Here is a 72,089-nt window from a genome sequence, read left to right as displayed (position 1 = left end):
AACGGAGCCCAGTGACAGCTGCTTCTCTGAGCACAATGCCAGCCAGCTCAGGGCTAGTGCACCTGGAAGGCAAGCAGCAGAGCTGGCCAGGGGCTTTGACCAAGCCTGAGCTCTCGGGTCACAGCAACTTCGGCAGCCAGGCTGCTCTAGAAGACTTTAGGCTCCTCCCAGCTCCACATCCCAGCTCCCTGCTTTCCCCCTTTCACCTACAGGTGCCACTGGCGTGGTGTTCCCCAAAGCTTGGTGTGCAGACGCCAGGGTTTCAGGTTCAAGACGCTCCACCTACTCCTGGCACTTTGAGCCATAAGCGCCGGCAGGTACCTTTTCACTCGGTCTTGGTCTTTGGTCACTGCTGAGGTTTTCTGGACTCTCTAGGCCGGGAACAGCCAGGGCCTTTGCCTCTGACCAATGCAATGCCTGCAGCCTGCCTGGGGTACCCCCAGCCCCAGGAAAGCATGGGGGTGTGGCCAGCCTAGGTGAGGGGCCATGGGGGGTGGCAGGGTGGGGGAGTGGGCTAGCTGCCCCACCCTCAATTAGAGTGGGAGAGACTGATCAGGAGTGGGGCTGGGGGAGGGGCTGGGCAGGGCAGCCATCTTGTGATGGCATTATGGCGTGATTGTCAATTTGCATATTACCTCTTTATTATATAGGATACTTCAATATAAATGATGATAAAGCTGGAAAAGTGATTCATTTTAAATCAATGCACAAAAGGAAAAAGTTAGGAAGGAGGGAAGGAAGGAAAGAGTCAGAAAGATATAGTTTCTCGATTTACTTAAAATTAAATTAACATGTGCAGCATGTGCAGACACCAATCACCAAAATGATCAATGGCACCATAACTGCTGTCAAACAAATCACCAGAATCTGTGCTGTGTCTCCTCTCAGGTAAAAAAAGTCAACTCTCTCACATCTCGCCCCCGCGTAGCCATCATCACAGCTATAAAAATAAAACAAGAACAAAACAAGGTGAAAATGGGAGTTTTCGGAATCTCTACTATTTCTTTTATGAAGAAACCAACACTGTTTTCATTCCTTGGAATTAATATGGGACACAATTCCTTTAAAATGTTAAATAGCTGTACACCACTATGTTCATGAGCAATTTCTCTTTCTTTGCTTTGCTGAAAATCTGTCATCAGTTGAACAATATTAACAAAATGTATAACATAAATAAATAGGGATGTTGACAATTTACTAAACTTTAGTTTGGAATTATAGATTTTGTGTTTGAATAGAGAAGATGATAAAATTCCCTCCACAACATTCCCAAGCTCTTAAATACCTACATGACAAAGGTTTCCCATTTCATCGTAGGGCAATAGGAACAATTTCAGTGTGCCCAGGTTCTCTTAATATAATTTATTTTAAAATTATACTGTTTCATATCATCAAAAATGGTAATGTGGATGGAAGTTCATAGTCATCTACCTACATATAGAAGTTCCATAAATATTATTCAACAGAATTGCTCTTTCTCTGTGACTTCCACCCATCAGTTCTAGTTCTACTGCTTGCAGGTGTCACAGATTAGGCACTGCTCTTCTATTCCTCTTCTAGTCACCACCTTCCCAACTACACCCCCAAACACAGTAGGTCTTATACTCTCTGGTTCCTGGTTTCTGGTTCCTTTATCTGATCTTCTAAGTCCACATTCTCAGATCTGGTCATAATTCCCTCTACTCTCTTCTAAATGGCCTCCCTTTCTCCCTGGCCTAATAAAGTGCAGTGACCAGAAATCAACAAGTTTTCCAAGTGGAGCTATCACTCCCCTCATTCTTTCAGTTCTGTATCTATACACACTTAGGATTCACCTCAACTCAGCAGATGCCCCGAGTCTGAGGCAACAGTTAGGGGTGTATTTAACCAAGCCAACACTTGTCTGAGCAACATTCAAGAATTTCAAGCCTCAATGATTTGGGTACTATTCCTAGTATTATTTGAAGTATGTCATATGCTTAAAAGCCATGTAAAAAATTTGAGGACGTTTAAAACCTCAAATGTAACCTTATTGCATGTAGTAATATCAGTGCCTTTAAATTAAGAAATATTTTCTCTTTTTTTCTCCTCAGACTCATTCAAAACAAGAGTTTTGGTCTTACAGATAAATATTTAAATCTCAAAAGAATAAATTTGGTTTCTTGAAAAGACTTGTATTTAATCTTCTATTATATTTAATTTTGTTCTGTTTGCTTTGTTTTTAGTTTATTTTTTAAAAAAGATCAATTGTCAGACTGTTCTATAGTTATGTTTGACAAGAACCAAGGCAGTTAATTTCCACAAAGCCTATATTTCACAAGTAAGGAGATCCCTTGATGCCAATATCATAGCTTATACTCTGCTATGAAGAAATACTTACTCAGTCACAACCATGAGATGAAAAGTATGGTTCAATGCAGACACAGGAGAAAGACACCTAATGCCATCTACTGCACAAGGACTCCAGGACCTATGAGAGAAAACTGCTTCCTGCAGGATAGCTAGTTATATTCACTTCAACATTAAAATTATAGAAAAAGAGGTTTGGAAGATGTTAAAATTTCAAAAATCTCTTGCGCTTAAGACTGGAGCTAGGGAAACATCACTTTTAATTGCATATGTGGGGTAAAGACTTTTTAAACGAGTCTTTTTATAAGGTCATAATTAAAACCTTACAAATATAGTCTCTTTCAATTAGCCTAAATGTTTCTCTAACAAATTTACTAAATATGGAATTTTTAAACAATAACTTAGCCTAAAAATACATTGCAATTACTTCTGCTCTTTTAGAATGCTTTTGTAATGATACGGTCTGGGTTCAGTGGTTTAACCACAATTTTGGTTGAATTTCTCAGTAGAAATACTTCCCGCAAGTTATAACCCAATGAGCCATGCTAGAAGGTCAAACTTTAACCAGTCATAGTGGCTCTAATGTTATTTCACTTCTCATCAAACCAATAATAACCTACACATTGATGATATTTCATTGGGAAAGAATTAGTCAAAGGGTACAAGTTCTTGGTAGATGTTTATTAATTCTGAATAAATGAGTTTTTATTTTAAAAAATCAATCAAATAAAATTTAAAATAATTTTTAAAGATATTTGTGACCCTTGAGGATTTTGCAACGTCATATTTGGGATCACTGGTCTGAAATAATCAACAGACACTTTTCTAAGAAATTTAATGTATTAACTCAATTGATCCCTAGAACAACCTCTGTGGTAGTTGCTATTATTAACCCATTTTACAGATGGAGAAACTGAGCTGTAGAGAAATTGAGTGAGTATGGCTGGGATTCAAATGCAGGAAATTGGCTCCCAAAGTAATGGCCAAATCTTCATGTAATACCACTTTAATGAAGTATTCTGCATAAATAAATAAAAAGTATGCATCTGGAAAACTAATCATCCCCATTCCAAGAAAATACAGAAGAGGTGAATAGAAGGATTGGAGTTATTTGAAAGACACTGTGGTATTTATATAGAAGCAGGAATCCACAAACTCCTATAAACCCAAGCAAAAGGAGATATTTCTGGTTCCCGGAATAGCATAGGCACCACAGGCAAGGCCGTTTTGCCTGAATCCTTGCTACACCAAGTCACCTAAAAGGATAGGCCTAAGTTCAATATCACCCACTCATCTCATGGTACAATTTATGGAACATCTACTCTTTGCTCTTACTATAATAAGTGTTTTTTGCTTACTGCTTTATTTTGCTTAGTTTTCAACACTTCAGAGGATACTGTTATCCCATTTTATAAATGACAAAACTGATGCTCAGGGTAACTGACCCATTGTCAAAACTGCTTATTATTGGTGGAAACAAAATCTTAACGTAGGTCTATCTGACTCTAAAATCTGTCTTGTTCCCTATGCTTTTCCACCTCCCATTGATTCTGTATCATTCTACCACTAAGAAGGTGTTCCTGGTTCAGATTAAGGCCTTGGTTTTGACACTTAGCATAGCATTTGATGGACCATGATAGAAGGACTCAGTCATTTATTCACTAGTCATTTCTTGAGCACCTAGTAAAATCTAGGCATGGAGCTTATCCCTGGAACACAAAAAGTAAAAGCCACGAGCCATGCCCTCTAGGTGTTCACAGTCATAGAAATGACATTTAAATAAACTAACATTTATGCTCCAGGGGAAAAGAGCTTCCATAGAAGTGAGTTTTCTAGATCCCAGAGAAAGGGCATTTGGCCAACACTGAAATGTGTCTGAGAAGAGGGAGTTAACGCAGGGGCCCAGGAAGAGCTGATGTTTGAGCTGCATATAAAACACCAGTGAGAATGAGCTTTGCAGATTCTGAGAAGAGCTTGTGTGATATACATGCAAAGGAATGCAGGGTTGTAGAGGAACATTTGACTCTATCATGGTGATGTGGTCAGGAAGTTAAAGCGGGATAAGAGGAGCTTTTGAGGGCAAGGACATGAGATTTCACCTCAGATGGAAGGGGCAGGTATGTATTGATCTTAGGGAGGCACTGTATTTTTTGTTTTAGAAAGCAGCAATATTAAAGAGCAATAAATGTTAGAAAAATGTAAGAAAAATGACTTAGGTTAAGAGCATTAATATTTTTAAAACTCAATATGTTCTCCAGTGAACAATTCAATGAAAATAAAAAAATAGCTCTATTGCCCAGCCAGTGCTGCTCAGTGGTTGAGGATCAACCCATGAACCAGGAGGCCATGGTTCAATTCTTGGTCAGGGCACATGCCTAGGTGGATGGTTCAATCCGCAGCAGGGGGCATGCAGGAGGCAGCCAATGGATGATTCTCTTTCATCATTGATGTTCCTATCTCTCTTCCCCTGTCTCTTCTTCTCTCTGAAATTGATAAAAATCATATAAAAAAGTTAGCTCTATCTTTCCCAACACACACCGTTAACAATACTTATTCCATTCTAAGAATTATCCATATATATTTACCCCTTAAATTAAATTTAAAAATAATTAAATTTTGAAGAAGTTCATGTTTCATATTTTCCACTAAACTAGAATTTGGAATCTCTGTTCTCAGATAATACTTGTCAGAGGGGAGAGTGTGAGAGGGGAACTGGATAAAAGAAAGTGAAGATAGTAGCCAATGCACATATATGCATAGCTAATAGACATAGACAACAGTGTGGTGAAGGCCAGGGGAGGAGGGGCAGAGAATGAGCAAAAGGGGGGCGGAAATGAGGGACATCTGTAATAGTGTCAACAATAAAAAGATGGGATGAAACCAAGATGGCGGCATAGGTAAACACGGGAGTTTGCTGCCTCGAACAACCACTTCAAAAATACAACTAAAAGACAGAACGGACATCACCCAGAACCACAGGAAAGCTGGCTGAGTGGATGTTCTACAACTAGGAGGAAAGAGAAAAGCATACCGAGGCTCAGAGGAGGCGCAGTGCTGAAGTAAAATACTAAGGTTCGGAGTGCATGTGGAGCGGGCTGGAGGCTGAGGGCGTGGTTGTTTTCAATCGGGAGGGAGTCTCAGGCTCTGAGCTCCAGTTCCGGGCGAGTCTCTAAGGACCCAGACTCATATGGGAGAAGCGGGACTGTCTGGCATCGCTCAGAACCCTAGGGCAGCTTTCTCTCCATGGGGCTTGCAGCGACTACTGGGACACTGAGAAGCAGAGCCTCTGAGGGCAAGACTGAGAGCAGCCATAATTGCTAACCCCGCCCTGTTGATCCCGTGGGACCCGCCCCGCCCAAGCCCTGCAGGGAGGCTTTTGCTGGATAGCCTCAGGCAAAGGCTAGATTAGCACCTCCCTAGAGATCCAGGAGCCAGGAAGCCCAGAGGTCAGAGTGGGACCATCCAGCTTTAAGCTCCGTGGAACCATAAAAGACACACTCAGGAGGCAGACTCAGTGAGCACCAAAGCCCCATCGAAGCAAGTCTAGCCCCAGAGGGGTGTCTCCAGCACAGAAGTTCTCCCACCGCAGACACAGCTGATTCTCACAGCCAATTGACCTGGAGGTCAATTCCTCACAGTGATAACTACAACAATCAAGGCTTAACCACAACAAGACTGTGCACAAAGCCCACAAGGGGGTGCACCAAGAGTGTCTACCTTAGGTAATTGGGACACTTAGCACAGAAAGGCACTCTATCGACACAGCGAAGCATAAAAAAATGCCGAGACAAAGAAACAGGACACAAACGACAGAATTGGAGGAAAGCAAACTGTTGGATATAGAGTTCAAAACCACACTTTTAAGGTCTTTAAAGAACTGTTTAGAAGCCCTCGAAAAGACTGGTAAGACCGCCGATAAATGTAGTGAGATCCTCAAGAAATCTAATGAGACCCTCGATGTTGTGATAAAGGACCAACTAGAAATTAAGCATACACTGACTGAAATAAAGAATATTATACAGACTCCCAATAGCAGACCAGAGGGTCGCAAGGATCAAGTCAAAGATTTGAAATACGAAGAAGCAAAAAACACCCAACCGGAAAAGCAAAATGAAAAAAGAATCCGAAAATATGAAGATAGTGTAAGGAGTCTCTGGGACAGCTTCAAGAGTACCAACATCCGAATTATAGGGGTGCCAGAAGATGAGAGAGAGCAAGATATTGAAAACCTATTTGAAGAAATAATGACAGAAAACTTCCCCTACCTGGTGAAAGGAATAGACTTCCAAGTCCAGGAAGCGCAGAGAACCCCAAACAAAAGGAATCCAAAGAGGACCACACCAAGACACATCATAATTAAAATGCCAAGAGCAAAAGACAAAGAGAGAATCCTAAAAGCAGCAAGAGAAAGAAAATCAGTTACCTACAAGGGAGTACCCATACGACTGTCAGCTGATTTCTCAACAGAAACTTTGCAGGCCAGAAGGGAATGGCAAGAAATATTCAAAGTGATGAATACCAAGAACCTACAACCAAGACTACTTTATCCAGCAAAGCTATCATTCAGAAGTGAAGGCCAGATAAAGAGCTTCACAGATAAGAAAAAGCTAAAGGAGTTCATCACCACCAAACCAGTATTATATGAAATGCTGAAAGGTATCCTGTAAGAAGAGGAAGAAGAAGAAAAAGGTAAAGATACAAATTATGAACAACAAATACACATCTATCAACAAGTGAATCTAAAAATCAAGTGAATAAATAATCTGATGAACTGGTGATTGTAATAGAATCAGGGATATAGAAAGGGAATGGACTGACTATTCTTGGGGGGGGGGGGGAGAAAGGGGTATGGGGGTGAGTGAAGAGATTAGACAACAATCGTGCACCTATGGATGAGGACAGTGGGTGGGGAGTGAGGGCAGAGGGTGGGGTTGGAACTGGGTGGAGGGGAGTTATGGTGGGAAAAAAGAGTAACTAATGTAATAATCTGAACAATAAAGATTTAATAATAAAAAAAAAAACAATAAAAAGATGTATACTAGTGGAACTACACAGAATATAAACATTCTGTGAATTATAGGTCAAAATTATACTTTAAAAAATCCTCTAATGAACAAAATAAACTGATGAACAAAATAGATCCAGAAACACAGAAGCATGGAACAGACTGACAAATTTCAGAGGGAAGGTGGAGGTGGAGGGTGTTGGAGAGGTGGAGGAGTGGGGAAGGAGTGATTAACCAGAGAAGTTACATGCATACTAGAGGCCTGGTGAACAAATTCTTGCACAGGTGGAGTCCAGCTGGGCTGCCCTGATCAGGCCCATCAAGCCTGGCCGGCCGAGGCCAGGGAGAGGAACATGGGAGGTTAGCCAGCCAGCCTCGCCCCTGATGGGGGGGGTGGGGGGGCGGGTGATCGGGGTGGGACCGGCTGAAAGGAGGGACTACAGACGGTTGGCTGGCTGCCACTGCCCCCGCACCCTGGTGGAACTCCCAGTCCAGGGGACAATTTGCATATTAGCCTTTCATGATATACTAGAGGCCCGGTGCACAAAAATTTGTGCACTCGCGGGGGGGGGGGGGGGGGTCCCCAGCCCGGCCTGTGCCCTCTCGCAGTCTGGGACCCCTTGGGAGATAACGACCTGCTGGCTTAGGCCTGCTCCCGGGTGGCAGAGGGCAGGCCCAATCCCTAGGTGCAGCCCCTGGTCAGGCTCAGAGCAGGGCCGATTGGGGAGTTGGGGCACCGCCCTGTAATGCACAGAGCAGGGCGGATCAGGAGGTTGTGATGCCACATTCAGTCATGCTCAGGGTAGGGCCAATTGGGGGGTTGGGGCACTGCCCCCTGTCACACTCAAGGCAGGGTCGATGGGGAGGTTGCGGCGCCACCCCCTGTCATGCACAGAGCAGGGCTGATCGGGGGTTGAGGAGCTCCCCACTGTCACTCACAGAGTAGGGCCGATAGAGGAGTTGGGGCACCGCCCCCTGTCACACACAGAGCAGGGTGGATCAGGGGGTTGGGGTGCTGCACCCTGTCACACTCAGGGCAGGGCCAATGGGGAGGTTATGGCTCTACCCTGTCACACACAGAGCAAGGCCCGTGGAGGGGGGTTGGGGCGCCACCCTCTATCACCCACAGAGCAGGGCCGATCAGGGGGTTGGGGCGCCGCCACTGTCACACTCAGGGCAGGGCCGATGGAGAGGTTATGGCTCTACCCTGTCACACACAGAGCAGGGCCCTTGGGTGGGGTGGGGCAGGGTGCCGCAACCTGTCACACACAGAGCAGGGCGGATCAGGGGGTTGGTGCGCTGCACCCTGTCAAACACAGAGCTGCAGGGCAATCAGGGGATTGGGGAGCTCCCCCCTATCAGGCACAGAGCAGGGCAGATAGGGAGGCTGTGGCCCCACCCCCTGTCACACACAGAGCCGCAGGGCGATCAGGGGATTGGGGAGCTCCCCCCTGTCACACACAGAGCCGCAGGGCGATCAGGGGATTGGGGAGCTCCCCCCTATCAGGCACAGAGCAGGGCTGATCAGGGGGTTGGGGCGGCTTCCCCTGTCACAAACAGAGCAGGGTGGATAGGGAGGTTGTGGCCCCGCCCCCTGTCACTCCCAGAGCCGCAGGGCGACCTGGGGGTTTGGGCGCTGCCCCCTGTCACGCTGATCCCGGTGCCGGGAGGCATATTACCCTTTTACTATATAGGATAGAGGCCTGGTGCATGGGTAGGGGCCGGCTGGTTTGCCCTGAAGGGTGTCCTGGATCAGGGTGGGGGTCCCCACTGGGGTGCCTGGCCAGTCTGGGTGAGGGGCTAAGGGCTGTTTTCCGGAAGCGAGTGACTGAAGCTTCCAACCGCTCCTTGTTTTCTTTCTTTCTTTTTTTTTTATTCTGGGCCAGCTTTAGCTCTGAGGCCTCGCCTCTGAAAACATCGATACAATGTTGCTAAAGCCCGGCTGAATGAAAGCCGGTTTCTGGAGTTTTGTTTAGCTTCTTATTTGCAACATAGTACATAGTTGCTTAGAGTTGCAACTGAGAGGCCGGCAGCGGCAGGCGGGGAACGTTGGAGTCCGTAGTCACTGAAGCAAGCAAGCCTCCCTGTTTGCTTCAGTGCCTGGCTGCCGGCCGCCATCTTGGCTGACAGTTAATTTGCATAAGGATATGCTGATTAGCCAATGGGAAGGGTAGCAGTCATACGCTAATTACCATGTTTCTCTTTTATTAGTGTAGATGATGATATGAATAACTCATGGACACAGACAATAGTGTGATGAAGGCCAGGGAGGGGCACGTGTGGGGTGGAAGGGTTCAATGGGGGAAAAAAAGGGACATCTGTAATACTTTTAAAAATAAAAATAAATTTTCGCCGAAACCGGTTTGGCTCAGTGGATAGAGTGTCGACTTGCGGACTGAAAGGTCCCAGGTTCGATTCTGGTCAAGGGCATGTACCTGGGTTGCAGGCACATCTCCCAGTAGGAGTTGTGCAGGAGGCAGCTGATCGATGTTTCTCTCTCATCGATGTTTCTAACTCTCTATTTCTCTCCTTCCTCTCTGTAAAAAATCAATAAAATATATTTAAAAAAAAATAAAAAAAAATAAAAATAAATTTTAAAAAATCATCTCTCTCCTTGATGAGGTAAAGCACTTTAGAGGGACATCGCTTTAAAAGAGAATGAATATTTAAATTATGCCAAAATGTTACTTGTGCCCCACTAAATTGAACTTGGATTTTTAACTCCTAAAAGTTGAAAGGATAACTTTTTCCCAGTTTCCTGCTCTACTAAACAAGCTCTTCAAATCTCTATAAATAGGACTAATTTTCTTGCACTTAATTGACACCTGTAAATGCAATTAGTAATTTGGCAAAAACTCCTTCATATTTAAATTAATGACAACCCATATAACTAATGCAAGAAGACTTTCTTTGTACTTGAAACAGATGGGAAATGAATTAAGCTATTGAAAGCATTCTCAACACTGGACAGAAACAGTCTTGCTTGTCTAAGTCAGCAGAGGACGTGGCCCTGCCTGCAAGCAAATCAGGACCCTCTGATGTGCACCAGTTTCTCCAGAAGCACCTGTGGAAGGAGCCCCTGAACAAGTGGCTGGGGTGGGACCAGGGGTCTCTGTGCTGGCAGATGGCTTGATTAGCTCAGACTTGCCAGAGCTTCGGAGCCCCCGGCCAGCACCATCCTGCGCCCCTTTGCTTGCAGGCTCAGGGCCTCCAATTACAGGCAGGAGGGTGTCTGCAGGGCCCCCACAAAGCGACATTTCCCATTGATGCAGTAATGCTCATATTTCTTGGGGCATGGAGAGAAGTAGTCATTCCACTTTGATTGTGTGGTGGTAGCTAAAAAATAAGAAAAACTTCAATAAGTCACTCACCTTAAAAATACATTTCTAAGTAGTAGTATACTCGTATCTTTACTGCCAGGTTTTCTGTAGAATATATTCCCATTTCTCTTTTCTCCTCTCTACACTGGGATAAAAGTTATACTTCTGTGGCTCCAAAATAATGCTAGAGATTGTATAATGGGAACTGTGGTGGGAACACTTCATATTTTAATTAGATTTATGAACATTCTACCTCTCAGAAACATTGGTGGTGTTTAAAGGGTAGAGCATAGTTGTGGTAAGAGAAAAGGTTACTCTTTACATGAAGATTATTAGAGCCGTGGGGCTGGTGGCATTGAAGAGAGAAGTATGCTTTTCTTTTCCTTTTTAAAGTTGTTTTAATTTAAACACTTACAAAGCACTTACTGAAAACCAGATGTTGGTCTGTATACTTTGTTTTTATGAAAGCATTTAATTCTCATAACATTCTTAGAAGTAAACAGCATCTTAATGTCCTATTTATTAATGAGCAAATCTCCTATTTATTAATGAGAGGCTAAGGCACCTTCCAGAGTCACACAACTAGGACTAAGCACGCCTGGGGAGCAAACGTGGACCATCTTGCCCCACAGTCCATGCTCTTGACCCCTCCACTCAGCACTCCATTGAGCCAGCTGTTCACAGGTGGCTGTCATCTGCTCTGCACCTGAGGCCCCCAGAAGCCATGCTTCCTGAGTGGGAGATTCTCTCTCTCAACTGAAGAAGGAGGAAGATTCTGAAAGCTTCACATCCAGGATTTCAATCCTGCACTGCCCTGACCTTCTTGCCTCACCTTTAGGGTAGTGATTGCCTATTTATTCACCTGGGACAGTAATATGTAACCATTTTCTCAGCATAGAAAGTTTCAATAAATAAACATTGTCAAGAGGAACAGTACAGAAATGCTAACTGGCTGTGTTGATTCACAGCAGACATGTGCTCACACCCAGAGAGAGCAGCTAACTAGCCAGGCCCAGCCCAGGGTCGGACTTTCCATATTCATGTCATGACCAGCAGCTTGCAGGAGTCAGACACCTGTGGAGCCAGAAAGACCACAGTGTTCGCTTCTGGAGGGCCTTTCACACTAGGTTTGGTGTGGCACCTGCCACCCCAATGACATCAAACAATCCTTTTATTATTAGCAAAGACTGCTAAACTTCTTCCTTCATGTTATGTAATGAGCACATATAATTGCTCAGGGCCACCAGAGAGAGGAGTTGCAAAGAGCTCTGACAATCTACACACAGCAAATGCCTGCGACGCCAGGTCACAGTTTTAGTGGGTGGCAGAATGTTGCTGAGGAACTGGCTGACCTGGTTTTGGTTGGTGGCTTAATTACCAGCCATGCTCACTGCTGGTCTGGCCAGATATTTCTGTCATGCGTGCCAATCAATGGGTTCTTACTGAAATTTTTGCCAGAAATAAGTGCAAATTGGCTCAAAGGCAAAGATCTGTGTATTTTGGCAAATAAATTGATTAGTCAACTTCCATTCATCAAGTACTTTCTATCTCCAGAGCCTATAGTAGACATTGGAAAACATCAAAGAAATAAGGGATATACTATCTCTCTCTCATAGTAAACCAAATTCAAGACAAGAATAAGCAAACAACAAGCAAGAGCAACCATAGCAACTGCATAAACAGTTGTGGTCCACTGGAAGCAGTGGAAAGAACACTGGATTGGGAGGCAGGAACTTAGTGTTTCATTTTCAGCTCTGCCTTTCACTAGCCACATGGGTCTGGGAAAGCAAATACAGCTGCCTGAGCCTGAGTTTCCTCATCGGCAAACTGAAAATGATAACATCTACCTTGTTCAGAGGCTCAAAGAAAATACACGTGGAATTCCTAGCAGAGTGCCTGGACTATAAGGCCCTCAGTAAATGGCTCAATTGTAGAATCTTGGAAATCTTGGCAATTCTAAGAGAAATCTGGTATTAGTTTGAAGGTCTTATTTAATTAAGGAAAATTTTCTGGAAAACATAGATTTTTTTATTTTTTATTTAGGAGGAGGCTAGTAAGCCGTTGAGGCTAGGAGAATGTCAAGAGTTAAAGCTCAAGGTCAAAAACACACAAGCCTTATGCAGAGGACAAATTTAATTGGAACAATGGAAGGGGCATGAGGACGAGCAGACAAGGATGGCTGTGAATAGAACTTAGAAACCTCAAATTGTCAGTAGGCTGAAGTGCTTACACTGAACTTTACTGCAGGAGAGATCTTACGAAGGTACTTATGCATTAAATTCAATGGTACATGTAAAAGCTTAACTGGGAAGTGTTTTATAAATGTACTAGAGGCCTGAAGATTCGTGCAAGAATGGGCCTTCCTTCCCCTGACTGCCGCCACTGCCTTCGTTCTGGCCGGAGCCGCCTTTCCACCTTCCCACGCTGCCCAGAGGCCCCGAGCTGCCTGTCTGCCTTCCCATGCTGCCCAGATGCCCAGAGTAGCTGGGGCGCTAGGCACCTGTGTATGCAAATTAACCTGCCATCTTTGTTGGGTTAATTTGGATACTCCCTCCTGATTGGCTGGTGGGCATTGCAAAGGTAAGGTCAATTTGCATATTTCTCTTTTATTAGTGTAGATTAGGTAGGAGAGTGCAGAGTGGATCAGAGTAGGAAGATGCCAGGATTAGGAAAAAACCAAGGCACAGCTGAGCCACGCAGACATATGTGATGTGGGCCTGTAGCCGGGGAATGGAGGGCAAGGAGAAGAATTTAAGAAGCAATAACACTTTGTGACAGATCTGCTGTGCTCCAGAAGGTCATTTCTACTTTGCAAAACACACCTGGCTTTAAATGTAAGCTGTGCCCCCTTAAACATAGCCAGTATTCTCATAAACACCACACAGACCAGAATCCCAAAGAGTGCCTTGACCAGCAGCTGCTGGATGCAGTGATTTGATCAGCCTCAGTTCATCCAGCAACACGCACCTGTGCCAGGGAAATGGTTGCCAGGCCCTGTTTTGATAACTCCACAGAGCTCACTTTTTTGCCAAATAACCTTGCTCTTAAATATTCACAGAATTATTTGGATTTAGAAACATTTTCATGCCATCAAGCAGAAAACATCCAGTGATTTCTCTATGGAACTTTAAAACCTGGAAGAAAAATAACTCACACATACTGTCCCCCAAAAGCCAGAGAGATCCTCTCTTCCTCTATCTTGGAAATGAAAGGCTGATCAGCATCACCTTGTTGGAAATGCATCTACAATCCCAGTTGCTTTCATCTAAAGTTCACGAAGGTCACATTTGAAAGTTGAACAATTGTGAAATCTCACATTTTCTGCCTATCATGAGACCTGATGAGATAGGTGGGGAATGGCAAAATTATACCATTCCGGTCCAGGAATGTGTCTCAAGAAGAAGAAAAAGTCAATCCTATGACAAAAGTAAAATTAGTCCCATGTACTGGGTTTCTCTTTTGAGAATTGAATGGCATGGTTTTGAACATGTCACGGGCTTAAAGCTTCCCTTGATTCTGGCTATGGAGGAATTAATTGATCTTTTGTCCTCCCACCTTCCTCTTTTCCAACCCACATGCCAAAAACCAAAACACTCTTCTGGGTGAGTCTGTCTCACAAAATTCCTCTGGAAAACTACATGCACTGGTGAGCCAGGTTGCAGCAGTCTCTTAACTGGATGGGCACAGGTAATATATCTCAATCTTTTCATGAGACACCATATTCCTAAGATTCTAATGCCAATTAAGTAAGAAACCACAAGGGTTACTGCAGGTCAGTGTATGTCAAAATCTGATTCTAGGAGTTAGCAACAGGGATCAGAAGTAAGAATCTCTTTCTTCAACTATTTGGGCAGATAGATAGTATCTTCCTTGGGTGATATGGATAGCTACATGAGATGTAATGGATTCTCTTGAGCTAAACTTAAGTGTAGGAGTATAGCAGATACCCAAATTACTTTGTTTAAATATGGATTTTTCCTCAATTTGATAGATGCTTTGATTAAGCAGCATTTTTCCTTAGTCTTTCTGTTCATGATTATTACTCTCAAGCCAAAACAGGTTTTGTAATATCTTGGTGATAAAAACTCTTCAGATTTGAAATATTAGTTCTATTTTTCATAAAACCTTCACTTACTTATTCCAATAGTGCTTAGTACAAATCTAAGTAATGATTTTATAATGATATTAATATCAGCAGCTCTTCTGAAAACAACTCTAAAGGTAAGGTAAAATTATTATTGAAATGTCTTTTGTAATTGTCATTACAATGTTCATAACCTCATAGTATATGTGACCCCTTGTTAGACACATAGTTCAATCTCTGTGTAAGATATTTAAAAGGGGGTGTTCAATACAGAGGTAGATGTCTTACAAGTGTTTACAAGGAGAGAGGAAGAAAAACAAATACCTAAAAATTCATCTTCCCACTCAGATACCTGACCTCAAGGTGGAAACACGCTGGGCACAGAAGAGTTTAAGGGGTCCCAGCAGAGTTTAGAGAAACGTTTCTTCTTACTCTGTGAAGGAGAGCCCAAGGCTTCAAACTTGTGTCCTTGTCTTCCAGGCATCTTCCCAGTGGGAGTTTCATAATATTACAACTTTTTAAAGCCAAAAGGTGAGGGAGAAAGTTATATATTTTTAGTTATTTTTTCTTATCTTTGTAATGATCTCCCTGAGGAGGGGAATGTAAATTCATGATGCCCTTCAAGTGCAAAATTTGACATTTACTGTAATTGAGGAATCCCATTTGTCTTACATCCAATGCCATTTCCTATAGAAATGTGAAAGTTTGCTCCAAGACAAGAAGCATAGAAAATAGATCTCACAGATGTGCTGTCACCCCTCCTGTGCTACCAGAATATGCTTGTACAGAGGGCTAATCAGACCCTATAGCATGTCTTTTAACCTGAGGGCTGTGCTAACCATTCTGACCTGACAGGAGTGGGCCATCCCTTAGAGCTGCCCTTTTTCTTTCTATACCTCTCAAGGAAGAAAAAACACACAAATCTAGTGTTGAAGTGAGTGTGTATTTGCATATATTTAAAATTATTCATATCTGGGAGGCAAATGGAAAGAACAAAAGACAGGAGGAAAACTTGTATTTCTTTTTTCATTTTTCAGGAGTGCAGACTATGGAATTCTTATGCCTATGATGCCTCTTTTGCTCATTCTCCTTTGCTGGTTCTTTCTCAGCTTCTACAACCTCTAAATTTTTCAGTGCATTGGGCCTCGATGTTCTCTCATCTCTTCTCCTCTCCCCACATCCTCCCTTAGTGTTTCCTGGCTTGAAAGACCTTTAAGGTAACAATTTCCAAATTTATGTTTCCACCACAGACCTCTTTCCTCAATGCTAACTCTCCAACTAACATGGCCACCTGCATGTCTAACTGGCACTTCAGCTTAACACTCCCAAAATGGAAGACCTGATTCCCCCTCAAATCTGGCCTTTTCCCTCATTTACTCATACACTCATGTCAGTAAATGGTGTCTACATTATTTCTGTTATTCAGGTCAAAAATCTTGAGGTCATCTTGACTTCTCTTTTACCTACATCCAATTCATCAGAAAATCCAATTGGTTGATTTCAAATATATGGATAATGGTCCCTCCATTTCCATTACCCTGGTCTAAGCCCAACATCCACTGTAGGCTGGAAGTAGTCTCCATGACAACCACCTCTAACGAGTCTCTCTTGTTATAATAATACTAGAGGCCGGGTGCATGGATTGGTGCACCAGTAGGGTCCCTTCCCATAGCTTGCAGGGATTGGGCTGAAACCGGAAGTCCAACGCCACCTGTGGCTCCTGCCTGCTGCTCCAGCTCATCCCATCCCCACTGTGCCTGCTGCCACCACCACTTGATAGGGTCCCTGCAGTCTCTGGGCTGCGGTGGCCAGCTGTGAGCCCTGCGTCTGGCACCTGTCTGTCAGCTGAGTGGCGCTCCTGCTGTGGGAATGCACTGACACCAGGGGGCAGCTTCTGCGTTGAGCATCCGCACATCATAGCAACCGGTTGTTCAGTTGTTCAGTCGTTCGGTCGCTTAGACTGTTATACATATAGATAACAACTATAATACACTGAATAATTTTTAATGTGCAAGATTTTTGCCTTAGAGATATACAGCCTTGCAAATCATGAAAGTTGTGCAATTCATTCCCATCACATTTTATAGATGAGAAAACTGAGGCTCAGAAATGTGAGTAGTTTGTGACCCAGGTTTTCTGTAATACACCTCCAATTTAAAAAGATTGAGCAGACTCCAAAACCAATTTTACATAATATTCCACCTCTGTTGTCCCGCCCAGAGGATTGTCTATATTGATGGGAATCTGAAACCATGTAGGAGAGGATAAAACCACTGTGGTAGGTGCATTAGGTATGGATGTTTGGGCCTTGTCATATCACAGCATTAAAGTTATGTCACTTAAGTGCTTTTCTACTTAGTCTACAGCTAGGACCAGAACAAAAGCTCATATTAAAAAAAAATTCAAAAATTATGTTTGGAGTATGTATGAATATGGTCAAAGAAAAAGATCATAAGAGTGAGATGAAACTAATAGATATAATATTACAGAAAAGATTATATCTGAGATTTATTAAACTTATATTGAGCTGTTACTTAAAAAAAAAAAAGATAGCAAGCCAAATGGATTGAGGCATACATGAAAAAAAATCCCTAAAAGACTGAAAAGAAAGGTATAATAAAATAGGTAAGAAAAAAATAATAATCCCCTTCCCCAGAAAAACTGCATTGTAAAATAAAATTCCTTAACTACAGCTTTTGAGCAATGATTTTTTACTGGTTTTTCCTTAGACATAATTCAATAACTTCAAATAGAATATTTGAAAGCTCTCCACATATATTGTACTACTACTTTTTAATAATTTATAATGCATAATATTTATCATTATTGTAAAAACGTATTTTGAGAGTTTTTCATCATTCATATTTCTTTTCATTCATCCATTCTTATTGAACTAAATAATGGAAATTACCAAGAGGAAGTCTTCCTATACTACCAAGTGCCTTACAGTAATAATTTGGAGAACACAGAACACAGGCTGAACTAGAATGTTCCTTTCTACCACCACATGTGTTTCTGTTTGTGTTGTGCTCCACAAAGAACCAAATATTGTCCTGCCCAGAGGGGTGGGGCAGGGGTGTTCCTGCTGAAGACTGCTCTGTGTAGGAAGAGAAAAGACTGATGCTACAGGCCCTCCAAAGGAATTCACTTAAGCTTCATACCAGATTTGAGAGGGCTGGTTTTACCTGCCTAAAGTTGGAACATGCAAGACACCATTCAAGCAATCTCTAGGTTGGGGATACAAGTTCTACCTTGTGATTCCAGTGTAGCTTTGACCAATGTCTCTTAGCAACCACCCACCTCACAATGTAAAGCATTGAGACACGCCTCAGTATGTGGATGAGGTCCCAGAGAGGTGAATTTTTACCTTCTACTCTTCCAAAGTTTATGCTTTGATCCCAGATTTACCTTCCTTTATGAATAAATGAAAAAGAGAGGGGGAGGAGGAAGAAGTAGGAGGAGGATGGGAGGAATAGGAAGGAAGAAAGGAAGGAAGGAAGGAAGGAAGGAAGGAAGGAAGGAAGGAAGGAAGGAAGGAAGGAAGGAGGGAAGGAAGGAAGGAAGGAAAGAAGGAAGGAAGGAAGGAAGGAAGGAGGGAAGGAAGGAGGGAAGGAAGGAAGGAAGGAAGGAGGGAAGGAAGGAGGGAAGGAAGGAAGGAAGGAAGGAGGGAAGGAAGGAAGGAAGGAAGGAAGGAAGGAAGGAAGGAAGGAAGGAAGGAAAGATGTTTCTTGACCTTGAAGAGATTGAACCTCCAGTGTCAGGAAATTTGGAAGGCATATTCTCCAGGGTACTTCTTTTATTTCTGGTAGTATGCTGGGGTCCAGCCCCAGCAGGTCCAGGGGTTCCCAAAGGTGTGGACGGAGTCGGCGAAGAATGAATGACACGGAGGCAGTGTTCAGGTGATCATCATAGCCAGGTTCCTCTTCCTTTTATTGTCATCTAACATCTGTATATATACTATTTGGTCCCAACCCTATCCATTCTATACAAAAGGCCAGGGGGCTTCCCATCTCCATTCAAAGGTTACTCTATTGTTCCACTAAGCTACAAGGAAGTAACTGAAGGAGGTCACTCCAAGCAAAGATCAAAGCGACCAACCACCCCTCTGACACTCAGTTAAAGGGTTTACTGATAAAAATCCTCACCTGAGGAAACAACCTTTCTTCTCCTAGCCAGGTTCCTTCCCCTCTTGTCCTTTTATATCTGCATTTATCCTATTTGATCTTAATCCCATCCATTCCATTCCAAAGACCAGGGCATTTCTCATCTCCATTTCAAGGTTACTTGAAACATCCCTGCAGAGACTGCCTCAAGCAGCCAGGGTGGATCAGCTTCCAGCAGTAGTAAATAAAGCCCTTAGGGAAGGTTATTGATTTATCTGGCCTATTTAATATATTGAATTACACTCTTTCATACTCTAGTGGCCTGAAAAAGTTAATTTACCATTTGAATGGCATGAATGATGAATACTTACACCAAGTCCTGGCACTTTACAATACCGAACAAAGATTTAGTATTTTTTTTTTTTTTTTTACTTAGGTGTGTTTTGTTGTTTATTAGTGTCAATGGAAAATAAAAATAAAGTAATGCTCTGTTGAAGGATAGCATGACTGTTGCTGGCTCAGGTGGCATCTCAGTGTGAAAGATGCCTTAACATAGGGCCCTGGTCCTCAGGAAAGAAGAGACTATCAGAAAGGAAGAGGAAGGAGATGGTGCCAAATCCTTGGCTTAATGTGCTCCTCTCCTTTTAGCTGGGTACATTAATAGTCTATCCCATGACCTCTCTATCAAGACTTTATGAACTGCCATGTGGAGGCTAGCATGGGATTCTGAAAATTAACAGTTGATTTTTGTTCCTCTGGACATATGGGCTGCTTGGGGCACTAAAATGGTGTAGAAAAAATGTATCATAATTTGTATAATTTAAGCAATGGAGAGGAAGGACCAGACCTCTGAACTGCATTTCATATGTAAATGCAGTTTACATATGGGCCTTGTGGATGTCCAAGAAATAGAACTTCTCGACGGAGGGGGCACGCTTCCACACACTGACCTTGCAAGAGGAATATAGATCAGACTGAACACAGCTGTGCCCTTTAGTTATTTTGGAGGCAAATTTATTAACCTCAAAAGGTAAGACTGGGTGCTGCTTTCTGTCTTTGAAAGCTATGAGGATGCCTTTGTGTTCCAGAAAATGCTTGGATCAGATTCCACTTCTCCATAAAAGAGGAGGTATGATGAAATAGAGACGGGCGAAAGGCATTCTTCTTATTTTTACAGATCCAATAGAGTGAATGAATTAAATAAATAAGTAAAAATACAATGGATCAATGAATAAATAAAGATATAAATGACATTTCTAAAGTAGCTCTTGGGGAGTCCAAACTCCCAGATAGCCAACAAATGATACATGTAAATAGAGGGCTTGTAAATTGTCAAATGCCTGAGGTTAACCACAGCACTGCTTGGCTCCAGTCCCTCCGAGAGACCGGCAATTGGCTGCAGGAAAGTTGGAATTCCAGAGCACATTTGACTCTCTGCTTCTCCCTCAGAGTTTAGCAGGCTTCTCCCTGGGCTGCCTGCAGGCCTGTAGGACACATCTGACTCCCGGGTCTCCTGGAGACCCAGGGGGGCGGTGCATTCTCTGCCTGCTCCCCGGCTACCTGTTTACTCCCCCAGGCGGAGGGACAGGGACAGTCAGGCGCGACCCAGCAGGTGGAGCGGCTGAGCTGGCCCCAGGGCAGCCCCAATATGAATCTCAGTGTGGGTGTGGGGCAATTTGGGTGGGAACAACCTGGAGACTACCACCTCGCCGTCCTGCGCCTGGCTGGTGGGGTGTGTGCAGAAAGAGCAGAAATAAATAGTAGGCTCCCTCCTCCCAGCGACTCTCAGGGATCCGGAGGCCGCCGCCCTGGGTGTTTGCCTGCCCTGTAGCCAGGGTTCCAGCCTGAAGAGTAGTTTCGTTTCCTTCTGGCTCCAGGATTAGTTTCCAGGCACCTCCTCGGACGCCCCGTGGCCTGGAAAAGGGACGCAGGAGGAGGCGGGAGGCTCGTCTAGGGGCTGCCCGCCCTGCAGCGCGGGTTTGATGGACCTGACCGCCCCGGGCGGCGGCGCCGGCTCCCTGCCGCTGCTCCTGGCCCTGGGTAAGTGGCCGCACTGGGTGCTGGAGACCCAGGAGGAAAGCCGGGGTGGAATCGCAGGGAGAGCGAACTCTGATCTGAGCTGGCATCTGGACCCACGGCGGCGTGGGGCTGACAGGGGCAGGTCAGGGAACTTGGGCTGCTGGGAGAGTGCGACGTTTTAAGGGCCTGGCAATGGGGCACCTGCTGGGGCTGTCCCTGGGCGCGCGGGGCTGCGAGAGGGCGGAAGGGATCCCGGGCCCAGCGGCTGGTGCTGCAGCTGTGGGCGCAGAGCGGAGGACCGGGGTTGCTAGGCAGGGTGCCCTCAAAACCTTGGGGGGCTCCGTGCTCATGAGTGAGAATTGGTGGGAGGAAAAGCAGGAGCATGGGAGAGGAAGAGGAAGCTATCCCGGGAGTAGTTGGAGAGAGAATTCCTTGGCTTAAGATGCGGGCTGGGAGTGCAGGGCAAGGTGGATGGGTCTTTCCTTGGTGTGTGTGCCAGAGGTAAGAGAGAGGTTACTCCTGGGGAGACTCGAGCTGGCCTAGGCTTGGGATTGAATTCTTACACCTGTTTCTTGCTGGAGCAGTGGGGGGAGCTGGAGGAGAAAAGGCAACTTCTGAGACCCGATCTCCTGCTGCTGATGGGGCAGCAAAGAAAAAGGAAATGACATGTTCCCCCTAGGGCACTGTCCATGAAACGCACAGGTGCTTTACTGGGGATCTAGTCACGTGCTGCTTAGACCGGGATGCGCATTCTAAGGAGTTGTTAGGGGATTTCACCATCGTGTGAACACCATGGAGTGTACGTCCACTAACTCAGAAGGTATAGCCTAATGCACCCCCAGGCCCTATAGTATAGCCTAGTGCTCCTAGGTCCCAAGCCTATACGTGTTACTGTACAAAGCAACATGAAATTAAATCAAGCACAAGAGCAAAGCATGCAACCAGGACACTTGGTAAACAAAGATGTATGAGACTGCTGCTAGTGTAACAAAGCATACTGTTTTACAGGACACTTGTTTTTAAGGAGTAGAGTAGAAAGATGCAGTCTAAAATAACAATAAAAAGTGTAGCATAGGTAATACATAAACTAGTAACAGTCACTTCTTATCATCATCAAGTGATCTGTACTGTACATAACTGTATTGCTATACATTTATAAGGCTGGCAGCACACTAGGTTTGCTTACGCCAGCATCACCCTACACCGGTGAGTAATGTGTTGCTCTATGACATCATGCTGGCTACGAAGTCATTGGGTGATAGGAATTTTTCAGTTTCCTTATAGTCTTTGGGGACCAACAATCCTATATGTGGTCCGTTGTTGGCCAAACCTCCTTAGGCAGCATGTGACTGTATATTCTTTATTTTAAGGAGAAATTGCAGGAGGGGAAACTTTTCTTCATTTCAAAGGTTTAATCTGGGTTGTTAGGTTAAGGACCACTGGGTGTGGTCACGTGGTGTGAGGGAAGAGAGGGCAGAGGCCGGTGGGAGGAGTTGCAGGATGCCCAGAAACCCCTGGAGGCTGTCCCCACTGCCTTGGGAGTAGGTGCTGGCAGACAGGAACCTGGAACTTCAGGTGCTGGGGGAGGTGTATGCAGCTGGAAACCAGGCTCCCTTGACCCTCCCATGTGATAAGGTAGCAGGAAAACCCACCACTTTAGGGCATCCCATCAACATCAGGGTCATTTTGAGGGGGGTGGAGGGAAGGAAAACTAGTATTTTGCAGGCTTAGCTGGGATGTGGGGCAGGGACACCTGGGCTTGGGGCATTTATGTGGGAGAGGAGAGTCTTCACAGCTGAAGCGTCTACAGCTTCAAGCCTAGGAAGGGCTGGGATTTCTCTTACGGAGGGAAAAGAAATGGAACCTAAATGGAAACTTTCATGTGGCTGTTCCTTGGAGTCAGAGAGGTGGCTAAAAAGGTTTGTGACCTCGGCTGGAAGTGGACAGACCATGGTTAGAGAGAAGGAACTGATTTAACAAATCCTGCGGAGGAGGAAGAAGTCAGGAACAGGTTAGTGGTGGAGTGATGTGGAGCCTCCAAGAGGAGCAATGGGTCTGAGAGTTACGCCCAGGGCCAGTGCTGATGCGATGCCAGTTCTGGATGAAGGTGGAACTTTCTCCTTACAACTCATATGGACTGCCCAACACTCAAAGTATTTACTGAGCATCTGCTCCAGTCAGTAAGGCGAGAGTATATGGAAATGGGAGTGGAACGAGGGCTCAGGAAACTCCAAGATGTAATTTCGAAGGCATGATTTCTGCTCTAAAAGATGTTATGTTGAATTGGGGATACAAGACGAACAGATATGACAAAATAAGAGAAAAATTCATGAAACCAGGAAGGGAGAGCTACCTCCACCAGAGCTTCAACAGTGGAGGGTGGGGTAGTAGGGAACAGCTGCCTGGAGGACACGAGTGGGTGCCTTGAAGCTTGGGTAGGATTTGAAATAGTAGAGAAAGGACGCCAATGATATACAAGGGCTGGTGATGGAAATAAGATTGTTTTCCTGGAGAGACAGTCAGTCAGCATGCCAGAAAGTAGAATTTATGAGAGGCAGACGGATGACGAAGAGCCAAAAAAAGCTACATTAAAATATTTGGACATGAATCAATAAACAGTTAAACACACACCATCATAGGTCTTGAATACGGAATGATATAATGCAAACAAAGATTCAAGGAGGTAAACTGGTCAGTGGGGTGCAGTGTGGGAGCAGGGGGAGAGGTGCTGGGGGCCAGAGACCTGATTGTCTCACAGCTGTGATCCAGGCATGAGCTAATTCAGGCCTTAAATTAGGGTGATGTGCCAGGAGAAATGTTATGGTAGAAATAATTATTCCAGATTAATGGATATTCTTCCCCCTTCACTATCACACAGTGCTTTATCTTTTTTCTCAAACCCTGTTAAAAAGCAGACAAACCCTAACCTAGTGTTATTGTACACTCAGAGTAACCTAAATGTACAACTGCCCTGTTGAATGTTTGGCTTAGGGAATTGAACTCAGTCTTTAGATCCCCTGAAGTTCCACTCGCTGCAAAATGCCAAAGGCTGTCTTTTGTTGGCATCCGCGTTCACAGAAAGTGGTCCTTTTCCTCTCATGCTCACTGTACTTTTAAGTCACATGTTATTGTACTTAACTTTTTGAAAGGAATGTGAGCAATGTACTGTGTGATGATGCACTAGCCAGTGTGTGTGTGTGTGTGTGTTTGTGTGTGTGTGTCAGTGAAAAGTACCTTGAGAACTGGCAATGAGCAGGCATGAGACCTGGTTCTACTCTGCTATTCCGTGACTCAGAGATGCCTGCAAGTTATAAATTCCTGGGCCTTGATTTTCTCATTTGCAAAATGAAGCAGTTGCTTTAGATGAGACTAAAGTTCTTACCAACTTGACATTGCAGTGATCTGTAACCAACACTTTCATTGGGAAATTTAAGAGAAAATCTTTTTACAATATCACTTAACTTCCATTTCCTATGTAATGGGATCTCTGTTTCAGGCAAATGTTATCATCACAGAGATAATCATGGATGCTTGATTCTTGGAGAAATATGGTAAAGGGGCAATAACTTTCTTTAAAGTGGGTTTTTTATCTTTAAAAAACTGAGTCATTCTCTGTAATTCTTTTTTTTTTTTTTTTTAGTTTCTCCCTCACATCCACTTGTTATGTAACACTAACACTGAAATTATAACCAATGATAAAGGGGAAAAACTTTTCTTTTGAAAAAAATGAGTGCGTTTTAAGGTAAAAAAATATGTTCTCCTTATTAAAATCTAAAATGTTAATATTTTCAAGTTGGTTTTAAGTTCTGCTAGAAAATATGAATGTATTTATGATTGTAATATCTAGCTTTGAAGTTATAAAGCAGAAGGTGGCAGCAGGTAAAATTCCCATTGTACAAATGATGTAACTGAAGCCCCAAACACTGGAAGATTTTAGGATTTGCCTCTTCAGACATGATTTTGACTTAAAAGAGAATTGGAGTTTTTGCATGTGCTTGTTTTTTTTCACTTGAAAAACCTCAGTTTTCGCAGGCCACACTTGCATATTAACAACTGTTACAAAATCAGTTTTCGCCATTGCATGATTCTCTCTTGTGGTGTGGAAATGCCCGAATAATTCTGGGAGAGCCCAATACTGCAGGCATACCCCGTGATGCCCATGCTGAAGCTTGGCCTGCCAATGCCTGTGCCAAAATGGAAGGTGCAGAGGACAGAGGATACTTATGTCTCTCCCAGGGGCGCAAGCCTCTGGCACTGCCTCATCTCTGTGGGGATTGTTCACCCCAGTACTCCTGTGCCCCTTAATCCACAGAGAGCCTAGAGGGAAAAACATCACCCTTTAATTGTAGTCAGCTAATGCCATGATATAGACATGAATACCCATGAACCATGCTCGTAAGCATTTCCGTAAGGATCAGTGTCTTTCCAGGAGGGTCCAGACAAGCCGGAATCAGGGCTGCATGCAGGTTAGGCTTAAGCCATGATCATGATGCACTTCCAAATTGCTCGGACAGACCTCTGGGTCCACAAAGAATCTGAAGTCCAGTTGGTCAGGAGTGCTTCAGACTACAACTTAAGAGAAAGCCATCTGATGGAAATGGGTATGCTCTTACTGCTAATGGCTGCTAGCTTTCCCAGGCATATTTGTATCTTGAAAAGGGAATCTTGGTAGCTCAAATGAATTTCTAATTGCTAAATAAGATAATTTTTTAGATGGTTGAGAGAGATGGAGTATTTAATCTCCATCAATTAGGTAATAACCTACTTTGATTATCAGCAAGGCAAAGTCAAATAACCATGAAATACTTTTACTTATTCTTTACATTCTGACTTGTAGACTAGAAACATTAATTCCAACACAGTGAGAAAAATTTGAACAATGTTTGTGTTCAGCCTTATTGCCTTATTTCAATTTGACTGAGTTGGTTGAATTACTAATGTAACATTTCCCTCTTTGGAAAATCATAGGTTTATTAATTCATTTAGCCTTATTTAACTTAATAATGTTATGTCAGAGGACCTCTAACTCATACCAGAGGACCTCTTCTTGGGAGTACAATACTAATGGATAATGGGTAGCTATTGTGGCATTTTTCAGAAGGGAAATAATACAGAGTATGCAGTGGTTTAAATATTGGTTTTAGTGTGCAGAGTAGATTAGAAAAAGAACTAATACAATAAGAGGCAAGTAAAGAGAAAGCTACTGTTAACTACCCCAAAAAGTCTGGACCAGGCAATGAAGACAAAGGAATAAACTCAATAAATATTTCTAAGCAAGAATTGATAGGATAGAATGACAAGTCATGTGTGGGTTAGGAAGGAGAAGGAACAAGTAAAACTGTCTCTGAGACTGTTAACCCGAGAGAGACAAGGAGTTTATGGCACATGTGAATGAGAGCTGTATTGTGTGTGTGTGTGTGTGTGTGTGTGTGTGTGTGTGTGTTTTCCTGTGGAGATATGAACTATTTTGGACTCCAAATCTGATTGTTCTCCCAAGGAATGTAAAAAGTAAAGGTTATCAGGCCTCTCCCCAGACCTACTAAAGTCTGGTTAATATGTTCCTATAAATATAACTGTTTAAAAAATTTCCAAGAGAAGGAAAAACATTTTCCTCAACAGGATAATTGCAAATAATATATGTAGATACTGCCCCTCTTGAAGGTGGAGCTGAGAACCTGTCACAGACCAGAGGCTGCTAAGAATTTTGACACAGAAAAAGGACATTAATGGAAAGTTGGTGAAATCAGAATAAAACCTTGGGTTTAGTCAATATTAATGGATCAGTGTTGAATCTTAGTTTTGATAAATGTACCTCAATAATGCAAAATGATAACATCAAAGGAAATGGGAGTGAGTGAGAGTGTACTATGACAATGCTCTATACTTTGCAGTTTCCTGTAAATCTAAATTTACAGGTGTCCCTTGCTTTTCCCCAAGCTTTTTACCCAGGATCTACACTCAGCATCTCAGGATCAAGTGGCTATAAAATTTTACAATGTCTGTGAGCATCTGTGCTTTATTTCTATTTCTTTTGTGCATCCATTAGCAAGATGTGTTTGCTCTAAGGTAATTGCTTCTTTACTTTATGCCATTTTAGCTTATGAAAGGTTTCATAGAAATATTCTACTTTTAGATAGTGGGGGAAACCTGTCTTTCAAAATAAAGTTTAACATATATATATATAAAGAGGTAATATACAAACTGTCCATTATGGTGTCACAGTAATGACCGAGGCTGAGTGCGCATGGAGCACCTCTAGGTCCGTCCCCCCCCCCACCCCCATCCCACCCCCACTCCCATGGGCAGTGGCTGCTCCCTCCAACCTCCCGAAGCGGTACGGGTGCCTCCTGCCTCCCATGGGCTCCGGTGGCTTGCTCTTGCCTCCCGTGGAAGCGGCACGGGTCCCTCCCAGCTCCCGCAGAAGTGGTGCAGCTCCCATTGACTCCTGTGGAAGCGGTGGACAGCCTACTGTGTGTGATATCATGCACTGGGCTACTAGGTATATATATACACTGCCCTCACCTGCCAGTCCAATCATCCCAACTGCCTTCCCCTGCTGGCCCAGTCACCCCTAACTGCCCTCCCTGCTGGCTTGGTCACCCCTAACTACCCTCCCCAGCTGGCCATCTTGTGGCTGTGGGTGCCACCATCTTTGAGGGCGGGACAGTCAATTAGCATATTCCCTCCTTATTGGCTGTGGGCACCGCCATCTTTGAGGGAGGGGCAGTTAATTCGCATATTTCTCCTTACTGGCGGTTGGTGCCGCCATCTTTGTGATGGTGTGAGGGTCAGTTAGCATATTCCCTCTTTATTAGATAGGATGTGTGTGTATGTGTGTTAAAGGTCTTACAGGAGATTCTAATGACTAGCCAGTTTGGACAATCACCTAGCTAAAAAATAGGACTGAAAATATAAAAAAGAAATAATTTAACTGATTAAAATTTCAGGATCTAGCACAGTACCTAGGACATAATAAATCCTCAGTATATATGTGTTCACATATGAGTCCATGGGTATTTTGTGAGATTGAATAGCATTATATTAAAAGAAGACAAAAGCAAAATTATAGAGAACAGAAAGTAGAAAGGTGGTTGCCAGGGGCCAGGAGAGGAGGGATTGGGGAGTTACTGTTTAGTGGGTCTAGAGATTCAGTTTTGCAAGGATGAAAAGAGTTCTGAAGATGAACGGTGGTGATGTTGCACAACAGTATGAATCATCCCAATGAACTGTACATTTAAAACTGGTTAAGATAGTACATTTTATGTCATGTGTATTTTACCACAATGAAAGAAAAGAGCTAGCACATTTGAGTGAAAATCAATGGACAATTCAGGAAGCCAAGAGTGGATTGTAGGTGGAAGATTTGGGAAGGTCAACTGTATCAAATACTGTAGAAATGGAGGAGGCTGAAGCTAAGGAGTGAGCTGTGAGGAAATCATTGGTACTTTTAAAAGACCAGAGGCAGATTGATGGTAACTGAAGAAGGCAAGTATGTGCACACACACACACACACACACACACACGAGAATAGAAGTTGGAGTGGTGGGTATAAAAGAGAAAGTTTTGGTTTATGAGAACCAACTTCAAATAGTTGAAAAGTTGTCTCAACAAAGATTTCCTCAGTTTAAATCAGAGAGCATAACTTCGATTAATTAATTCCAGAAAATAGAGCTCTTGCTTTAAATTAGGCAGAATTTCCTTCCAAGTAGAACTTTGAAAAAATGGAAACCACTGACTTGGGATGTGACGAGCTTCCCACATGTTTGTGGTCTGAATGGCACTTACAGGAAGTTGTACAGAGGTGATTCCTAGGTGAGATGGGAGGTGGACCAAATAACTACCAAGGGTTCTTATGTCTCTAAGAACTCAGGATGATGTTACTGTACTTTGGAAATGCTTTGGAGGTTGGTAGGTAAAATTTCAAACTAAGAAATTGTCAGTATATTTCTCTGGGAAGGAACAAAAAGGTAGGGCACTTGGAGACCTGGGAAACAAATGGTGAAGAATTTTTTTAAAAATTAAAAGAAAATTACTTGAGATTTTCCCTTCAAAACTGGATACAGTGAACATGCCTTCTCATGATCCTTATCTTGGGTGTAGTACTGATCCTATGCCATGGGCTCAGTTTTTGCCTTCAAAACTACGTTCTTTTAAATATATATATTATTGATTTCAGAGAGGAAGGGAGAGGGAGAGATAGAAACATCAATGATGAGAGAGAATCATTGATCAGCCACCTCTTGCCCATCTAATACCAGGGTTGAGCCAGCAACCCAAGCATGTGCTCTTGACTGAAATTGAACCCGGGGCCCTTCAGTTCACAGGCCGATCGATGCTCTATCCACTGAGCAAAACCAGCTAGGACAAAACTAAATCACTATTATCCTGTAATTTAGGGTTAAAAGAGTTACTGGAAGTGAGATTTATATTCCAGATAAAACTACAGACAAGAATAATAAGCTATGTTTCTCATGTGCCTTAGCAAAGCATACCAAAGGAAACACACCCCATTCTTGCTTACTAATTTCTATTCAACAGCATTCACCACTATTAAATACTTATTGAATGGGTTTCTAGACCACTCAGATTCTTAATTGGGAATCTGTCTTTCAAAATGTAGTGAACAGACATTACAAAACTTCAACTGGAAATATGTGGTGTGACCATTTCTTAATGAGTCTTACTTTTTTTCATAGGTCACACAAGAAAATCAATTGAATTATTTCATGTTCCCACCATACACATCAAGAAGTTCCTTTTTTAAAATGCTTGTTTGTATATTTTTTGGTTCCAGCTGAACAGCTTTACTCATTGTGTCCCAAACATACCAAACTCATTTCTATGTCGTTGCCTTTAGTCCTGTTTAGTTCCCACCTTCTATGAAACATTTCCCTGTGATTTCTTCACTTAACACATTGCCTCTTTTGGTAATTCCAATAGAATTTATTTTTTGTATACCTGGTACTTTAAAGATACTACCTGACATGTATGTATGTATGTATGTATTTATTTATTTATTTCTGGTCTCTAAAAATGATTTTATTAATAAAGATAATAATGATTAATGCTAAGTTGGGTTGATTAACCTAAATAAGTTTATGGACCTAAACTCTGGGTGGGTTTGTGTGTAGTTTTCAGATTGGTTAAGCAGCTACTTCAAACTCTATGTTCTCTTCTGTACCACTGTTAGAATCTGATGGCTGCTTCCTCGTGGGTCAGAGGCTGTGTTATCGCTAGATCCAAAGGCCAGCTGCACTCTTCCTCCTCACTTTGCACTTGGATAATCCTCCCTGGGATCAAATTGTTCTTTTTCTTGGCTCTTTTTTTCCTCCTCTCTTTGAACTATTGTGGAAATTCAGTGAGACCTTGAGCTTCTCATTCAAAGTATTACAATGTCTGATTGTCTGATCTGTTCCTGTCATAAAGGAGTAGGAATCAAAAAGTCAAGTTTTGACAATAATGATTTCTGAGAAACTAGCTATAGGTTATTATGGGGTCCCATTCAATTTAGTCATTGCTGTCACAGATTTAATAACAATCATGGTGGAAAAAAAGAGCATGATTTACTGGCAAAGGCATTTATTGTGATGTTGACAGTTTTCAGAGATATGAGTCAGTTTATATATGACAGGTTGTTAAATTACATTCCTCTCCGGGCTTTAAAAATATGATTGCGGAGTACTCTGATGAGTTAAGAAAAAGTGTGATCCATCATTCTCCATCTTGTTTCTACTATTTGGAATAGAATTTTACATTGGAGGAGAAAGGAGTTCATCTTTCACTTTCCTAATTTTGAATGGACATAAACTGTTTATGAAGATCCTCTTCTTATTTCTCTGCCCTCATCTCTGCTTCCCTTCGTGGTTCTGGAAATCCAAAAGCCTGTCTCTCAGTTTCACAGATTAGGCTGTTCTCTGGGTGCCACAATTTGAGAGACCTTGGAAAAATCCTTCCCTGTCCTAGAACATGGCTCTCTATGAGATGTCCTGCTATCCCTCACTGTATTGGGACACAAACATTGTGCACCTCTTAAAAACCTTTCAAGTACCTTCTTTGTCTCTTGCTCTGCTCCCCACCTATACCAGGTCACCCCCCTTTTTGTACAACATCATCTCCCAAGACATGAGTTCTGGCTTCTCACTCACCAAGGGACCAGAGATTGAGGTGTTGGGGTCCAACCCCAACGGGTCCAGGGGTCCCCAAAGGTGTGGATGGAGTCGGCGAAGAAGGAATGACACGGAGACAGCCTTCAGTTGATCAGCAGCCTAGCCAGGATCTCTAGCCCGGAACTCCAGCCAAGTTCTGGTCAGGAACTCCAGCGAAGTTCTGGCCGAGTTCTGGTTAGGATCTGATGTTTATCGTCTTGTTACATCTGTATTTATACCAGTCGATTTTAATCCTGTCAATTTCTATTGCAAAGGTTAGGGCGTTTCTTATCTCCATTCCAGGGAGTAAAGATTATGTAGCTTATGCCGAAACCGGTTTGGCTCAGTGGATGGAGCATCGGCCTGCGGACTGAGGGGTCCCGGTTTCGATTCCGGTCAAGGGCATGTACCTGGGTTGCGGGCACATCCCCAGTGGGAGATGTGCAGGAGGCAGCTGATTGATGTTTCTCTCTCATCGATGTTTCTAGCTCTCTATCTCTCTCCCTTCCTCTCTGTGGAAAATCAATAAAATATATTAAAAAAAAAAAAAAAGATTATGTAGCTTAAGCGTGATTGTTTGTAGTTAAAGTGATTAACTACCCACCTGGCACTTAGTTAAGGGGTTGTATCCCCTCCCTAACCTCAGGGAAAAATCCCCACCTGGGGAAACAACCTTTCTCGGAGAGGTGACCTTGGTTAAAACACATGGCGCTAAGGAGAGCAAACATATTAAGAACAATATGCTATATATGCCAGGTCCCTTGAAACATATGCTGTGCAGATGTTTCTTTCCTGCAGCGACTGTGTCAAGCAGCAAGGATGGACCGGCTCCCAGCATTGAGGAAGTTAGCACTCAGTGGGAGACATTTTGTCCAATAGGAAATGAATGATGAAAGTGATTGGAATAGACAAATTCTTCCTTCATTCTTTTTCTGTGGACTCATTGAAGACACAGTTCCTTTTCGAATGCTTAGCCTAGCTCCTGTATGGATGAACGTGTCTTCTGAGCAAATTTGTGTCTCTGGGTTTCACTTTGGAGCTGCACCCTGCATGATGGGTACACAAATTGCTTTGCTTTGCCTCCTTCTTTTTAGTTTCTTTCCTTTTTTCTCATTCTCATGGCCCAGAGCTTGTACCTCCAAGATAAAGTGCTAATCCCTTAATCTGTATCTCAGTCTCTGCTTTCTAAAAGATTCAGGTGGGGACACTTGATTCTCATGTATCTCTTTTGAGTTAAGTCATTTTTTTCCTGTTGCAGGTTTGTTTTAAAATCAAATACATTTAGAAATGGTAATATATTAAAGAATTATATTCTACTTGGGGGAATATTGAAGTAGTATAAGGATGCTAGTTTATAGGAGGGCAACGAAAATGATAATTACAGAAAAAGATGGAGAAGAACACCAATATCAAATTCACCTATTTCACAGTTTTTGTCTCAGCCAACCACAAACCCAGTGTTAAACATCATTTCTACCCCCTGATATTTTGTCAACTTTATGTTAGATGGGATCTCTTTTTGAATTTGGAAAATTCTCTGTCTAAAATACATATTCACGGTTCTGTTGTTATTCTTGACAATAAAGATACAGTGGGAAAATTGCCCAGAATGTTGATTTAAACTTTAAAAACCTTATTAACTTTATTTTTCCAAAGCCAGAGAGATGATTTATAATATACCGGGTTTTGAAATAGTATCATCTAAGATCTGACTTTATCTATAATAATAAAAGTGTAATATTCAAATCGACCAAGTGCCGAACAGCAGAATGACTGTTCGTCTGGACCTTCTGGATAAAGCCAGGGCTGCGAGGGCTGAGGCATCGGGGCTGCGAAGGCCTACTCTTGCATGAATTTTATGCATCGCGCCTCTAGTCTATTTGTGGCACTGAATCACTTAACCAACTGATTGAATCAATAATCTCATCTGGCATAAGCAGTGTGCTGAGTCACTGACAGAACTGTACTAAGAGTACAAAAACTGCACATGTAGAAGACACCATAGTTCTACCAATCAGTTGAGGCGCATTCACTTTAAATCTCTTTTTAAAAATCACTGGAAAGAAACAGCATGTGGGAAGACCAACAAATGGTTTTGCCTCACTGAGTACATACATATAAGCACACTGCTTAGTGTGTACTGTATAGGTAGCTATATTTATCTTATGTAGTTTATTTCATAAATGTGTTTTATACAGAAGGCAAATCACACCATAAATGTAGAAATTTTTCAATAGCCATTTATAAGAGGGAGAATGTTTTATCAGAGTAATAAGAATTCTTTTTTTACTTCAGGTCTCCTATAGCTGCTATTTTGTAGAAATTTTTCAATAGCCATTTATAAGAGGGAGAATGTTTTATCAGAGTAATTAGAATTCTTTTTTTACTTCAGGTCTCTTATAGCTGCTATTTTGTTGAGTGATTACAGTGTTCCAGACATATTACCAAGGTTACTAATTCATAATTTATTTTTTTCATTCCTTTACGTGCATAGCTAAATCTTTACCATGTAAATTATATACTGTGAGCCTCAGTTTATGGCTGGGAACCCTGAAGTTCAATGTTGAATAACTTAATCATAATTATAAAGCTCATAATTAAAAGGTACATCAGGATTCAAATCCATTTCCATTTATCTTGAAATGTATCCTTGTACCATTAATCTATACTGCTTCCCTTTAAAATAAATGAAAATGTGTTTGCCTCTGAAATACTATTCCAACTTCTGCTTATATTCATAGCTTGATACATTATCCTTTAATTTACAGTTCGGTTTTCTAATGGGGGTGGAGTGAGGTTCAAATCCTAAAATAAGATTGATAGGATTCATAGGAAATCACTGGGTTTATTAGATAGAAGTAGACGAGAGGATATCTAAAAAAGATGTCCAAAATTATCAGAATATAGATTAATTGACATTTTGTGATAATTTTATATTTATTTTTGAAATACAGGGTGGGGCAAAAGTAGGTTTACAGTTTATTCCTGTATCATTATGGATTCATTATTGTATTATTTTCCATATAAACAACTGTAAACCTACTTTTGCCCAACCCTGGATAAAATGCTCTTGGCTCCAAGAATGGAAAATTCAGCTCAGAGATGAGGCAAATACAACGTACATGACTGTTTAGGCTGGTCATATTTGATGTTTTTAAATAGTTGATCCAGCTGGTATACGACTTACCTCAGCATCAGCAGTAACTTTGAGACAGTGGGTCATGCTCCTTGTCATGCTGTGTCTCTTTCAATGCCTGCATTGTTCCCAATGACTTCATCCCCCACGCTGGCTGACAGGGATAATACTTTTAATACATTCAGTAATTTTTAATTTGAGAACCTCAAAGTGCATAACCGTAAATGGAGCTTTGACTCACTAAAGGAGGAAAGGGTTTCTTTTCCTTTTTGTCTTTAATTTTAGGAGTGGAGTTGATATTTAAAAAGTAACCCTGGAAATAGGGACTCAATGTTCAGTCACTTAGCAAACAAGCTAATCTAACATTATTTTATTTTATTATGTTTCTTTACTTTATGCATCTGAGAAATTCTTCAGGTCATGTGAAGCAGCGAGGTAAGATTGAATGAAATAATAAGAAAGCAAAAAGATTGTAAAATATTTGAATAGTAGTGAAATCTAACACAATAACATTTAAAAGGGCCAAGTATAAAATCTTATTTTTAGGAAAAAAATAAAAATGACACAAAACAGAACAAATAATCCTATCAACACAGTGCTTCCCAGGAGTAGAAAAACATTCTAACTTCATTTTACTATAACCCAAATGAACCCCCAGTATTTAGAGAGACAACTGAAAAAGGCTGACTCTTTGGGGCACATTATTAGAAATATGGTGTCCACAATGTGAAGGGTAAGTGTCCCACTCTATTCTGTTTTTGCCAGACCATGTGAAATGACCTTATTCTGACCTTGCACTGAGGGGCAGTGACAAAGCTTATGAAGGTCTTGATGATGTCAGGTAAAATACAGTTGAAGGAACTAGGGTATTTAGCCTGAAGAAAAGAAATTCTTTCAGGAAAACTTGATAGCTGGCTTCAAATATATGAGAATCTGTCAAGCAAAAAAAAGAGATATTACACTTATTCTAAGTGATTCTAATGTGCAGAATAAAATTATAGAAAGGCAAAAACCAGGTCAATATCAAGATGCCTTTGTAGAGCTTTAGAAATCGCTGTTTAATAAATTTTTGAATGAATGAATGACTGTGATTGATAGAATGGAGGAATGGTCTCACTGAAATTGGATGCTTTTGAAGAGAGTGAAGTCTCTATACTGAAATATTAAAGATGGGATTGATTAATTCTCCCAAGAAATGATTTTAGGGGAGTTGAGAGTTAGTGGGTAAAAGATCTTAATGCCGCTAATATTCTTACTAAATATAAATTAGTGACTCTCTTGAATGAAAATCTTATGTTTTCCATATCTATGTACCATATTTTCTTTAAAATATAACCCATACTTTCTCTGATAAAGATAATGATTATTATAATAGTGTATGTTCCTTTATAAACTATTTTACTATATTTTTTGCCTTATTTACATTTATTACATTATGGGAAGGGCAGGGAACCTATTATTTTAATTTTTCTTCAGGAAAAGGTCAGGATAGTTTTTTAATGAACTCAAAAACACATAGTGAATTATAATGAGTTTGGTGATCTTTCCACAATATAATGGTACTTTCCCTAAGAAATTTTTTCCCCTAAGAAGTCAAAATTTGAGACTTTGAGGATGTGCAATTGACTTAAAGCAGTAGATGCAAAATGAAAGCTATATATTGGATAAAAAATACTGAAAGAATTTGGAAAGAATTATAATTGTTCTCAACCACAAACATTTTCTTCCCAGGGATATTTGGCAATGTGTGGAGACATTTTTAGTTGTGGCAACTTAGGAGTAAAAGGAGGGGTGCTACTGGCATTTAGAGGGTAAAAGCCAGGGACACTGCCAATAACCCCACAATGCACAGCCTCCTGCAACAAAGACTTAGCCAGCCCAAAATATCAATAGTGTGAAAACTGAAAAATCCTTTGGATGTTTCCCATTCATTTTAAACCAGAACTTGGATTTCTTTGAACAATGGGGTGAGATGTCCAAAATATAAAATACATTTAAGCTCAATTCTCTAAAGACTTTTCATTGCTTGCCATTCTGAGTAGCATGATCACATCTCTTGCCCTCCGTCTTTGTCCTGCCTGGAGCAGTGCATCATCCCCTTGTCTAGCATGTCCACACTGTGCACACTTCCCACCCACTGGTTACTTAGTAGCCATCTCAATTATTAAATGGACTGACCAGATATGGCGGTGCTTGTGTTCAAGTAAGCCTCATTTTACTTAATAATGCCATGTAACTTTTATTACAGTATATTGTGGTAGCTGTTTTATTTTTATTATCACTGATCTCTTACTGTGCCTATCTAAATTGGATTTTATCTATATATGGGAGAAAACATAAAAAAAACAGAGGGTTCAGTACTATCTGAGGTTTCAGGCATTCACAGGGGGCCTTGGAACATTTCCTGCAGATAAGAGGGGACTTCTGTAATTAAAGAGTCCCTGCTTTTCTGCTAAACTTTCCAAGGTTTTCTGCATCTACTGGTAATTCATCCTTTGCTTTTCTTCTATGCCTTTGGCTTCTTTTTGTCCATTTTCTCTCGCATTTGAAACATCAACAAGAAAAAATTGCTTTCCTGTATATATTGACTAGTCTTCTCACTCCCTTCTTCAGTTCCACATCTTTGAAGCGTAATCTGTAATTATATGCATCTTCTTCATGCCACTACTATTTCTCTAGCAACATATTACTAGTGCTTCTTGGTTACAAATCCAATGTTTGTGTTTTTAAGCTCTTATCTGTAATTCCCCACCAATCTTTTTTGCACTGTTGATCAAATTCTTGTAGGAAAACTCTCTCTTCTTACTTCTGTGGCTTCTCCTTCTCAGTCACTTGAAGATGTTTCTTTTTCTGCCCCTGTATCATATTGATGTTCTTCAGGATTCTGTCCTTAATCATATTTCCCTTCTCACATAAATCTTTCTGAGAACCCCACTTTCATGGCATGAAATACCAGTTTCTTTCCCATGACTCCCAAATGTAGAACCTGTAGCTTTGCCTTCTCTCTAGAGTTCCAGGTCTAATATCCATTTACTATCTCCTAGATAAGCTACAGTTATTTCAAGTCTCAGAGTGTGCAAATAGAAATTCTCTCTCTATTCCTGTCTCCTCTCAGCCACTTTTGCCATTATAACAAAACTGGAGGCCTGGTGCACGAATTCATGCACCAGTAGGGTCCCTCGGCCTGGCCTGCGGAATCGGGCTGAAACCAGCTCTCCAACATCCCCCAAGGAGTCCTGGATTGTGAGAGGACACAGGCCAGGCCAAGGGACCCCACTGGTGCACAATCGGGGCTGGGGAGCGATGCAGGAGGTTGGCCAGCCAGGGAGGGACTATGGGAGGGCTCCAGGGCATGTCCGGCCCATCTCGCTCAGTCCTGATTGGCTGGACCCCAGCAAAAGCTAACCTACCAGTTGGAGTGTCTGCCCCCTTGTGGTCAGTGCATATCATGGCAAGCGGTTGAGCGGCCTTAGTATATCATTAGCATATTACATTTTGATTATTTGAACGGATGACCAGATACTTAGCATATTAGGCTTTTATTATATAGGATACCATAGACTGGGTAAGCAACAAACATTTCTCACAGTTCTGGAGGCTACAAATTTCAAAATGAAGGCACTAGCAGATTGAGGGTAGGGAGAGAGCCTGATTTTTTATTTATAGACAGATATCTTCTCTCTGTGCCCATATGGCCAAAGCAGCAAAGTGTTTCTCAGAGTCTCTATTATAAGGGCACTGATCCCATTCATGAAGCCTCTATCCTCATGACCTAATCACCTCCTTACACCATCACAATGGGATTTATATTTCAAATCAGTTATATCCTCAACCTGTTTGTCTTCTTTGCATACCTTATATCTGTGACAGTCCAGACAGTCACTCAAGCCACAAGCTCTGGCTCTCTTTTCGTCAGTTCCCACCCTATCCTATTAGTCACCAAATCCTTTATCTTTTACTTTGTGAATATCTCTCATAATCATTTCTTCTTCTCCATACCCAGTGACACCACTTTGATTAGGTGTGTCTGATTCACCTGTATCATTAAAGTAACCTTTTCAAACTAAAAAAAAAGAAAAGATTTTCAATATGTTCAACAACCCATTTTAGCTGCATAACAATTCACACTAATTAACTTGACTCTTAGGCCATGTGCTTCCTCCTTGCTCTCCAGCCTCCTGTTCCATCACAATCCCCAACCACCCTCCAGACAAGCTGGATATGTCGTATTATTTTTGCCAAGACTTTTTACAAATTGTACCTTTTGGTTAGAATGTCCGGCCCAGCTGGAATTGCTCAGTGGTTGAGCATTTACCTACGAACCAGGAGGTCCTGATTCAATTCCTGGTCAGGGCACATGCCCAGTAGGGGGTGTGCAGGAGGCAGCTGATCAATGATTCTCTCTCCTCATTGATGTTTCTATCTATCTCTCCCTTTCCCTTCCTCTCTGAAATCTATCTATCATCTATCTATCTATCATCTATCTATCTATCATCTCCTAGTTAATTACAATTTTATCCCTTTCTTAAAAATTCACTTTATTTTTAATAGTGTAATAAATATACATTGATTTTTAAAAATTATATAGTGCTGAGAAGTGTATAGCAGCAACAGCAGACCATTGTACCATGCCTTCCTGCCTCTCTACCTGAGAAGCAGACATTTTCAACTCTTCTAGGTATTTCTTCTGTGTTCACCTATGTCTTGCTAAATAATTTACTTGTAATGCTCTTTCTTGATTTGTTTAGTTTAGACTTTACCTGTTACGTTTCTCTTCTCGCATACTTCCAGTATAGTTACTAATGGGGTGGTAATCAAAACATTTAAGAATTGGCACAGCATAGACACTGATTAATCACAATGAGTTTTCTCACAATGGTGTATGTGGGCAAGTTACTGGCCCTGATTTTATGACAATTTTTTGTTAAGTTATCAGTATTTACATTATTATTGCCATGTGAAGGTTATCCACTATTGAGACAGATAAATATACTATGATTATGTTATCTTGTTTACACAATTTTTATTTTATAGAAGTTATTTTTTTTTCTTTCTTTTTTTAAAAATATATTTTATTGATTTTTTACAGAGAGGAAGGGAGAGAGATAGAGAGTTAGAAACATCGATGAGAGAGAAACATCGATCAGCTGCCTCCTGCACATCTCCCACTGGGGATGTGCCTGCAACCCAGGTACATGCCCTTGACCGGAATCGAACCTGGGACCCTTCAGTCCGCAGGCTGACACTCCATCCACTGAGCCAAACCGGTTTTGGCTTTTATAGAAGTTATTAACTGATGCTAAAAAATAGTTATTCCCTCATGAAAAACTCACCATAAATCCTCACCTACTCTGTGAAGTCTTTGCTGCTGGGCAGAGCTTATTCTCCATCCTGTGTTATTCCTCTATTTAGTCTATTACCTCTGCTGTTGTGCTTATTACACTTTAAAGATTTGTGTGTCTCTCTTCATTATCAGAATGTGAGCTCCTTGAGGTTAGTGATAATTTCTGTTATCTTTTAATCTTCAATGTCTTGCAGCTGTGCCAAACACATAGTGCTTAATATATGCATTGAATTTTGGATGGAACAGGAGTACCCTCTTTGAAGCAGCCTTCAGGATTGATTAGATGTTTTTGTGAGCATTTATCTAATTTCTGAGTCATTTCATACAGTTTACAACTGAAATTCCTGTCCGGGTCTAGGCAGTTCAAATAAATGAGTGTGGCAAGCCTGATGGAGTCTGTGGCATTTAAAGGTGTCGCCTACTACTTAGCTCCAGCCAGTTTTGCCATGAAGGAGTTTCAGAGCTACGTTGCCAGACTTTCTGCTTTTTCAGTGGAAACAGAAAAATCCAGGTTTGATATGAATTGTTAACTATAGTGGACATACAATATTATATTCATTTCAGGTATATACCCCAGTGATTAGACATTATGTATCTTACTTATTTATCATTATCCTGATAAATCTTGTACCCATCTGGCATCATACATATTTGTTAGAATATTATTGACTATATGCCCTATGCTATACTTTATATCGCCATGACTTTCTGTTACTACCAATTTGTGCTTCTTAATTCCTTCTACCTTTTTCACTCAACCCCCCAATCCCCCTCACATATGGAAAATATAAAAATGTTCTTTGTATCTATGAGTCTGTTTCTGTTCTGCTTGTTTGTTTATTTTGCTTTTTTAGACTCAATTGTTGATAGATATGTATTTATTGACATTTTATTGTTCATATTTTTATATATTTCTTTTCTTTTCTTCTTCTTAAAGAAGACCCTTTAACATTGCATGTAATACTGGTTTGGTGGTGATGAACTCCTTCAGCTTCTTTATATCTTGGAATCTCTTTATATGTCCTAAATGATTGCTTTGCTGGGGAGAGCAATCTTGGCTATAGGTCCTTGCTTTTTATAACTTTTCATGTTTTTTGCCAGTCCTTTCTGACCTGCAATGTTTCTGTTAAGAAATCAGCTGACATTCTTATAGGAGCTCCCTTATAGGTAACTAACTGCTTTTCTCTTGCTGCTTTTAATATCCTCTCTTTGTCTTTAATGTTTTACATTTTAATTATGATATATCTTGGAGTGGGTATCTTTTGGTTCATCTTGTTGAGACTCTCTGTGTTTCCTGGACTTGTAGGTCTATTTCCTTCACCAAGTTAGGGAAGTTTTCCTTCATTATTTTATTAAATATATTATCAATTTCTTGCTCTCTCTTGTCTTTCCTGCAGCCCCATGATGTAAATGTTGATACACTTGAAATTGTCCTAGATGTTCCATCACTACCCTCCACTATTCACCAGAACTGGGTACTTGAGGTGTGTCTATGTACACCCACCTGTTATAGTTGAGCCTTGATTGCTGTTGGTACATAAATGGGATGGATTTATCCCTAGGCCAATCAGCTGCAAGGACTGGCTATGACCAGCGTGGAGGATCAGCTGTGCAGGGGCCCACCCGCTGGAGCAGAACTTACTTCAGCAGGGGTCTGGTGCATGCTGAGTGTACTCCTTGAGTATGTCGCTTATGGAGCTGGTTGGATAGTGGTGCTTTGATGTGCTCTGAAGCTGTCCACTAGGTGTGCTGGCTCCAGGGCCTTCCAGGAGGTGTAGGCCAAGGTCAGCAACCATCTGTTCTGCCTGGGGCCACCTGGCACAAGCTACTGAGCAATCTGCAGATGGCTGTTATTTGTGCTGGGCTTGGAGGTGCTCAGGAAAGGCTAACCTAAGAACTAAGGCTGGCTGCTGCTAGTGCCAGGCCTGAGGCTACTTAGAGTACAGAGCGTGCTGAGATCAGATGCTGCTGCTTGTGTGAAAGATTTAAAAATCTCTCAAGAGTCCTAAGAATGAGCCAAGACAGGCCATTTATATGGAAAAAAACACTGGAATCAGCTTGGGTGTGCCAGTTGGTGGGACAGGGTCTTGGAATTACAATGGTGGGTGAGTAGTGATAGTCAGGTTGATGGAGACTTAGATATGGCACCTGCCTTCTGGGTCTGTGAGGAGTGTCTCAAAAAAAAAACCACAATGACCTTTGTCAACACACCTAGATGCCAGACAATTCATTTCATCATGGTATGTCCCTGGTTCTTTTCAAGTAGCTGTACCTGCAGCTCAGAGTGAGTCAGTCTGAGTAAGTTCATGGGTGGGCCCTTTCAGAGGAATGCCTTCTCACTCAGCCACTATCCCTACTGCTTTTTACAGCCAGAAGTTACTGGCACTTCTTTTCCCAGCACTGGAACCCTGGGCTGGGACCTGGTTGTGCAGCTGGGATCCCTCGCTCCTCAGGGGGTAATGCCACAGCTGAGATATCCTTCTCAATTTTTATCCATCACATGTGTGAGTGGGACTAGCTCATTTTATGCCCTGGCCCCCCTACCATTCACTTTTTTTCTTCCTACCATTCTTAATATGGCTTCTTTGTATCCTTAGTTATAGGACTTTCGTTCAACTAGATTTCAGGTGGTTCTGAATGATTGTTGTTTTGTAGTTTAGTTGTATTTTTGATGTGATTGTGGGAGGATGCAAGTACCATGTTTATCTACACTGCCACCTTTCCTGAAAGCCCGCTCGAGTTCTTATTTTAGACATTTTCAAATATATATATAAAAGTAGAGAGAACAGCATAGTGACTCTTGATATACCCACCACTCAGCTTCAAAAATTATCAATTTGTTTTATGTAAACAGAGTTTTAAAATAATTCCTATAAATTCCATGTCTAGGTCACATCTTTCCAAGAGGAAGGAACTCAATAGTTATTACTTGAGAAACATTTGGTCTGTGTGGAAAAGAGAAAGTATATTGCCATATGGTTCATCACCTATTCTCTCTGGAAACTCATTTATTAATTCATCCAGTGGCTAAGAACTCTATTTTCCATTTATATGACAAGTTTCTGTCACAAATTATGGTCAAGTTTCCTTACTTAAGGTGCATAGTTATGCTGGCTTGAAAATTCTCTTCTGCACTGAGCTTAAAAGAATGAGACATGCTGGTTTGTGTACACATCCCTCCCTGTGGGATAATGGATTAGAAATGGAAGCCACGGGCTTGTTATTTTTATAAATGGGTCATAATTTTGATAGAGTATTTCACGTTGAGGAAATATTCAAGTCTTCATGTTTGTTTTGGTTCTGTTCTGAACTTGAAGGTCTAGTGGTCCTCCACTGTGCTGTGGCAGATGGGAACTCAACCGGAAGTCCTGGGAGTGACGGCCTTCTCTGTGGAGATGCCAGAGAAGACTGTGCAGGTAATACTTAACAAGCAATGCATTTGTATTTCATCATCTTCATCTTCAATCTTGTTAAGTTTAGTTTTTTGATTACATAGTAATCATAAAACTAGGTAGTTGTTATTTTTTAGCACAAACTAATATAGCAGGTACTGTGCTAAGTGCTTTACCTAAAGTAATTTATTCACTCCTCTCAAGAGCCCTATGAGCTGGATAATACTAAGTAATTTGGCAAAGGTTACACACAGCTGGCAAAGAGTAAATCCAGGATTCACGTTCGGGCCTTTGTGATCCTAGTGCTTTCATTCATTCTTTTTTTTTTTTGAATCCTCACCCAAGGATATGTTTTTTGACTTTGAGAGAGAGAGAGAGAGAAAGAGAGAAAGAAAGAAAGAAAAAGAGAGAGAGAGACATTGATGTAAAAGAAACATTGATCAGTTGCCTCCCGCACACACCCCAAACACTCAACCTAGATAGGTGTCCTGACCTGGAATCTAACCCACAACCTTTTGGTGCACGGGAGGACACTCCGACCAACTGAGTGACCTGGTCAAAGCTAGTGCTTTCATTATTAATCATGACACTACTTTAGTGTCACAGATGTGTGCTCCAGACTCTGGCATGTGCTATCTTAGACTAGATTCATAAAAAGTTCCCCTATTCTATTCAAATTATTTTTTTTTCCTATTCCACAACTTAAAAGATGTGAAGAAAGCAATAATTTTTACATATTTCCCCCTGGAAATGCTTGAATTACTACTCTTAAAATTATTAGTCTAAGGCAGGGGTCAAGCCTATAAAAGGCCAGATAATAATTATCTTAGGCTTTGTGGACCATGAGTCGTTGCAACTACTCAATTCTGCACTTTTACTGTGGAAGTAGCCATAGACACTATGCAAATGAGTGGCCTTGGATGTGTTCCAATAAAACTTTATTTAGAGAAATAGGCTGTGGGCCAGATTTAACCCTTGGACCATAGTTTGCTGACCCCTGGTCTAAGGTTCTGTCTGCCCTTTATAGATTGTGTGGTCTGGTCTTCTACACTGGTTGTTTCTGATTTAAAACAAAACAAAACAAAAAACAGGCCAATTCCAAATGTAGGATAGAATGGAGATGGACCTCCTGTTCCCTGGAAACTTCTGAGAGTGTGGTGACTTCAGGAAGTTGTAACTGAGCCAGGAACATGCTGAGCAAGTCATCCTGATGTGAGTCATCAATTCCAGCCCTATCTTCTTCTTTCTTCCTCACACTAGTGGGCAGTCTGGAGAATGTCTGTGGAATCCACCCGTGTCTTAGTTCCTGCTTGTGTGGTCTTGTCACCCATGTAGGGAGAAGAACAAGGTCACTTTATGTGTGTGTGTGCTTTTCTTCAGTCAGGTTTCAAATGGTTTAAATGATGGCATTTTCACATTTCCTTTGGGAGATTATTCCATAACTTGATGATTGACAGTGTTAAACAACCTGCTTCATCATATCCTAAATGTATTTTCTATTTTTTTTTATTCTAGGAAGAACATTTAACATGAGATCTACCCTTTTACAAATTTTTAAATGTACAATACAGTATTGTTAACTATAGGCATAATACTGTATAGCAGATATCTAGAAATGACTCATCTTGTATAACTGAAATTTTAATCCATGGACACAAATTCTTTATTTCCCCCTTTCCCTAGTCCCTGGAAATCACCATTCTAGTCTCTGCTTCCATAGATTTAGTCATTTAGATACCAGACATCAGTGGAATCATGTAATATTTGCCCTTTCGTGACTGGTTTATTTCACTTAGCATAATGTACTCCAGGCTTACCCATGTTGTTGCATATTGAAGGATTTCCTTAAAAAAAAAAATACTGAGTCCTTCCTGGTGTGGCTCAGTTGATTGGGCATCATCCCCTGCACTGAAGGGTTACTGGTTTGATTCCTGGTCAAGGCACATGCCCAAGTTGCAGGTTTGATCCCTGGTTGGGGTGCTTACGGAGGCAACTAATCAATGTTTCTCACATCAATGTTTTTCTCTCTCTAAAATCAATAAAAACATATTTTAAAAATAAATAAATAAGATATTGAATGATATCCCATTTTATGTATATAACACAATTTCTTCATTCATTCATCTGTTGATGGATATTTAGGTTGTTTTTATATCTTAACCATTGTGAATAATGCTGCAATAAATATGGGAGTACAGATATCAGTTTGTTATACTGATTTTAATTCTTTTGGATTAATATCCAGAAGCTGGATTGCTGGATCATATGTTTGATGTATTTTTAATTTTTTGAGGAAACTACATACTATTTTCCATAGCAGCTATAGGTTGCCTTTTTAGTTCATCAATTCTTTGTTTAGTATGGAGAAGATATTTAGTTTGTTTAAGGTTACACAATCAGCAGAGTAGACTGTGTAGAGGTCAAAAAATTAATTTTCCTCTCACCTTTTTAATGTCTTCCGTCTGGGCTAATAACCAAATTTACAAGAGACAGATTAACAGGAGAAAATAACCAAATTTAATTGCTATGGCAATTGAGGCTTATATGCTATTCTGGAACTAAGGAAAAGAAAAATGTTGAGGTTTGGGACTTCAAAGGGAAGGAAGGCAATTCGCATGAATATAGAAAAGCAAATGCTTAGTAAACAAATGTTTGCCGGGCCATCTTTCTCAGTAGGACACAGAGAGGACTTGGATCAAGCAGGCCTGTTGGGTTCTTCCCTGTCTATCACTCACTAATCCATATTAAACTATGTTTAAACTGTGATGACATACATCTCCCTTCCTGGAAGACGTCCCCTATCAAAATTCCTTTTAGACGATAAAGAGGGATGATCAAAAGTTCTTCCTGAGTCTATATCTCCCTTAATTACCAGCTTAAAATCAATATCACAAGAGCCATATTTTGGGACAGCAAAATTTTGCTCCTCCTCATGTAACATGAATTCAGGGAGACTGGCTCTAGAACAGCAGTTCTCAACCTGTGGGTTGCGACCCCTTTGGCGGTCGAACGATCCTTTCACAGGGGTCGCCTAAGACCATCCTGCATATCAGATATTTACATTATGATTCATAACAGTAGCAACATTACAGATATGAAGTAGCAATGAAAATAATTTTATGGTTGGGTCACAACATGAGGAACTGTATTTAAAGGGCCAGAAGGTTGAGAACCATTGCTCTAGAATGTGTTGTTAATCACCATGCTAAACTGCTAAAATCATGTGGGAAAATCAGAATGCTGAATATAGGAATGAAGGAAAGTTTGAAAAATAATAGCTTAAAGTCTAAATAAGGACCAAAAGTTTTTGAGAAAGGACTTAATGAGGAACAGGAGCAAATTGTCTCTATTGACTAACCATGTGACCTTGGGCAAATCACTTAAGCTTTGAAAGACCCGGTTTTTAACCTGTAAAATGAAGAAGTGAATCAGATGATCTTTGGGAGCAGTTCTTACTTCTAAATGACTTCATGAGTTTAAGCATCCCATGCTTAGTTTACCACTTTCTATTTTGAGTGAGGAATTTATGCATTCCACCAATACTTATAGGCAACTGTTATGCAGCAGGCTCCGTTCCAGATACCAAGAATGTAGCAATGAACACAATGGTCAAAGATGAAATCAGAGAGGTTATGGGAAAAAGAAGTAACGGGTAGTGTAATATAGAGTCTTGCGGAGAAGGTTAAAGCCTTCAACTTTTACTCTGAGTGAGTTTTAATATCATCCATCTGGTTTCTGTGTATGCAGATTAGACAGTTAAAGGGACAAAAACAGGAAGACAACCTACAGATGGTTGCCATGGAGACTACTTCCAGCCTAGAGATGACATTGGGTTAGATCAGGTTATTGGAGATAAAGGGACAATTCTGCAAATTCAACCAGTTGAATTTTCTGATGAATTAGATATAGAGTAAAAGAGAAAGAAGTCAAGATAACCCCAAAATTGTTGGCCTGAATAACAGAAAGAATGTAGATACAGATTTACTGACATGAGCAAAGACCTGATTTGAAGAGGGAAACCAGGTGTTCCATTTTGGAAGTGTTAAGTTGCAATGCCAGTCAGATATCCAAGTGGAGATGTTAGTTGGGCAGTTGGCATTGAGAAAAGAGATCTGGGATGGAAACATAAATTTGGGAATTGTTAGCTTAAAGGTGTTTCAAGCCAAGAAACACTGAGGGAGGAAGTGAGGAAAGGAGAAAAGATGAAAGAGCATGGAAGCCCAATGCATTGCAAAATTTAGAGGATGGAAGAGCTGAGAAAGAACCAGCAAAGGAGAATGAGCAAAGGTGGCATCATAGGCATAAGAATTCCATAGTCTGCACTCAAAAAACAAAAAGAAATACAAGTATTTCTCCTGTCCATTGTTCTTTCCATTTGCCTCCCAGCTATGAATAATTTTAAATATATGCAAATACACTCTCACTTCCACACTAGATTTGTTTTTTCTTCCTTGAGAGGTATAGAAAGAAAAAGGGCAGCTCTAAGGGATGGCCCACTCCTGTCAGGTCAGAATGGTTAGCACAGCCCTCAGGTTAAAAGACATGCTATAGGGTCTCATTAGCCCTCTGTACAAGCATATTCTGGTAGCACAGGAGGGGTGACAGCACATCTGTGAGATCTATTTTCTATGCTTCTTGTCTTGGAGCAAACTTTCACATTTCTATAGGAAATGGCATTGGATGTAAGACAAATGGGATTCCTCAATTACAGTAAATGTCAAATTTTGTACTTGAAGGGCATCATGAATTTACATTCCCCTCCTCAGGGAGATCATTACAAAGATAAGAAAAAATAACTAAAAATATATAATTTCTTCCTCACCTTTTGGCTTTAAAAAGTTGTAATATTATGAAACTCCCACTGGGAAGATGCCTGGAAGCCAAGGACACAAGTTTGAAGCCTTGGGCTCTCCTTCACAGACTAAGAAGAAACGTTTCTCTAAACTCTGCTGGGACCCCTTAAACTCTTCTGTGCCCTGGGTGTTTCCATCTTGAGGTCAGGTATCTGAGTGGGAAGATGAATTCCTAGGTATTTGTTTTTCTTCCTCTCTCCTTGTAAACACTTCTAGGACATCTACTTCCGTATTGAACAGCCCGTTTTAAGTCCCCCACACAGACATTTAACTATGTGTCAAAATAGGGGTCACATATACTATGAGGTTATGAACATTGTAATGACAATTGTAATAATATTTTACATTAGAGTTGTTTTCAGAAGAGCTGCTGATATTAATATCATTACAAAATCATTACTTAGATTTGTACTAAGCACTATTGGAATAAGTAAGTGAAGATTTTATGAAAAATAGAACTAATGTTTCAAATCTGAAGAGTTTTCATCACCAAGATATTACAAAACCTGTTTTGGCTTGAAAGTAATAATCATGTACAGGAAAACCAAGGAAAAATTCTGCTTAATCAAAGCATCTATCAAATTGAGGGAAAATCCATATTTAAACAAAGTGATTTGGGTGTCTGCTGTATTCCTATACTTGAGTTTGGCTAAACAGAATCCATTACATCTCATCTAATTATCCATATCACCCACGGAAGATACATTTCTTGTCTATCTGCCCATGTGATCACAGAAAGAGGTTCTTACTTCTGATCCCTTTTGCTAACTCTTAGAATCAGATTTTGACATACACTGACCTGCAGTGACCCTTGCGATTTCTCATTTAATTGGCATTAGAATCTTAGGGATATGGTGTCTCATGAAAAGATTGAGATATATTACCTGTGCCCATTCAGTTAAGAGACTGCTGCAACCTGGCTCACCAGTGGATGTAGTTTTCCAGTGGAATTTTGTGAGACAGACTCACTCCCAGAGGAATGTTTTGGTTTTTGGCATGTGGGTTGGAAAAGAGGAAGATGGGAGGACAAAAGATCAATTAATTCCTCCATACCCAGAATCAAGGGAGGCTTTAAGCCCATGACATGTTCAAAACCATGCCATTCAATTCTCAAAAGAGAAACCCAGTACATGGGACTAATTTTACTTTTGTCATAGGATTGACGTTTTCTTCTTCTTTGAGACACATTCCTGGACTGGAATGGTATAATTTTGCCATTCCCCACCTATCTCATCAGGTCTCATGATAGGCAGAAAATGTGAGATTTCACAATTGTTCAACTTTCAAATGTGACCTTCGTGAACTTTAGATGAAAGCAACTGGGATTGTAGATGCATTTCCAACAAGGTGATGCTGATCAGCCTTTCATTTACAAGAGAGAGGAAGAGAGGATCTCTCTGGATTTTGGGGGACAGTATGTGTGAGTTATTTTTCTTCCAGGTTTTAAAGTTCCATAGAGAAATCACTGAATATTTTCTGCCTGATATCATGGAGCTGTTTTTAAATCCAAATAATGCTGTGAATATTTAAGAGCAAGCTTATTTGGCAAAGAAGAGAGCTCTGTGAGGTATGAAAACAGGGCCTGGCAACCGTTTCCCTGGCACAGGTGCGTGTTGCTGGATGAACCGAGGCTGATCAAATCACTGCATCCAGCAGCTGCTGTTAGGAAGGTTTAGGGGATCCTGGTCTGTATGGTGCTTATGAGAACTCTGACTATGTTTAAAGATGCACAATGACTAAGTGACTCAGTCGAGGTCAGAGCACAGAACGATGTAGCTTACATTTAAAGCCAGGTGTGCTTTGCAAAGTAGAAAAGACCTTTCTGGAGCACAGCAGATCTGTCACTAAGTGTTATTGCTTCTTAAATTCTCCTCCTTGCCCTCTGTTCACCTGCAGCAGGCCTGCATCACATATGTCTGTGTGGCTCAGCTATGCCTTGGTTGACTGCTTGCACTGGTATCTTTCTACTCAGATCCAGTCTGCAGTCGCCTATCTAATACATTTATAAAAGGCTTCCCATTTAGCTTTTACAGGTACCATTGAATTTATTGCATAAGAACCTTCTTCAGCTCTCTCCTGCCTTAAATTTCAGTGCAAACACTTCTGACAATTTGAGTTCTCTAACTTCTATTCACAGCCATCTTTGTCCGCTCCCCTTCATGCCCCTTCCATGGTTCCTATTAAATCTTCCCCTTTCATAAGCTTGCATATTCTTAACCCTGACCTTTAGACCTTGACATTCTCCGTACCTCACTTGCCTACTCACCTCCTCCTAAATAAAAAAATCTACATGTCCTAGAAATGTTCCCTTAATTAAATAAGCACTTTTGTACTGATACAAGATTTTTCTAAGAATTGCCAAGATTCTACAATCGAGCCATTTACTGAGGGCCTTATAGTCCAGGCACTCTGCTAGGAATTCCACGTGTATTTTCTTTGAGCCTCTGAACAAGGTAGATGTTATCATTTTCAGTTTGCCGATGAGGAAACTCAGGCGCAGGCAGCTGAATTTGCTTTCCCAGACCCATGTGGCTAGTGAAAGGCAGAGCTGAAAATGAAACACCAAGTTCCTGCCTCCCAATCCAGTGTGCTTTCCACTGCTTCCAGTGGACCACAACTGTTTATGCAGTTACTATGGTTGCTCTTGCTTATTGTTTGCTTATTCTTGTCTTGAATTTGGTTTATTATGAGAGGGAGATAGGATATCCCTTATTTCTTTGATGTTTTCCAATGTCTACTATAGGCTCTGGAGATAGAAAGTACTTGATGAATGGAAGTTGACTAATCAATTTATTTGCCAAAATACACAGATCTTTGCCTTTGAGCCAATTTGCACTTATTTCTGGCAGAAATTTCAGTAAGAACCCCATTGATTGGCACGCATGACAGAAATATCTGGCCAGACCAGCAGTGAGCATGGCTGGTAATTAAACCACCAACCAAAACCAGGTCAGCCAGTTCCTCAGCAACATTCTGCCACCCACTAAAACTGTGACCTGGCGTTGCAGGCATTTGCTGTGTGTAGATTGTCAGAGCTCTTTGTGACTCCCCTCTGGTGGCCCTGAGCAATTATATGTGCTCATTACATAACATGAAGGAAGAAGTTTAGCAGTCTTTGCTAATAATAAAAGGATTGTTTGATGTCATTGGGGTGGCAGGTGCCACACCAAACCTAGTGTGACAGGCCCTCCAGAAGCGAACACTGTGGTCTTTCTGGCTCCACAGGTGTCTAACTCCTGCAAGCTGCTGGTCATGACATGAATATGGAAAGTCCGACCCTGGGCTGGGCCTGACTAGTTAGCTGCTCTCTCTGGGTGTGAGCACATGTCTGCTGTGAATCAACACAGCCAGTTAGTATTTCTGTACTGTTCCTCTTGACAATGTTTATTTATTGAAACTTTCTATGATGAGAAAATGGTTACATATTACTGTCCCAGGTGAATAAATAGGCAATCACTACCCTAAAGGTGAGGCAAGAAGGTCAGGGCAGTGCAGGATTGAAATTCTGGATGTGAAGCTTTCAGAATCTTCCTCCTTCTTCAGTTGAGAGAGAGAATCTCCCACTCAGGAAGCATGGCTTCTGGGGGCCTCAGGTGCAGAGCAGATGACAGCCACCTGGGAACAGCTGGCTCAATGGAGTGCTGAGTGGAGGGGTCAAGAGCATGGACTGTGGGGCAAGATGGTCCACGTTTGCTCCCCAGGCGTGCTTAGTCCTAGTTGTGTGACTCTGGAAGGTGCCTTAGCCTCTCATTAATAAATAGGAGATTTGCTCATTAATAAATAGGACATTAGGATGCTGTTTACTTCTAAGAATGTTATGAGAATTAAATGCTTTCATAAAAACAAAGTATACAGACCAGCATCTGGTTTTCAGTAAGTGCTTTGTAAGTGTTTAAATTAAAACAACTTTAAAAAGGAAAAGAAAAGCATACTTCTCTCTTCAATGCCACCAGCCCCACGGCTCTAATAATCTTCATGTAAAGAGTAACCTTTTCTCTTACCACAACTATGCTCTACCCTTTAAACACCACCAATGTTTCTGAGAGGTAGAATGTTCATAAATCTAATTAAAATATGAAATGTTCCCACCACAGTTCCCATTATACAATCTCTAGCATTATTTTGGAGCCACAGAAGTATAACTTTTATCCCAGTGTAGAGAGGAGAAAAGAGAAATGGGAATATATTCTACAGAAAACCTGGCAGTAAAGATACGAGTATACTACTACTTAGAAATGTGTTTTTAAGGTGAGTGACTTATTGAAGCTTTTCTTATTTTTTAGCGACCACCACACAATCAAAGTGGAATGACTACTTCTCTCCATGCCCCAAGAAATATGAGCATTACTGCATCAATGGGAAATGTCGCTTTGTGGGGGCCCTGCAGACACCCTCCTGCCTGTAAGTGGAGGCCCTGAGCCTGCAAGCAAAGGGGCGCGGGATGGTGCTGGCCGGGGGCTCCGCAGCTCTGGCAAGTCTGAGCTAATCAAGCCATCTGCCAGCACAGAGACCCCTGGTCCTACCCCAGCCACTTGTTCAGGGACTCCTTCCACAGGTGCTTCTGGAGAAACTGGTGCACATCAGAGGGTCCTGATTTGCTTGCAGGCAGGGCCGCGTCCTCTGCTGACTTAGACAAGCAAGACTGTTTCTTTCCAGTGTTGAGAATGTTTTTTTCTCTTTCACTATAGTTTTATTATTATTATTTTTCAATTTAATTTATATTCAATTTATTATGTGTTAGTTTGAGGTATCCAGCATAGTGGTTATATAATCATATACCTTACAAATTGTCCCCCTATATTGAGTACCCACCGGGCACCTTATATACTATGACAATATTGTTGACTATATTTTCTATGCTGAAATTTACATCCTTCTGACTACTTTGTAACCACCAATCTGTACTTCTGAATGTCTTCATCTTCCCCCTCTAACCCCCCAACCTTTCCCTCTGGCAACCATCAGTCTGTTCTCTGTATCTATGACTCTTTTTCTGTTTTGTTTGCTCATTTGTATTGTTCTTTAGGTTCCACAAACAAGTGAAATCATATGGCATTTGTCTTCCTCTGACTGACTTATTTCGCTTAGCGTAATGGCCTCTAGGTCCATACATGCTAATGCTAATGGTAAGATTCCATTCTTTTTTATGGCCAAGTAGTATTCCATTGTATATATGAGCCACAGCGTTTTTACTCACTCATCTACTGATGGGCACCTGGGTTGCTTCTATGGCCCCATGGTGTAATGGTTAGCACTATTGACTTTGAATCCAGGGATCTCCATGGGACTTGCTTCTGTTTTGGTGATATCCTCCTGTGTGCTTCTTATAATTCCGTAGCCTTAAGCCATCTTGTGTCTGTGGAGTAGTGGTTATCACATGAGCCTCACACCAGGGCAGGAAGAGATTAACCAAAGAATTTATATGCATATATGCATAACCTATGGATAAACAATAGTGCAGTAAAGGCCCGGGGAGGGGCCAGAAGTGGGGTGGAGGCAGTCAAGGGGGGGGGGGGGGGAGGGAATATCTGTAATACTTTCAACAATAAAGATAATTTTTTAAAGGGTGCTTTTAAAAGCTCAATTTATCTCCCATGTGTTTTGAATGGAAACAACATTTTCTGGCATTAGTTATGTGGTTTGTAATTCATTTAAATATGAAAGAGTTTCTGCCAAATTAAAAGTTACTTTTGCAGGTGTCAATTAAGTGCAAAGAAACCCATCTTATGCATAAATATAGATTTCCAAAGCTTGTTTAATAGGGCAGGGAATTGGGAGAAAAATCTTCACCTGTTAGTACATTAAGAGTCCAAATTTTAATTTTCTCAGGCACAAGAAACATTTTTGCATAATTTAAATATTCATTTTCTTCTAAAGAGATGTCCCTCTAAAATGCTCTTAGAGCTTACCTCATAGGGTAGCAATGTGATTTCTTAAGTATAATTTTGACCTAAAATTCATAGAATATTTATATTCTGTGCATTTCCCCCAGCATAGTTTTTGTGTTTGTTTGTTTTTTAATCATTATCTCAGGACAGTAATTCTAATCCCTAATTTAGTGAAATGTTTGAGTCATGGACTTCTTCAAAATTTAATTATATTTAAATTTAATTTAAAAAATAAATATATAAGGATAATAATTAGAGGGGAAAAGGGAATAAGAAAAAAATGTGTGTGTGTGTGTGTGTGTGTGTGTGTTGGGGAAGTGCTGATTTTTTTTTCAATTCCATTTAATTGCTCATTGGTTTGGGAGAATATATTGAGTCTTTTAAATATTAATGCTCATTAATGCACTACATTTTTCTAACTGATCTCTATGTCTGTACATTTATTGCTCTGTAGTATTGCTGCCTTCTAAAATGAAAACCACAGTGTGTAATCTGCTCCCTAAGATCAATCAACACACAGCATGCTCTCTTCTGCCCACTCACTCATTTCCTCAGCCTCCAAAGCTCCTCTGATCCCGCTTTAACTTCCTAACCACATCACCATGATAGAGTCAAATGTTCCTCTACAACCCTGCATTCCTTTGCATGTATATCACACAAGCTCTTCTCAGAATCTGCAAAGTTCATTCTCACTGGTGTTTTACATGCAGCTCAAACATCAGCTCTTCCTGGACCCCTGCATTATCTTCCCTCTTCTCAGACACGTTCAGGTGTTGGCTAGATGCCCTTTCTCTGGGATCTAGTCCCACTTCTATAAAAACTCTTTCCCCCTGGAGCATAAATGGTTTCTGTAAATGTCACTTCTGTGACTGTGAACACCTAGAAGGCAGGGCTCATTGCTTATTCCTTTTTGTGTTCCAGTGCCAAGCATCACACCTAGATTTTACTAGGTGCTGAAGAAATGACTGATGAATTAGTGACTGAGTCCCTCTATCATAATCCATCTAATGCTATGCTAAGAGTCAAAACCAAGGCCTTGCCCGGGTGATGTGTCTCAGTCGTTGAGCACTGACCCACAACCAGGAGGTCACCTCCTCAATTCCTGGTCAGAGTACATGCCCTTATTGTGGCTTCAATGCCCAGTAGGGGGCATGCAGGAAGTAGCTGATTCATCTTTCTCTCTCTATATCCTTCGCCCTTCCTCTCTCTCTAAAAAAATCAATTTTAAAAACATATAAAAAACACAAACCAAGGCCTTAATCTGAACCAGGAACACCTTCTTAGTGGTAGAATGATACTGAACCAATAGGAGGTGGGGAAGCATATGGGGCAGGACACAGACTTTGGAATCAAATAGACCTAAGTTAAAATTTTGTTTCCATCAATAATAAGCAAGTTTAACAATGGATCAGTTATCTTTCCCAAGTCTCAGTTTTATCATCTATAAGATGGAATAATAATATCTCCCTCTGAAGTGTTGAGAACTAAGCAAAATAAACACTAATAAAAATATGTATTATGGTACCTAGCACAGAGTAAATGTTTCATAAATTGTACCATGAGATGAGTGAGAAATATTGAACCTAGGCCTGACCTTTTGGGTAACTTACATGGATTCAGACAAAACTGTCCTGCCCCTGGTGCCTATGCTATTCTGGGAACCAGAAATATCTCCTTTTGCTTGAGCTCCCAGGCGTTTGTGGATTCCTGTTTTTACATAAATACCACAGTGCTTCAAAGAACTTCAAAGAACTTCAATCCTCTATTAGTCTCTTCTGGAGATTCTTGGAATGGAGATAATTTGTTTCCAGATACATAATTTTTATTTTTTTATGCAGCACATTTCATTTAAGCAGAATTACATGGGATTGGGCATTAACTTGGTATGCAACTTCCTGCATTTGAGCCCCAGCCCCACCCGCTCAATTTCTCTATAGCTGAGTTACTCCTTCTGTAAAATGGGTTAATAATAACAACTATTGCAAAGGTTGTTTTTAAGAATCAATTGAGCCCGGCCAGCATGGCTCAGTGGTTGAGCATTGACCTATGAACTAGGAGGTTGAGGTTCGATTCCCAGTCAGGGCACATGCCAGAGGCAGCCAATCCAGGATTCTCTCTCATCATTGATGTTTCTGCCTCTCTCCCTCCCTCTCTCTTCCTTCTGAAATCAATAAAAAATGTGTTAAAAAAAAAAGAATCAATTGAGTTAATACTTCTAAATCTCTTAGATTTGTGTCTGGTGATTATTCCAGAAAAGTGATTCCCAATCTGATTTTGCAGAGTCCTCAAGGGTCATGGGCATCTTTAAAAATTATTTAAAATTTTATTTCATGGTTATTAAACCTCATTTGTTTATTTATTCAGCATTTAATAAACATCTACTGGAATCTTGTGCCCTTTGCTTCATTTTCACCTTTTAAAATGAACACCAGCATGTAGGTTATTATTGGTTTGATGAGAAGTGAAATAACATGAGAGCCACTATCACTGGTGAAGGTTTCACCCTCTAGCATGGTTCACTGGGTTATAACTTTTAGAGAGGGTTACTGCTCACTGAGAAAGTCAACCAAAGTGTGATTACACCACAGGATCTGAAGTTTATAATTAGAAAAGCATTCTAAAGAGCACTAAGTAATTCCTGTGTATTTTACAGGCAAAGTTTTTGTTTAAAAATGCCACCTTTCATGAATTTGTTAGAGAAACATTTAAGCTAATTAGGAGAGACTATATTTGTAAAATTTTAATTATGACCTTTAAAAAAAGACTCTTAAAATCCTTCATCCCACATATGCAACTAAAAGTGATTTTACCCCCCAGTTCCAGGCCCATGTACAAGATATTTTTTTGATGTTTTGAGATATTTCTAAGCTTTCTTTCCATGATTTTAACCTTGCAACAAAGATACCCAATTCTCTTGAAGGAAGCAGTTTTCTCTCATAGGTCCTGGGGTCCTTGTGCAGTAGATGGCATTGTCTTTCTCCTGTGCCTGCATTGAGCCTCACCTTTCAACTCAGGGTTGAGATTGAGCTTGTTTTTGTGTTATTGTTTTCAATCTTCACCTGAGGACATCCTCACAGAGAGGAAGGGGGGAGGGGAGGGAAGGGAGAGAAAGAGAGAGAGAGAGAGAGAGAGAGAGAGAGAGAGAGAGATTAACCTATTGGTTGCTTTCTATGATCATCCAAATGAGGATGGAACCTGCAACCCAGGAGTGTGCCTTGACCAAGAATGGAACCAGCAACCTTTCAGTGCATAGGATGATGCTCAACCAACTGAGCCACTCCAGCCAAGCTTGTTTTTTTTGTTTCGTTTTGTTTAATTTTTGTAGCATTGTTTCAGCTGCAATCTTGGCATTTAGGGAATCTCCTTATTTGTGGGAATTAACTGCCTTGACTTTTTGGTCAAACATAAATCATAGAACAGCCTGGCAATTCATCTCTTTTTACAAAATTAAAACTAAATCAAGCAAAGCAAATAAAACAAAAAGAGGTTGTACAGAAGTCTTTTCAAGAAGCATAATTTCCCCCTTTTCAGATGTATAGAATTATGACCAACATCTCTGCATTTTGAATGAGTCTAAGGAGAAAAGGGGGAAAGTAATTGATGTTACAACATATAATTTCAGTTTCAAATGTCCTCAAACTTCTTAAATACCTTTGAAGCACAGACACTCTTCAGAGAATACCAGGAATAGTCTCCAAATCACTGAGCCTGGAGCTTCTTGAGTGCTGCTCAGACAAGCCTTGGCATGGTCAAATACACCCCTAACTGTAACTCAGACTTGGGGCATCCGCTGAGTTCAGGTGAATCCTAGGACTGTATGGATAGAGAGTTGAGAGAATGAGGGGAGTGATAACTCCATTGGGAAAACTTGTTGATTTCTGGTCACTGCACTTTATTAGGCCATGGAGAAAGGGAGGCCATTTGGAAGAGAGTAGAGGGAATTATGACCAGATCTGAGAATGTGGCCTTAGAAGATCAGATAAAGGAACCAGAAACCAGGAACCAGAGAGGATAATGACCTATTTGGAGTGTAGTTGGTGACTAGAAGAGCAATAGAAGAGCAGTACCTAATCTGTGACGCATGCAAGCAATAGAACTAGAACTGATGGGTGGAAGTCACAGAGAGAGAGGAATTCTGTTGAGTAATATTTATGGAACTTCTATATGTAGGTAGATTTTATGAACTTTCATGCACATTACCATTTTTGATTATATGAAACAATATAATTTTTAAATAAATTATATTAAGAGAACCTGGGCACACTGAAATTGTTCCTATTACCCTGTGATGAAATGGGAAACCGTTGTCATGTAGGTATTTAAGAGCTTGGGAATGTTGTGGAGGGAATTTTATCGTTTTCTTTATTCAAATGCAAAATCTAAAATTCCAAACTAAAGTTTAGTAAATTGTCAACATCCCTATTTATTTGTTATACATTGTGTTAATATTGTTCAACGGATGACAGATTTTCAGCAAAGCAAAGAAAGAGAAATTGCTCATGAACATAGTGGTGTACAGCTATTTAATATTTTAAAGGATTGTGTCCCATATTAATTCCAAGGAATGAAAACAGTGTTGGTTTCTTCATAAAAGAAATAGTAGAGATTCAGAAAACTCCCATTTTCACCTTTTTGTGTTCTTGTTTTGTTTTAACAGCTGTGATGATGGCTATGCTGGGGCGAGATGTGAGAGAGTTGACTTTTTTTACCTGAGAGGAGACACAGGACAGATTCTGGTGATTTGTTTGACAGCAGTTATGGTGACATTGATCATTTTGGTGATTGGTGTCTGCACATGCTGTCAGTAAGTATTTTTAATTTAAAATAAATCTGAGAAACTGTATCTTCCTGATTCTTTCCTTCCTTCCCTCCTTCCTAACTTTTTTTTTGTTTTTCCTTTGATTTAAATAAATCACTTTCCAGGTTTGCCATCATTTATTTAAACTATTTATAACAAAACACATGCTATTTGTCATTTTACCAAGCACAATTATTATAGTTTAAAATCAAATTTGTATAAATTTCCTAATTTAAAGAAAACTATTATTTAGTCCTAAAGTTCATCATATTTTATGTGAGTTTGTTGGGCTAAATTAGACTCTTTTTCTCAAACTGCACCATGACAAACTAACTTTGAAAGATTGAAATACACTGAGTGGCCAGGTTATTATGACCGGCCAGATTATTATACCCACCCCATCAGTACAATGAAGTGAATTAGTTATGCAAATAATAATAATAATAATAAAACCTTGAGAGTATTTGCTTAGGAAGTTTTCAATATTCAGTTTTTTGGAAGTGTCAATGAAGTACTGATGGGGTGGTCATAATAATCTGGCCACTCAGTGTAAATGAACAAAACATTTTTCCCCACATCAAAATAATGAATTTAATTTATGAAAGATAATCACACTCTTGTTCTTCTCTTTTACTTTTCATTATATGCCACAACTTTGGCACTCAAGAAACACCTTGCTTTTGTCTGAGAGAGTGTGGCTTGGTATATTACTTAAGATAGTTACTTTTGGAAACCCATCAAATGGTTTGTTAGACTAGAACTCCCAGGTGGTATGCTAAAAAGTCTGCCCTTCCAGTGCTATCCTTCTGTCTTGAGAAACTAGTGCAGCCTCCTAAACTGCTGCAATTACTTCTGGCCTGTGGTCTAGACCAGAAGAGGGCGTCTCATGATCCCTTTCTTCACAGACATCAGGGATGAGAAACACAAGCAGAGCTCCAGGGTGACTTTTATTTTTGTTCCAGCTCTGCCATTGAGTATCTTTAAAACTTTGGAGAACTTGCTTATAACATCTGAAGCCTTTAATTGTATTTTCTGTAAAATTAGAGGATTAAACCAGATAATCGGTAGGATTCCTTCTAGCTATAAAATTGAAAACTATTTTTTTATTTTTATTTTACCTACTTTATAGAAAAGGAGCTTTTATAATGCCAGGTTCAGGACAGAGTATTTGTTGGACAGAGCTCAGAAGTGGCCTATTTTATCACATTAATTTTGAATTATACTTTTTAAAAAATGGGATTACAGTCCAGATTTCTAATGTATCTGGCAACTTAACATTCCAAAAGTGCTCTTGGTTTTCTTACATTTGTTTCCAATGTGTATTATATCTTATATACACACTAAATAATGCTGTATCCGTCTATTTTGTAAAATGACTTGTTTTAGAAAATGTTCTTGTGCTAACCAAACTGCATCAACGTTCAGGTGCCATATTCTTTCTGTCTATAGCCATACTCTATCCCACTGTTGTTTATTGTAGCGATCAACAGAGCCTAGGAAGAGAGATGATTTAAGAGAAAACCTCAAATATTTAAGGAAAATAAAGGAACCTATGCACTCTTAACAAGTATAGAAATAAAATCATAGGCTTTCTTGATGATTAATTTTGTCTTCGCATGAACTAACAGGCCCATGCTAATTTCTAACACCATTTTTCAAGTCCCCTTCGAAGGAAAAAGAAAGAAGATATGCCAAATCTTGGTAAAGATATAACTCCTGTAAATGAAGATATTCAAGAGACTAGTATTGCTTAATGGTGAGTGTGATAAATTTGGTAGATGGGAAACTATTCAGGTGGCATTTATCTGGGAAAATGGGGCTTTAATTGCATCTAATAAATCATTGACTGGAGTTTGATTATGTTTAAAAACATCTAAAAATAAATAAAATTTTTCATAGACTCTGAAGTCAAATAAAATGTTCTCATAACTTTCTCTCACATGTTATCACAGAGATGCATGCATCTGGGGAGAGGACTTTCATATACTTTTTCAAAGGTACCCAGATCAATTGGTTTTTTAATTTTTAAAAATAGATTTTTATTGATTGCAGAGAGAAAGGGAGAGTGAGAGAGGTAGAAACATCAATGATTGGAGAGAATCATTGATCAGCTGCCTCCTGCACGTCCCCTACTAGAGATTGAGCCCACAACCTGAGCATGTGCCCTGACTGGAACTCAACCATGGTCTCCAGGTTCAAAGGTGGATGCTCAACCACTGAGCCATGCCGGCTGGGCGGTTTTCTAATTTTACATAGTTGTGTAGTTATTTTATATTTTTTTCTTCCTCACTTTTGGACACAAAGAACAGGTGGAGAGACATCTCACATTGAGAGGAAATAACAATAGTAATATTCTATTAATAGCTTCATCTATTGAGCATTTACCACATACCAAACACCGTCCTGTGCTCTTTAAATGTTGTATCAATTAGTTTCCCAGTAGGAATCACAAATCCTCTGGGATGGTCCAATAAAGAGATTTTTAAAAATATATTTTTAGTAATTTCAGAGAGGAAGGGAGAGGGAGAGAGAAATAGAGACATCAATAATGAGAGAGAATCATTGATTGGCTGCCTTCTACCAGGGGTCGAGCCCACAACCCAGACATGTGCTCTTGACCGGAATCAAACTAGGGACCCTTCAGTCCACAGGCCGACGCTCTGTCCACTGAGCCAAACCAGCTAGAGCCAATAAAAAGATTCTGATGAAGGGACTGGGGTAGGGGTGGGAGGTTGGGGTAGGGTTGAGGAAACTCACAGGAACATGGAGCCTCCAGAGTCTCACAACAGCAGGAGGCTGTACCCCTCCCATGCTCACGAGGGCTGGAATTGTGTTCTCTTGGCCCTGAGAGATAGAGGGCCCACCAGGCAGGAGCTGTGGCTGTGGAAGGAAATAGCCACTGCAGTAACCTAAACAGGAGGGAGGCAGGAAATGGAGAAAAACACCCCAAACTTTCTCTCCTTCTGCTTTTAGATCTTCAGCAGTAGCCTTCCACTCGCTAAACCCAAGAAGAAACAGAAAGGCAAGAGAGTCCTTGTGATGCAATCTCTAGAGTCAGCCCCCTTGAGGGCACAGCAGGCAGAGAAGGGCTCTGAGGGGGGCAAACAACAGTCACCAAGTTGGTTTGGCTGTGATAGTGCCAAACACAACCAAGCTGGTTTCAAACGAAGGAGTGTTTGGAGCACATGAACTGGCAATCCAGAGACTCCCACGCAGGGAAGCATGATTTCTCTCTTTCAGCTCACTGTCTAAAGAGGTGGCTTTGCCCTAACTGGTTTGGCTCAGTGGATAGAGCATCGGCCTGTGGACTCAAGGGTCCCAGGTTTGATTCTGGTCAAGGGCATGTACCTTGCTTGCGGGGGCATCCCCAGTAGGGAGTGTGCAGGAGGCGGCTGATCAATGTTTCTCTCTCATTGATGTTTCTAACTCTCTATCCCTCTCCCTTACTCTCTGTAAAAAAATCAATAAAATATATTTTAAAAAAATAAAATAAAATAAAGAGGTGGCTTCATCCTTGATTACTTCCTCCAAGGCCAGTAGCAATCAGGGCCACGTGCTTCCTTGTTCACTTTCAGCAAGAGAGAGACAGTGACTTTCCATAGATCTCCCAGCATCACAAAGAATTTCCTTTCCCAGAAACTTCCAAATTAATGGGGTACAGTAAACACTTCTCAAGAAATTACAATGTTCTCTGAACTTATTACCAGGATAACACTAATGAATTGAAAACAAAAATTATGGCTATATATATATATATTTGGGGGTGGTGGTATTCATAGTACATTTTTCTTTTAAACGCTTGCTCTTTTTTGTTTCCTACAGTCTATAAAGGTACCTCCAGGCTGGTCACAAGCTACAAAATGCCATGCTCAACTGAAAATAGAATGTGTCTCAGGAAAACAGCTAACAAAATGAATTTTAAATAATGTTATTTACTTTTGTTTGTAACAGTTTGTGTTGTTTACTATTGTTTTTATTATAATAATAGATTTTGTTATCGTTTAATAATTGGGAAAAAGTACCCAGTTAAGAAGGGAATATTATTAAATTTCCACTTAATCCAGGATTTGTCACCAGGATTACCAGTTAAATAAGAAAAAGAAGTAGGAAGGACTCTAGATCCTAGCTGTTGCATTAATAATACATCTGCCATTTATCCAACACTTACCATGTGCTGGGAGTTTGAAATATGTTATTTCCTTGAATCCTTGCAAGAATCTCTGAGATATCTATTATGATCCTTATTTCCCATATATGGAAACAGACCCAAAGAAGTTAAATAATCTAACCCAGATTTTCAGAGTGAGGAATTGGTGGAGCTGAAACTGGAACCAAGATTTACCCCATTCAACGTTTGTGCTCTGAACCATCATTTTTGCTCCTCACAGTTGGTACAACCTAACTCGCTAGATAACCCAACACTTTCTACTGAACTGTGCTTTGTCATGACTCTGAGATACTGGGGCTATTTTTCTGCAGAAACTTTCTGCAGCTTTGACTTTTATTATGTTCCTTTGCTCCTTTATAAATGCTTAGAGACATGAATAAACTTTAGGTTAGTAAAGCAAACAGATTTGCCCCCTAGCTAGTAGAATGCGTAGAGCTATGGACAGGAAGTGCCTGGCAGTCATTAAGCCCCAGTTAAGTTCACTGAAGTATCAACAATAGCACTGGAAGATCTAGTTATCCCCAGGATAATTGGTCAGTGGCAGCATAGCAGAGCCCAGGCAGAAGCTGGTTGTGACCGTATGCTCGTTTTTGTCTTTCTAATAAGCAGTACCTGTGATTGCTCTCAGTGGAATGTTGTTGCAATGAAATCCCATGTATACAACTATTACCTGACATCATCTTCCCAAATGCTCCTTTAACTCCCTAGTAAATTTAATAAGGACTCTTTACAACTGAAGAAGCAAAATCTACATGTAACCAACATTCCATAGAATATGGAACTTTCAACACTGACAGGCTAGATCTTTTATAAAAACAGATGGAGGATGTCCCCAAATTGCTGCACTTTGGCTGTTGCATCTGTCATCCCAGCAGCTCCTTTTCCAGAATCTTTGTAAATTTTATTCACAGTGTAGACGCCATGCATAAAGTGAAGTGGAGAATTGGGAGAAAAGGTGAAGCTGTATATCACTTTCTATTACACATCGTGTTTGGGGAGAGACTGAGGCTGTGCTTCTATGTAATACAGACTTAGCTCAAATATCAATGAGAGCTAAGTCAACAACTGATGTCTCTAATTCTATTTTTTTCTCCTGACTTAGACATTCTTACAACAGGATTGTATACAGCTGATTTATGTTGTATATGTTTTCTTTTCAAGTCTTCTGGACTCAGTTCATGCCCTTTCTCTTTCTCAGTCTTCTTTGATGCTGAGAACACTTGAAACAATGCTTGTTTGAGCATTTAAAACAAAAAAGAAGGCGTAAATGTTTCTTCTTTCCTGAACTGATGTTGGTTGACCAAAGAAATCTCCCAAGACAATTCAGACTGGGGGATTTTGTTTTGACCCTAAGATGTTCATGGTGTCTTTTGAAAATTAGTAGGTTTGATGTCAAGAAAGAACTGAGGATTTTCGTATTTTTTCAAAATGTATTTATAATTGTTTTGCATATATTAAATGAACTTAGATATAAATTGTTAATATTATCAAATAATAAAATTAATTTATTTTTAAAACAAAGAAAACGCATATATACTCAGGAATTTTCTATTGGTACCATGTATTATTAAGAGAAATACATTTGAATATTACTCTTTGAAAAACTTTATATTTTATAGGGACTACCATTATTAAATTTGAGATAGTCCATTCTGACCAGATGTTTTCCTAGAAACTAAGAACTTGGAAGTGTGGTGGACATACCTATGGGATTGTCTGCCCAACAACCTGCCCATATTTTTGACCCCACTTCCAGCATTTGGCTGGTTGAAGGGGAATACTTAATGAAGTTGGGCCAATTGGAGTCATTCCCATTTCGAAGCTATGGGCAGTCATGTTTTTCCTCATGTGGATCAGAAAAGCAAAGGAAGCTGATTAGAGAGACCAGAGATATAAGATTCAACTTTCCTGAGAGTCTGAGTCCCTAGTACATGTATTCCCAGTTTAGCCTCATTCTGTTCCTGTCTGTGGCCTCTATGAGACATGTTATCTTTATAATAAATTCCTCATTTGACTTGCCATTTGGGTTTCTGTAACCTGGAACAGAGACCCTAATTTTAGTGCATCATGGGGTTGTGGACAATAGTTTCTTAAAGCAGAAATAACATCCTCTATCAAACAGAATATCAAATTATGGTTTTCACATAGTGCTTTCAATTGTATTAGAGGAACATTTCTAGCAACAATATTCTACTTTCACATACAGCATTCAAGATGATAATTGCAGAACATAGGGAGCAGGGAGCTCAGAAAACATTGACTGGGCACCTACAATATCCTAGGCACTGTGCTCCCCATGATGACAAATGCTAAGGAAAAATGACATGACCCCTTAGGAAGCTTACAGTTTAGTGGGAGGAACGGCTACTCACTGATCATCTCTATTCAATTTGGTTCTCTTAAAGGGGCTGAAGCCCTGGGGAGGGGGCAGGAGCAGGTGGAGGGGGTCAGTGAGGGGGGAAAGGAGGGACCTCTATTATACTTTCAGCAATAAAGATAAAAGCATAGAAAAAAAGAGGTGGAAGGTATGAGATCAGAGAGGAGAATGATTAAGGGAGCTTGGAAGGAGTCAGTGAAGGCTCCTGAAGGCGATTACATCTGAACTGGGCTGGCTCCAGGAGATAAAGGTCTCTCCCCAGTTTCTGGATAAGGGCAGATATTTCTTGGATCCTTGTCAAATTCCTCAGAATCTCTCTTAAATTCTAGCAGTGAAAGGACCAACAGATGTTGTTACAAGGGAATAAAAAAATTGAAGGAAGCAAGGTTTCATACCTTGTTCCAGAATACCCCAGGCATGATGGGGTGAAGTATACAGGCATGTGAGTTGTGAGGTGAGATGTTCCTGGTTCCTATGACGTTACATTATTAAGTGATGAGCTGTGATGGGAGAGAGCTTTATATTTCTTTCTTAAAGTAAATTATTTGGGCCTTTCACATTTTCCACTTTATATCATTGCTCATGATATAAGCAAGTGACATAGAGTGTGGAGTGAAATGTTCTGGGTCAGATAATTAGCTGCTTGGCTAAGGCCCTGGTTGGGGCAAAATTCTGTGAAAGATGTTCAGTACATATTTCAGTGGCCATGGCTTTAAGGCCAAACTATTGCCTTAACATGATCTTTATTTTAGTATTTTCTGCTTGCATTTTGTTATGAATAAAAAAGAAATTCATTTTGTTATGAATTTATTAAAAATATTTATTTTGTACCTACTAAGTGCCAAGTACCATAGGTGCTGGGGCTATAGCAATGAACAAAATGCTTTAAAAAATTTGTCACCTCATAGAGCTCATATTCTAGTGGGCATAATATTTCATAGAATGGAATTTAAACAAGGCTTATCCAAGATGGTATATTACCCAGCAGACTTTGTCATCAGACTTTTAATCTGTCCCACTGTCTTGGAGAATAGAACTCAAGATGGGCACTCACAGAAGTCAGTATATGGAGGGATCAGCAGATTTTCCTTGACTCAAAATAACTTACATATTTTAATAATGGCTCTCAAGAGCAAGAAATTATAACTATGTTTCTTCGGTGTAAAAATCTTGGTTTATACTTTAGGGTGTTTTTTGTTTTTGTTTTTGCACTATGGTTGATGCGTATGGGTACTGCCTTTGGGCATCTGTTCTTCTTCAAAGAATTCTTCATGCTTCAAAGCACTTTTCTGTAAAAGAACCTGTTCCATGTGATCAGCGTTGGCAGCGGAGCGATAATGCTGGAACATAACGTGCATTAGTCTATTCCTGCCTGTTTGCTAATGCTGCTGCTCCTGGGAATGTGTATCTTATAATAACATCTAGTTGGCACTTCTGCAAACTCCTTCTTCCCAAGGACCTGTCAGCCATTGATGTTTGAAGCAGTCTGAAATTCCATATTCAGAAACTAAATAAACTATATGGCTCCAAAAACAACTTCAGTAATTATACTCAAGAGATAAATTGTTAGGAATGTTTCTGCTATTGAAAAATTAAAATGTGGATATATAGGTATGTGTAATTTATCATTATAGTCAGTACTTGTATTATAAAAGAAATGTTAATCAAATGTGTTTTTAAAGACTTTTTCTTTCATGTATTATTATTCTTACACAAGTTTAAGTTACAAAAAAATAAAGGTGTGACCAAAGTACTTTAAGAGGTGTTTTTTTTCATTCTTCTTCAGTTTACTTAAAAGAAGTCAAACAAAATTCTTCAACACAGAACTCCTTAAAATTGCTTTTTGTGACACATGTAATTATTCTTATAGGATGTATGCAGAATATAAAATATTTCTATTATCCAAACTAAGCAATATGCTCTCAAGAGCAAGAAATTATAACTATGTTTCTTCGGTGTAAAAATCTTGGTTTATACTTTAGGGTGTTTTTTGTTTTTGTTTTTGTACTATGGTTGATGCGTATGGGTACTCATTTTTAGTATGCTCATTTTTAGTAAGAAATGAGAGAGAACCATTATCTCATTTTTAGTAAGAAATGAGAGAGAACCATTATCTCATTTTAGTAAGAAATGAGAGAGAACCATTATCTGACTTGCTCTGCAAAACCATTTGAAATACTGCAAAGTATCAACTAATTTTAATAAACCTATTTCTAGAATGTTCTTTTTTTTTTTACAACCTAGGAACATTGTTTACTACATGAACTGGAACTAACAATTCTAAAAAAGTCACTTACCCAGTATGTTTTGCTTGTTGGTTGGTTTTATTTCTACTGTTAATCTAGCCTTGGGCTGAACTGCCACCCCGCTGCCTCCTAACTCCAACTACATGTCAAAGTATCTGAACCCTTAATCAAACCAGTGCTGCTGATCATTCTATAAATGGCATAGGGATGGGAAACTGGCTGCTGAACTATTATAATACAAAGGCTACACGAGCACAGGACCTTTATTCTAACAGATCTGGGAATCAATCCCAGGTCTGTCACTTACTGCAAGGCCCTGGGCAAGTCACTTAACCCCTCTGCCATTCTCATCAATGGGTTGAAAATAAATAATAAAGAGTGTGGGCTAAATGGATTAGATGAGATAATGCCAAAAAAGAAATGCTTAGCCAGCACCTGGAATATTTGGCGCACTCTCAAGATAAGATTTCAATTAATATTAGCTACTATTAGTAAGATCAATAATAAGAGTGATGAAGAAGATGGTGATGATAATTCTGATATTCTCTAATAAGTCTTATTAAAAACAAGGAATTTATTTTTATGTTCAGTCATTGCACTGACACAGTGAAAGTTCTGTGTATTTTTAGGGATTGATGACCCCTGTGGAAACAATGTCTTCCTACTCTTATCTGAACAAGCCATGGTGAGGTGAAGAATTCCAACTCAGGGACAGGCCCTATAAAACTGACTCATTTCTCTCTCTATATTCTCTCTTGCTCCCTTCCCAATTCCCCCCTTGAAAGTACCCAATGAGAAAATTAAGGAACAATTATTATGTTGCTATTAAAAATAAATAAAAGCCTAGTCATTTTTAAATTATGCTGAGATAAGTTAGTTATTTTTGGAGGTGGAGTTGGACTTTACTACTTGTAGACTCAAAATTATTGGTTCTATTAAGAGTAGCTTAGGCCAGAAACTAGGAATAACCTCTCATATTTGTTATTGATGGTGAGCTTGCACAGTAAGAATTATTTTATCCATTTACTGGTTGATAAACCTAAGGTTCAGAAGCTTAAGTACCCTGACACATCAAATTACTAGAAAATCATTGTCATCTGCTTCTAATCCAATGAAAATTACACTGCAGAAGCAACATCGTTTTTTCATGGTAGTATCATCACCTCATGTGACATCAGGTACATGCTTGAAATAAAACACATTCTTGCAAACTACCTTCAGATTCTAATTCAACCAATTAAATATTTCCAAAAGATGACAATGAGCACACACACACACACACACACACACACACACAAAAGTGTTCAAAGTACAAGAAGGGGGAGAGAAAAACTGGAGACAGTGAATGTTTTCAAGTAAGAGAAAAGACATATACACAATAGCTATAACAAAAAGTTTCATACGTTTATACATCTATCAAATGTATATTCAGCATTTACTAAATGCATAGCATAGTGCCAAGAACTCAGAATAAAAGAATGAACTAGACTTAGTCCATGTCCCCAAGAATTTTGTTCTTTAGTAAAGATGAGCATTTTCCTGTACAAATAATACCTTGACAGTATGGACTAGGGATTGAAGGGATTGGGGAGGATTTCTCAGAAGAGGCCTGGAAGAATGAGTGGGACATGATAGGCAAGTATTTGCTAGAAGATATTCCAAGGTCCAAGCTGATGTCACACCAACCCTTTCCCTGATAGGCCACTGTCTGTATGGAGATGTTCCTGGTAACTCAGTGGCCCACCTTGAATAGGTGGCTCATTGGTGTGTGACCAGGAGATAAAGTTTAGTCATCACTTCCTGGTTCTAGTACCCATTTCATCTCTGGAAAGATTTGGGGGATTGTTTCTAAATTGTTTAAGTCAAGAACAAGTAGGGAGAAATTTGAACCCAATCAGGGTCATCCCAGGCCTTCAGTGGGATTCCCAAGCCCTAACTATTTTCCTCTCTACTTTCTCCCTCACACCATTCTCCCTTTAGGTATCCTGTCCCTCACTGTTCCCTGAAATCTATTGTTTTTATCAAATCTCAATCTCCTTATGTAGATGGTTCAGCAAGCAATTAGGAATGTAAAACTGGAGTTCAAGAAAAGTCCAGGTCAAGAAAAGAAGAGCCTTGAGCAGGGGAAAGACACAATGAGATGACACCTTTAAAAAGAATCGTCAAGAGTACTGGCAATGGTCCAACAATAAAGTTTTTTTAACAGGGGGTTGAGAGCATGAGTGGGGGGGGGGGGAGGGTGGGGGTTAATGGGGGGGAATGAGGACACATTTGTAATTCCTTAACTAATAAAGAATTTAAAGATAAAAAAGAAATAAAATAAAATAAGATTTTTAAAAAGAGTACTGGTGATGGACTAATGGGCCATGGATGAGGTCACGAGGAGAAGCTTGTATCCTGATTAATAATACCTTGATGTGCAATAATGAAAAAGGGGGAATGGAGAGATAAGGAGTAAAACTAGTTCCACTTCAAAGAGTGAATAGCCAGTACTACTGTGAATAAATGAGAAATGGAGGAAATAAAAGTACCTTTGATTTGTGAGCAAGAAAGACTGGGACACAGAAATGCTGTTGTCATGACAGCAAGAGCAAGGTGAGATGAGAGCTGACTTTAGGGAGACAAGATAGGTTCCACTGTACATTCACTGAGTTGCAGGCTGCTCATAGAACATCTAAGTTAAGATGTCTTGCTAGTGGTTGCAATAGATATATTATACACACAGGATGAAAATACAGATTTTGCAAAGAAGTGGAACCACAAATGTATTTTATTTCCAACTGTATGAATATAGAGCAGAAATCTTCACCCTCAGAGATGCCCTGAAGTCCTTGAAAAGGAATGCAAATCTGTGCATGTTTCAGTAAAAAAATGCAACTCACACTCCAAATTGGTTGTGCAGAAAAAAAAATTTAATAAGTTAATGTGGTCCACTACTAATTAGTTTTTCTCGCCCGAATATTTATATGCTAGGAAGTGTGAAAACAAACTAATTAAATGTCCAATTTGGTTTGAACTCATGTTAAGAGTCCCTTCCAAAAATCCCCTGGCTCCCTTGGAATACAAAGCCTCGGTTCTCTGAGAGTCTCCATTTCCTCCTGTTTCTCTCACTAAGATGCTGTGCAGGGATGAGGAAAGGGGCTTAGGCCTCATGTGGGCCCTTGGATTGTTCTGGCAGGCACCCACTGTTATCAAGAAGCATGCCTCCTGGCCAACCTGCTGTGTTCTGCTGGCCTTCGATGCTGAGTTCTGAGGCAGGTGACCTTATGGTTCCATCTTTCTGGCTCAGGCATGATCCCAGGGAGCAGTGACCATCCTGTCCATCTGACTTGACTTCTCGTACTTTATTGGCTTCTAACCTCTCAGCCTCTAACTGGCCTCTGACCAGGGTGTCAGGCCACTGGCAGGGTGTATAGTTCTCAACTCAGTGTCCAGACCACAAAGAAACAGATGAAGGCAAGAAATCTAGCTTCCTGGTTGAAGGTAGCTGACTGTCACGGCAGGGAAGACTAGGGCAGGCTTGTATACTCAATTAAACCAAAAGAGAAAATTAAATTTAAAATCAAAACACACCCCCCTGCCGTACATATCACGTGCATGTTGCTGAGTTGAGGATCTTTAGGTTTATCAGACTCTCAAGGTGATCTGTTACTCCCTCAAGTCTTAAAAACCTCCACAGAAATAAAGATAGAAGAGTTTAGGTGCCTCCTTGAAAGGAGCAACCTAATGAGAAGAAAGAGGGGCCAGCCAAGGACCAAAAGAAAGGCCAGAGATGGGAGGGGAACAAAGAAGTGAATTGTAAGGCAAACTACAGAAAAAGAGGAAAGGAGTGAACAGAGAGGGTGACCTGTGGTAGCATATGCCATGGGGGTTAAACTAAGAAAAAGTCAGAGGTTTCAATGGGTCAGAAACAACGATCTAGTTTCTAGAAAATACAGAAAGGTGCAGTTTCCCACCCATTGCAGATGGGCTCTTTTGAGTTAAGCTTATAGAAACAACTCTTTGTACTAGTATTAGACTTAAACTGTTATCCTAGTTTCACTTAAATAGAGAACTGGGAGAAGGAGCAGGATGCAGGTATTAGTGGTGATGGTGGCCACAGTGGGACAAGGTAATGAAAAAGACTGAAGATTTAGGAGATGTTTTGTAAATACTTAATGGAGAGCCCTAGGTAGGGACATGGGAGAAATCCAGGTGACTGGTATAAAAGTTTCACACAGGCTTGTTGTAGAAATCTCTTGATTTAACTGGTTGGCTGCAACCTCTCTACTTAATTATATTATGTCAAACGATATGGTGGTCCTCATGGAGACTAAAAAAGAAGTTATTGGGTAGCAAGACTTTGTCAGTGTTTATCCAGCACTGCCAGCCATCAGTGGAACCATGTGCCTGTGTGCTGAGCTATCTGCTATACCCTTAGCCTGACCACCTTCTTTCCTACATGCCCATCTGTATTTTAGGGCACATACCTGGGACCCTACTGTCCTTTTCTGCTTACAGATGAGAATCTGCGCAAAATTTGGGAGGTGGGAGGAAACAGAAGCTGTGATTTTCTAGGGACAGTTGTAAGCTGATGTCTGAACAAATGGCAGATAAGGTTCACAGTGGTTTCCAGGTGTGTTCCTGAGAACCACCTGCTTCTGACTGTAGCTCTCCTGATATTTGATTCCTCAGCTCTTCCAATGGTTGTACAAACTATTCTACATGAAAACACAGGGAGGTTCTATTTCCCTGATGGATCTCAGAATGAGGCATTGGGGCAGTGGCAACCCTCAAAAATATCACTTGCTTTGCTTTAATTATTAGTGTTAACGATTATTAATATTATTTCTTGCCTATGTTGATGCCAAGAAGGAGATACCTTGGTGTCCTCAGTCTCATTC

General features: G+C 40.6%; 1 protein-coding gene across 1 annotated transcript; it reads left to right on the top strand.

Moving 5' to 3' along the window:
• The first annotated feature begins 20,408 nt into the window (after positions 1-20,408).
• Positions 20,409-65,005, top strand: BTC (betacellulin). The gene is made up of 6 exons (XM_070409604.1): positions 20,409-20,880; positions 42,802-42,900; positions 52,013-52,130; positions 58,275-58,421; positions 60,076-60,171; positions 62,238-65,005. Exons 1-5 carry the CDS (start codon positions 20,823-20,825, stop codon positions 60,167-60,169), a joined length of 516 nt encoding a protein of 171 aa, XP_070265705.1. The 5' UTR covers positions 20,409-20,822; the 3' UTR covers positions 60,170-60,171; positions 62,238-65,005.
• The last annotated feature ends 7,084 nt before the right edge of the window (positions 65,006-72,089 follow it).

Source organism: Myotis yumanensis, unplaced genomic scaffold (assembly GCF_028538775.1).
Source record: "Myotis yumanensis isolate MYYU_CA2020_CCGP unplaced genomic scaffold, mMyoYum1.0.hap1 SCAF_1, whole genome shotgun sequence".
NCBI lineage: Eukaryota > Metazoa > Chordata > Mammalia > Chiroptera > Vespertilionidae > Myotis > Myotis yumanensis.
This window is presented reverse-complemented; position numbering and strand designations above follow the sequence as displayed.

What these genes read in the sequence shown, in the direction of transcription:
- BTC (XM_070409604.1), top strand. Translation starts at nt 20,823, where the DNA reads ATGGACCTGACCGCCCCGGGCGGCGGCGCCGGCTCCCTGCCGCTGCTC. An exon ending in GCCGCTGCTCCTGGCCCTGG is followed by an intron (nt 20,881 to 42,801) that starts GTAAGTGGCCGC and finishes CTGAACTTGAAG; the next exon opens with GTCTAGTGGTCCTCCACTGT. An exon ending in TGCCAGAGAAGACTGTGCAG is followed by an intron (nt 42,901 to 52,012) that starts GTAATACTTAAC and finishes CTTATTTTTTAG; the next exon opens with CGACCACCACACAATCAAAG.